This window comes from Musca vetustissima, unplaced genomic scaffold (assembly GCF_032173495.1).
Source record: "Musca vetustissima isolate MV318-11 ecotype Yass unplaced genomic scaffold, APGP_CSIRO_Mvet_v1 utg21938, whole genome shotgun sequence".
In the NCBI taxonomy this organism is placed as follows: Eukaryota; Metazoa; Arthropoda; class Insecta; order Diptera; family Muscidae; genus Musca; species Musca vetustissima.
In genome coordinates this window covers 1-56,039 of record NW_026876984.1, presented here as the reverse complement: position 1 = coordinate 56,039, position 56,039 = coordinate 1, and the positions used below count along the sequence as shown (strand labels likewise).

At 35.3% G+C, this 56,039-nt stretch overlaps 4 protein-coding genes and 1 long non-coding RNA gene across 5 annotated transcripts in view; all 5 read right to left on the bottom strand.

The window, feature by feature from the left end:
- The window catches only part of LOC133321511 (vitellogenin-1-like), a 641-nt gene extending 417 nt beyond the window's left edge, over positions 1-224 (bottom strand). The window contains exons 1-2 of the mRNA XM_061530594.1: positions 214-224; positions 1-172 (exon numbers count right to left, since the gene is read on the bottom strand). The exon at positions 1-172 is cut by the window's left edge and continues 417 nt beyond it. Of these exons, the coding sequence (XP_061386578.1) occupies positions 1-172; positions 214-224 (183 nt within the window). The remainder of the gene's footprint in view (positions 173-213) is intronic.
- Positions 225-2,966: 2,742 nt separating this feature from the next.
- LOC133321510 (vitellogenin-1-like) lies at positions 2,967-11,526 on the bottom strand. The gene is made up of 4 exons (XM_061530593.1): positions 11,280-11,526; positions 10,945-11,201; positions 6,949-7,600; positions 2,967-3,172 (listed from the first exon to the last, which is right to left on the bottom strand). Exons 1-4 carry the CDS (start codon positions 11,524-11,526, stop codon positions 2,967-2,969), a joined length of 1,362 nt encoding a protein of 453 aa, XP_061386577.1.
- Positions 11,527-20,138: 8,612 nt separating this feature from the next.
- On the bottom strand, positions 20,139-22,124 carry LOC133321509 (uncharacterized protein DDB_G0283697). Its single transcript, XM_061530592.1, has 3 exons — positions 22,115-22,124; positions 21,948-22,068; positions 20,139-21,879 (listed from the first exon to the last, which is right to left on the bottom strand). The coding sequence occupies exons 1-3, from the start codon at positions 22,122-22,124 to the stop codon at positions 20,139-20,141; spliced, it is 1,872 nt and encodes a 623-aa protein (XP_061386576.1).
- A 189-nt stretch (positions 22,125-22,313) lies between these two features.
- Positions 22,314-29,454, bottom strand: LOC133321507 (uncharacterized). The gene is made up of 2 exons (XR_009754015.1): positions 29,372-29,454; positions 22,314-22,387 (listed from the first exon to the last, which is right to left on the bottom strand). It is a non-coding gene; the product is annotated as an uncharacterized LOC133321507 (long non-coding RNA).
- Positions 29,455-33,130: 3,676 nt separating this feature from the next.
- Positions 33,131-37,355, bottom strand: LOC133321515 (uncharacterized). Its single transcript, XM_061530599.1, has 2 exons — positions 34,861-37,355; positions 33,131-34,827 (listed from the first exon to the last, which is right to left on the bottom strand). Exons 1-2 carry the CDS (start codon positions 37,324-37,326, stop codon positions 33,136-33,138), a joined length of 4,158 nt encoding a protein of 1,385 aa, XP_061386583.1. The 5' UTR covers positions 37,327-37,355; the 3' UTR covers positions 33,131-33,135.
- Between the last annotated feature and the right edge of the window lie 18,684 nt (positions 37,356-56,039).

The following is a 56,039-nucleotide window of genomic DNA, read 5'->3' as shown; positions in this document are numbered from 1 at the left end:
TTGACCTTCATTGAAACAAGGATTGGCAGGATCTAAGCCGGTAATGCGTGGCAACGGCTGTCCAGTTAGTTCTTTATATTTGCGTCCCACCGCCCCAACTACCTGTGCACCAAAACTCAAACCAATTAAATGTATATTTTCCACCGGTACAGTTTCGGTAAATTTCTGCAAGCTCTCGGCAACATGTTGACCAATTTGATCGGTATTTATGGCGGACCACACATATAATGTTTCGATGGAATCGGCGACATTTACATACTGCAAAGAGGTTATTGGAGGTTTAGAAAAATATAGATATCGGTACCTTATTTTTAGGTATATTAAACTAATTTCAAATAAAGTGGTTATAATTTTGATTTCCGGGTTCTTCGAGTGTTAAAAACATGTATGCAGAAAATTTGCAATACAGGCACATGTCCGGACATAGCCCCCATATAAAGCTTCCAACCCTTTTAAAATAATTTGGAGACTGTAATTTTGCGTTTCAGATTGTTAGAGGGAAGAGGACTCGCTCCATTGTAGGATTAATCTGCATTTTCACACTAAAGTGTCTGTAATTTAGTATTACGAATTTTCAGAGTGAATACCATTTTTCAGACATGTTATGTATTTTGAATGACCAAAAGGACGAATTTTAGATATATTAAATGTTGAAATCGCTTTTCAACTATTTAAAAGGTTCTAGGATTTGTCATACTGGACGTTTAGAGGGTGAAAAGTTTGATAATGTTTCTATATAAAGGAGTGCAATGCAACATTTTTTTTGTCGGTATTTTGAAGTTCTTAACAGAATGGGCTGTAATATGGCATTCCCGGTTTATAGAGGTTGAAAAAATATTGTTTCAGAAAATGTTCGGTATGAATCCATACCTTACTATGACTCCAATATAAAGAAACGGGACATTTTCGGAATTTTGAAAGTTTTAACCGAAGTTTGTGACTGACGTTGCTGCAGTTTGGCATTCCGCATTCTTGAAAGTAAAAAAAAAAAAACTTTATATAAAAATTCCAATATAGGTCCAAGTTTCCCACTTCATCAAATCAAAGGGTCTGTAACTTGTCATACCGGGTTTTTGGTTCAAAGAACATTTTCCTGCCGCTGGGGCTGCAATTTACGATTCCAAGTTTGAGGAGAGTGAACAACATATTTCTTCCATATAGGTCCATGTTATCGATATAGGTCCATGTTATGGCATATCTATCACAACAATAAAATTCGGGGTTCTTGGTGGGTACAAAACTGCTTCACAGAAAACTGGTATCCCTAAAATGTCACACCCTATTTTCTGACTGGGGAATTTACAATGTAGGTCAATTTTGGAAATAGCCCCATGTAATATAGGTCCAAGTTTCCCACTTCATCAAATCAAAGGGTCTGTAACTTGTCATACCGGGTTTTTGGTTCAAAGAACATTTTCCTGCCGCTGGGGCTGCAATTTACGATTCCAAGTTTGAGGAGAGTGAACAACATATTTCTTCCATATAGGTCCATGTTATCGATATAGGTCCATGTTATGGCATATCTATCACAACAAAAAATTCGGGGTTCTTGGTGGGTACAAAACTGCTTCACAGAAAACTGGTATCCCTAAAATGTCACACCCTATTTTCTGACTGGGGAATTTACAATGTAGGTCCATTTTGGAAATAGCCCCATGTAAGGATCTCATCCGATGTTGGTTTGTTTAGATGTGCACCTCATCGTAGAGGATATACAAATTTCTACCCCAACAATCAGTAGATGCGTACACGAAATGTCCAGACATACGATTGAGTCCACAACTATTCAGTTTGGTGGGATTACGAATTTTGATACCCTCCACCATAGTATGGAGAGTATATTAATTTTGTCATTCCGTTTGTAACTCATCGAAATATTCATTTCCGACACTATAAAGTATATATATTCTTGATCAGGGTAAAATTCTAAGACGATCTAGCCATGTCCGTCCGTCCGTCTGTTGTAATCACGCTATCTTCCGAAGGAATTGAGATAGGGTGCTGAAATTTTGCACAGGTTTGTCTTTTGTCTGCAGGCAGGTTAAGTTCGAAGATTCGATATATCGGTCCACTTTTAGGTGGACCGTATACACTCAAAGTGTATACACCCTCAGTAGCCATAAGGCTGATATTATGGTTTACATAATCGGTTTGTAGAAATGTCGGTATAGGTCCACTTTTTGGTATTTTCCCCATATTTTCATTTCAAGTACCTGTCAGTATATCTATGGTGGAGGGTATCCAAAGTTCGGCCCGGCCGAACTTAACGCTTTTTCACTTGTTATCTACTAACCACAAAATTATAATCACCACGACAGTTATAAGCATTGGCCAGTTCCTGAATGTGACTTTCATTGCCTTTGGTTGCCCAGCCACTAAAAAAGAATACAACTTTCTTATTGATATCAAATTCTGGTAGATTGATTAGTTCCTCCGGTTGTTGAAGTGGGACGTTTATATTTTTGCAAGGTGTTCTCAACTGGAAGTACATCTTGTCAACTTTGGGCGGAATCGAGATATGTTTTACGTTCGAGGCCAAAATGTGGGAACCTAAGAATAAATGGAAAATTAAATTGAATTACCTTGTGTTCTAGAAGGAATGGAAAATTCCGTGTGAAGATGAAAGTCCTTGGTGAGTATATTAAGAAAACAGAAGGACAAATTTGTCATAGGTTAAATTTTTAAGTTATGGCTGAATGAATTTTTGGCTGGTAATTCTAAAGTACATCCGCCATAACACATAAACTTGACCTTTACCGAATTTTTTCTTCTGAATTCTTAATATTTCCGTCAAGTGTTTTTAATCACATAATAAATTTTACACCCTCCAAAATCTTGTTGCGTTGTAAAGTTAATAATCGATATATTCCAGAACTGCAAAAATCTACTAAATTTTCACTATTTTTTCTTTTAACATTTTTTTGTAAATGTAAAATTTGATCTACTATTCCAGATACTTTTTCACTTTACTCACATGCCCGATTGAGAACACCAAACATTACTTGTTCGGGGAAACCAATTAACACCTGAACGGGAATGGAGAACATTTGACTTGGTGTTGGTATTTGTTTTGATCCTTGTGAACCGAATCCTTCAATAATGCTAGCTGCTGATTTTGCCATGGCACTAAAGTCCACTGATTGTGCCACTACATTAGCCGCGATAGCACACACTAAAATTATTGGGCGAATAAAATTTGTTATTTTCGTTTGTAGTTTCATTTTGTTATTCCCGTTAGAATCGAACCGAACATGTAATTCCTAGTACAATTTTTTACATATTTATATAGGAAACCAAGTCAGGAGATTGTAATGATATAAAGTTATTGTTTTTACCAGCCTCTAAAGTCAACAATTATAGAGAAGAATAAAATATTTTTTAATATAAATGATAATGCGATCGATGCGATAAAATTCAAATTTTCAAAATATCACGCTATTTATTGTTTATTTATTCTTTTATGTATTTTATGGCATAGAAACATTTGAGGTTTTTTATATTTATTTTACATAATTTCCAAAATGTGACCGATATTTTTAAATGGACATTGTCGATCCAGTGCAAAAATGGGTCACCTGATCCGATTTCAACAAATTTCGATTTCAATGTAAAGCGAACAACCATAGGTTACTCGGAGCACTATTTGCATGTAATTGGACAAAACTATATATGGAAGCTATATAAAAATCTGAATCGATTTCAATAAAACTTAACAAACGTCATTCAAGACTCGTGCAAATGGAACAGGATCTATGGTGCACCTTTAACCTAAAATCGGACTAAATTATATATGGGAGCCAGGGACGTACGCAGAGGGGCCCCCCAAATTAATTTTTTTTTTACAGTAAATTTATGTTTGCAACAGCGAATGTTTTCATTTTGTACTACCTCCCCGAAATGAAATCCTGTATGTGAGCTATATCTAAATTCCAATCAATTTCAACAAAACTTTACAGACATCGAACTGGATTTAATGCAGTACCCTATGCAAAATTGTGTCTCAATGGGACAAACCTTAAGAAACCTTAACTTCACGGACATCAATCTGGACATCATTCAGTATGATGTGCAAAATTATTTCTCAATCGGACAAGCCATAGGTTTGGTGCTCCATACTATCGGTACCCTAATTGGAAACCGTATGCACGAGGCCATTATATATATATATAGGTATTTTTAGGACAAGTTGTGAACGCGTTCAATAGCATTCACCTCTGCTCCTCGTATTCGGAGTTACTCTTTCTACCAAACATTATCAATATCGATCCACGTTTTGGTATAGTTCCCATATAGCGATATCAATATACCGGATATTTTGGCACGCTTTTCAACCAAATTGTCTAGAAATTTATATTTCAAGTTCTCATTGGTTGGCAAGATTCCTATAAAAATTATAAAAATCTTTGGGTATAGCCCCCATATAAAGGTCGAGTTTCTTTATAGGTATTTTAATGGTTCCGCCGCATTTCCACTCGAATTAACAATATTTTAGCATTATGAATTGGCTATAATTTAACATTTCGATTCCTACGGTCTATTTCTTCAAAGAACATTTTTAAACTAACCAAGAGGACTTTTTAATCCCATTTTTATTAGGAATGTTGGCTAAACATATTTTGAAGGTCAGAGTTATTCACTAAAAATTTGTGTAATTATTTTGAAAAAATTATTTAAATGATCGATTTTTGAATATAACCAGTAGGTTTTTAGAACAGAAAAACGTTATCAGAAATTTTATTTTCATTATATGATATTGTAAATTCTCTTTTTTATATTTTCCTTAAATTATTCTTATTGGAGAAAATTCATAAAAACCACAAAATACTCTCTTTCCCCTTACAAAACAAAACCTTCCCTGGTATAGTTATGCTCTTTGACTACGATCGTTTTCTCACCATCCGTTTAAAAAATGGGTCTATCTCCCGTTTGGTCAAGGCTTCACAGATTTTTTTCTGTTAGTTGGTGTGGCACCCAAACATAGAGCTTTTTACACCCTTCACCACACTGTGGTACAGGGTATTATGTGCATATGTTTGTAACAGGCAAAAGGAAACGAGATAGACACATGGTTTCTTTTGAGAATATGCATAGACTCTCTTTCTAAGTCGATTTATGCATGTCCGTCCGTCTGTCTGTCTATGTTAAATTGTAAACAAAGTACAGGTCGCATTTATGATCCGAGTTGGATGAAATTTGGCACAGCTCATTTGTTTGGCCCAAGGACGAACCCTATTGAAATTGGGAAAAATCGGTTCAGATTTAGATATAGCTCCCATATATATTTTCGTCCTATTTCATGTAAAAGGTGTACCAAAGTCCCTATATATCTTCCGATTTGCACGAAATTTGGCACAGCGTGTGTAAAATTTCTTGAAAATCGGTTCCGATTTAGATATAGCTCCCATATATTTTCGTCCGATTTCATGTAAATGGTGTACCAAAGTCTCTTTATATCTTCTGATTTGCACGAAATTTGGCACAGCGTACTGAATTGAGTATAGAATAATGTGTGTAAAATTTCTTGAAAATCGTCCGATTTAATGTAAATTGTGTACCAAGGTCCCTATTTATCTTTCGATTTCCACGAAATTTGGCATGACGTACTGAATTGAGTCTAGAATGATGTGTGTAAAATTTCGGAATCGGTTCCGATTTAGATATAGCTCCCAAATATATGTTCGACCGATTTAATGTAAATGGTTCACCAAAGTCCCTGTATAACTTTCGATTTCCACGAAATTTGGCATAGCGTACTGAATTGAGTCTAGAATGCTGTGTGTTAAGATTCGATTTAATGTAAATGGTGTACCCTATATATCTTTTGATTTGCACAGCATTTAGCATAGCGCACTGAATTGAGTCTAGAATGATGTGTGTTTAGATTCGTGAAAATCGGTTCAGATTTAGATAAAGCTCCCATATATTTTCGCCCGATTTGATTTTAATTTTGCAGGAAATTTGACATAGCGTACTGAATTGAGTCTAGAATTATGTGTGTTGGGCAGATTGCCATACAAAGGTAGGCAGATTGCCACACAATTTTGCACAACGTACTAAAGTTCGTGTAACGTAACGTGTGTCAAGTTTTACTGAAACCAGTGCGGATTTAGATATTGCTCCCATATATATCAACTTCCGATTAAAAAAAAATAAGCACCAAAGACTCAAAGTTGACACAAAATTTTGCACAACGCACATAAAATAGTTTAGCCAAGCGTGTGTCAAGTTTTGTTGAAATCCGTCCAAATTTAGATTTAGCTCCCATATAGTTTCGTCCGATTTTAAGTAAGACCCAAAATATGTCGATTAGGAACAAACCGTGCATAAATTAGTCTAAATTAGTTTATGATCTAAGTCGATTCACATTTAGATAAAGGTCACATATTTTATTTCATTCAATTTCATGTTAATGGCCCTCTGTTAGGATGCATCTTTTTAATACACCGATAGTGGTGAAGGGTATCATATAGTCGGCCCCGTCCGACTTTACTACTTTCCTTACTGTTTTTTTTTATTTCTTTGTGTAAATAGTTTAAAACAATCTTATGGTCGATTTTTAGCTCCTGGGCGATGTTACGACTGCAAACATTACGGCCAACTCCGATCATTTCTCCGATTTCATAGACATTTTCCACGACAGGCCTAATGGATTTCTTTTTCCTCAACGTAATATAAATCTAAACCGATTTTCTACAATTTCAAAAGGGTTCGTCCTTGGCCCAATAAGTTCGTGCCACCTAAATGCAACCTGCACTTCATTTAAAATGAAATATTTTAAGATAAGGAACAGGTGTTAGTTTATTTTTTTATTATTATTTTTTTCAACATCATATATTTACCATTAGTATATATTAACAACAATTTTAAATATATAATTAACAAGTGCATTTAAACAATTTGTGCATAATAATTAAATAACATTTTTTTACGGGCTATCACAAAGACCACATTCGTTTGGTTGAACTGTAGCATTTTCCGGCGCATTTTTACCATATGGTTGTTCCGCATTCACATTCAAATAATAATCACCCTTCAAATCATGTGGCACTGCATAACCCATGGGATATTCTGGCCCATCACAGCGACCACCATTCAAACCGGACAACGAATTGCAACGTTTCGCTAAGAAATTTCTCTCATTACCGGGATACACCGTTTCAATGAAATAACGTATCGAACGTTCATGCGAACAACCAAAATTAACGCAACCCGGTTTGACGGCCTGTTTACCATTTGGATAAAAATCAACATCGCCTAATGATTGTGGTTTTCCCAAAACACCTGGATTTGAATGAACGATATCGACAAATTCAGCATCACCACGTGAAATAACCTCTAAAGATTCGCCTTCATTGAAACAGGGGTTCGCAGGGTCTAAGCCAGTAATGCGAGGCAACAATTGGCCGGTTAAATTTTTAAATTGACGTCCAGCACTGCCGACAATTTGTCCACCCAAACTATGACCAATTAGGTGGATATTTTCTACGGGTATATATTCAGTTAATTGACTTAAGCTCTCCGCAAGTATATCGCCTACTTCTTCGGTATTGAATGCCGACCATGTATACAAAGTTTTAATGGAATCCGAAGTTTTTATGTACTGAAAGAAAGTGAAAGTATTAAAAAAAATTAAACAAATAAAGGCTGTGTTAGGTTCGGTTGCATTTAAAATTCCTTAATTCGGTCAGGGACCTATAGCATGTGGTTCATGATCTGAGAAACTTGAAAAAGTGGGTTATAAATTTTTTACTCACCAAAAATTAACAGGAAGAAATTTTTTATTCGCATAGACTCCGAAATACCCAATGAAAGTAAAGAGCATCCAGTAAGTAAAGCACAAAAGTCGGATATATATATGGTCTATATCTAAATCTGAACCGATTTCCATTAAACATTACAAAATTCATTCTAGCCCCATTTAGTGCTAATAGAACAAACATTGGGTATTTGGTGCACCATTGCATCGGACTAAGATATATATGAGAGCTATATCTACATCCGGTATGCTGTTCAAAATTTATATATCCGGCATGCTGTTCAAAATTTCATGTCAATTGTATCAACGTTGAGTAGTTTCGTGCACCATTTAACGAAAATCGGATGAAGCTATATATGGAAGTTATATTTAAATCTAAACCGATTTCCGTTAAAATTAAAAGAGGATTTCTATTTCAGTATTATGTGAAAAATGTTGTGCCAATCGGACTGACTTTGGATCTTCGGTGCACCATTTACCCATAATCGGACGAAAATATATATGAGAGCTACATATAAATCTGAACCGATATGAACAAAAATTGACACATTACCGGAAATCGGACCATTTACCGGAAATCGGACGAGACTTTATAGGGTTCGTCCTTGGTCCAAATAAATGAGCTGTGCTAAATCTCATCTTGTTGGGTTCACAAACACGACCTGTGCGTTCTTTACAATTTTATATCAACAGAAAGACAGACGGGCTGCCGGACATTCATAAATAGACTTAGAAAGTGATTCTATGCATGTTCGGAAAAGGAACTGTGGACCTATTTAGTTTCCTTTTGTAAACATATGCACAAAGACATAATATCCTGTACCATAGCAAACATGTGAAAAGCGTTAAGTTCGGACGGGCCGAACTTTGGATACCCTCCACCACAGATATACTGACAGGTACTTGAAATGAAATACCAAAAAGTGGACCTATACCGACATTTCTACAAACCGATTATGTAAACCATAGACCAATTCATAAACCAATTTCAAAAAATTTTAATGGGTAATTATACACATTCACACGGTGAAAATGTGTCTCATCGAAATATTAGTTTTAGACCCCATGTTTCTTTCGACCAAATTAGTTACAGAAAATTTTGATTTCATCCAAACTTTGCCCAACTTATTATTTCTTCCAAACTTAGTTCAATTTCGAAGATGTGGAATATCGGTCCACTCCTCCTGGTACCTCCCACAGAGGGGCTAGGTCTAAAAGCGGGTTATAGTTCATTATCGAATCTTGCGTTCTAGTTTTTTCCTCCGCAGATGAAAAGATTACAACAGAATCTTAGAACCAAACCCAAAACACGGAACAAATTAGATAACTTTTTTATTATAAAAAAAGGGGTTGCATGGGGCCTACCCCAAAAAGGGGGCGAATATCAATAATTTTTGGTGGAGAGATTTGTTACCATACACGACAACTAAATGCCAAATTGCAGCGAATTCGGTTGAAAGACGCGCTCAAGAACCCCAAAATATCAAAAATTGGAGAGAGTGGAGTGGAGAGATTTGGAACCTATTAAGAACTCAAAATACTAAATTACAGCCGATTCGGTGGAAAAATACGAACAAAACCCACAAAATACTGAAAATTAGGAGGTACCGTTATATGGGGGCTACCAGAGAAAGTGGACCTATATTTATAATTTTTTGTGGATACATTTAGTACCCAATAAGAACCCAATGTACCAATATTCCGTGAATTCGGTTGAAAAACGCGCTCAAGAACCCCAAAATACCGAAAATTGGGGGGTACGCTTATATGGGAGCTATGCCTAAACGTGGACCGATATATCCCATCTTCGAACTTGACCTGCCTGCAGACAAAAGACAACCCTATGCAAAATCTCAGCACCCTATCTCAATTCCTTCAGAGATAGCGTAATTACAACAGACGGACGGACATGGCTATATCGTCTTAAAATTTTACCCTGATCAAGAATATGTATATTTTATAGGGTCGGAAATTAATATTTCGATGAGTTACAAACGGAATGACAAAATTAATATACCCTCCATACTATGGTGGAGGGTATAAAAATAGGGTGTAATGGTGTCGCACCTTATATGGGGGTTATTTCAAACCATGGACCTATGTTGAACGTTTCAAATTACTACAACTGCGGCTAGGACCTTCAAAATACCGAAAAAGGGACGGGGCCCTTATATGGAATTAATATACCCTCCATACTATGGTGGAGGGTATAAAAATAGGGTGTAATGGTGTCGCACCTTATATGGGGGTTATTCAAAACCATGGACCTATTTTGAACATTTACAATTACTACAACTGCGGCTAAGACCTTAAAAATACCGAAAAAGGGGCGGAGCCCTTATATGGAACTATTTCAAAATTTTCTGCAAATATGTTTTTCATCCTACAAGTACTTGATATATCAGATTACAGCAACTTCGGTGGGAAAATGCCACGAAAAAGTTTTATACACCTTCAAATATTGAAAATGAGGCGGGGCCTTTATATGGGATTCTTGCTAAAATATAGACCCATACCGAAGTTTTGTTAACCTCCAAGAACAGTGAATATCAAATTTGTGCCATTTCGGTTGAAAAATTGGACTAAACCCTTAAAAATACTGAAAATTGGGAGGGACGTTTTTAAAGCGGGGCTATCGGTTTGAGGCGAATTGCTGCTAAAGTCTTCAAAATACCAAAAATGTGTGGATCCTTTATATGGGCCAATATTGGCATAAAGATTTGATACCCAATAAAAACCCAACGTATCAATTTAATCCCCACGATATCGACTTTGGGGGCACCGTTATATGAGTGCAGGAATATTTGTCCAAAATATTAATTTATAGTAAACCCGATTAAAAAAGTGTCCATAATCCTTTAAATACTGATAACTTTGAGGTGCCGTTATATGGGGGCTATACCTAAATATGTACTGATATTGTGATTTTTTTTTTTTTTTTTTTTTTGCAACCAAAAATATCTAATTACACCCATTTCGATTGAAAAATGCGTGAAAAATCCTTAATATACCGAATAACTGGATTTTATCGTAGCTATGCCTAAACGTAGACCGTTATATCCCATCTTCGAACCTGACCTGCATGCAGACAAAAGACAACTATATGCAAATTTGCAGAACCGAAGATAGCGACGAACGGGCGCCACATTGTCTTAGAAATAGTAGATAGCGATAAAAAAACATCTTACCACAAAATTGTAATCGCCACGACAATTATAAGCATTGGCGAAATCTTGAATGTAGGAACTATTAGCATCTGAACCCCAACCACTAACAAAGATAACAACTTGCTTGTTCACATCAAATTCCGGTAGATTTACAAGCTGCTCCGGTTGCTGGAGAGGAACACTGATATTTTTGCAAGGAGTTCTCAACTGGTAATACATTTCCTCGATATTGGGTGTAATACGTGGATTAATTGCACCCGATGCCAAATAAAGCGAACCTATAAATAAAATTTATTTCGAATATAATCCCTTAATTCAATTAATCAGCCATGTTTAGAAGTTTCCCCTTTACTCACATGCCTGATTGATAATACCGACAACAGTTTGTTCGGGCAATCCAACTAATAACTGAATTGAGGTATACAGCAAATCCTGGGGTGTTGGTATTTCTCTTATGGCCTGTGTGCCCAATCCACGAATTATATCAGCAGCTGATCTCCCCAGATCTCGGGGATTAAATCGTTGTGCCAATCCATTAGATGCTAAAATGCAAACAACAACTATTGTTCCGATAAATGGCGAACTTGTTATTTGTATCCTCATCTTTGCTATTCACAGCGAAACTGGTTTTTAGAACAACTTGAACGCATCTTTATATAGAGAATCGATTACTCAATAGATTGTAATGAGATATGATAAACAAGTATGTGTTATTGTTGTTGTTATTGTTATTATTTGCTATTTACCTTTTGCAAAATGACATACACTGACAATACTTATACAAGAATAGTAGTAGTATTGTCGTAACAAATTGTGATATACGACTGTGACCGTTTAGATAAAGGTTCAATTTTGAAAGCTCACCCTACCTATTAGGTGAAGACATTTTTAAACATCTATCGATGAATGAAGTTGAATGAATCTTTTTTGCATTGGAAATCAATGTCAATGTCCTAATGATGTTAATTTGTTAACTATTCTAGCTGTCAGTAGGTTTTTATTGTAAGTAAATAATAAACATATACGAAACGTGGTGGGATTCTGGCTTTATCAAAACTGGCTTCTGGCTTCTTTAAGAACTTGCTTACTGGCTCACTGAAAGTGAGCCACCTATTGCTAAAAATTAAATTAATGCCTAAAATAAGGTTTATTCCATGTAATTGTTTTCTTTATTAAAATCATAAAAATCCGAAACGGCAAAAATGTATCATGTCTTATAATTTCATCGAAAAGCCACATAACCTAGGTACCAAACAAGACATTAGCATAGATATCGATGAACAACGTACGTTCTTATTCACAATTAAGGGCAGCTGAATCAGGTGTAATTCATGAAGGGTACAGGGTGGTACAGGATATTATGTCTTTGTGCATATGTTTGTAACAGGCAAAAGGAAACAAGATAGACCTATAGTTCCTTTTAAGAATATGCATAGAATCACTTTCTGAGTCGATTTATGTATGTCCGTCCGTCTGTTGTGTTAAACTGTAAACAAATTTATAATCCGATTTGGATGAAATTTGGCACAGCTCATTTGTTTGGCCCAAGGACGAACCCTATTGAAAATGGGAAAAATCGGTTCAGATTTATATATGGCTCACATATATACTTTCGTCCGATTTAAGGTAAATGGTGCACCAAAGCTCTTATATATCCTTTCGATTTACACCAATTGAGTCTAGAAAGATGTGTGACGAGATTCGCAAAAATCGGTTCAGATTTAGATATAGTTCCCATATATATTTTCGTCCGATTTAAGGTAAATGGTGCACCAAATTCCTAAATATCTTTGGATTTGCCCGAAAGTTGGCATAACGTACTGAATTGAGCCTAGAGTGATGTCTGCCAAGTTTCGTGAAATCAGATTCAGATTTACATATAGCTCATATATATATTTTCGTCCGATTTCATATAAATGGTGCACCAAAGTCCACATATATCTTTCGATTTGCACGAAATGTGGCATAGCGTACTGAATAAAATCTAGAATGATGTTTGTTATGTTTCGTGAAAATCGCTTCATATATAGATTTCATATAAATGGTGATATATATCTGCACCAAATTTGTAACGTACTGAATTGAGCCTAAAATGGTTCGTGAAAATCGGTTTAGATTTAGATATAGCTCCCATATATACTTCGTCCGATTTCATGTAAATGGTGCACCAAAGTCCCTATATATCCTTCAATTTGCATGAAATTTGGCATAACGTATATTGGTTCCTTGGTGTGTCAATTACTTAAAGTCAATCTATAATATAAGGGAGCCAAGTTTCGAGAAAATCGGTCCAGATTTAGATATAGCTCCCATATATACTTTCCTCCGATTTCATGTAAATGGTGCACCAAAGTCTTTATATATCTTTCGATTTGCACCTAATTTGGAATAACGTACTAATTGAGCCTATAGTGATGTCTGCCAAGTTTCGAGAAAATCGGTCCAGATTTAGATATAGCTTCCATATGTACTTTCGTCCGATCTCATGTAAATGGTGCCCAACGTCCCTATATATATTCTTCGGTTTGCACGAAATTTGGCATAACATACTGAATTGAGCCTAGAGTGATGTCTGCCAAGTTTCGAGATAATCGGACCATATTTAGAGATAACTACCATATATACTTTCGTCCGATTTCATATAAATGGTGCACCAAAGTCTCTATATATCCTTCGATTTCTTCGAAATTCGGCATAGCGTACTGAATTTAGTCCAGAAAGATGTGTGCCATGTTTCGTGATAATCGGTTGAGATTTAAATATAGCTTCTTTTATTATAGATTGATTTTAAGTAATTGACGCACCATGGAACCAATTATGGCTGATAGGAACAAAACGTATTGAAATTAGTATAACCTAACCTGTGACAAGTTTCGTTGAAATCGGTTCATATTTGGATATAGCTTCAATATATATTTTCGCCCGATTTTAAGTAAATTGGGCATCAAACTCCTCATGTTAGTCAGATTTGTATCAAATTTTGCACAACGTACAAAATTGAGCATATTGAGCAATTACGTAATTGCGTTTTCTAGAAGTACAGACATCGCCCTATTGATATTTGTTTGAAGTCGATTTACATACTTTTGTCCCATTGTAACAAACGAATGAACGAATAGGTAGATTCGCATTTAGATAAATATCACATATTTTATTTCATCCAATTTTGTGTTAATAGTCCTGTTTAATATACCCATAATGGTGAGGGATATCATATACTCGGCCCCGTCCGACTTTACTACTTTCCTTACCGTAGGAAACAAATAAACTCTGAAACATTTATGCAAAGACATAAAAGTATAAAGATACGATACATTCTAAGCGCTATATAGAATGCTTATTAAATAAAAAAATATATTTTGAGTGCAGATTTAAAAAAGAATGAACAAGAATCGAGGTATACAAGAGTCAAACCGTCTCCAAACCGAAGGAGGATTCAGACAAAGTGACAATTTGTCGTCTGACCTGTTTATCGTCCGGCTGGAAAAGGTCATACGAGATGCAAATGTGAATAGAAATTACACTCTGTACTCCAAACAGCATATGTTACTCGCAGACGACATCGACATAATTGGTCGAACATTGCGAACGGTAACAACCACGTCTGCAGGAATTGAGAAAGTGTCTGCCAAAGTGGGACTGGACAGTAAATGGCGAGAAAACCAAGCTTATAGTATCAACGCGCAAGATGTCAAGTAGACTCGGACCAACTGTGGAACTTTAAAACTACAGTTTCGAGGTAGTGAACGATTTTATATAACTCGAGACCGCCGTAAACAAAAATAATAAGATCAGCTTTTAAATCCGGAGAAGAATAGTTTAAGCAACTCAAAAGCAAAGACATCTCTCTCCAGACCAAACTCACACTCTACAAGATACTCGCTGATACTACCTGTGATGTTATATGGATGCTTGCACAAGCAGATGAGACAGCTCTTGGAGTGTTTGAGAGAAAAATACTCCGGAAGATCTATTGGCCGATCTGCGTCGACAGTGAATATCGTCGTCGAATGAACCATGAGCTGTACCATTTATTCTCGGATATCGACATAGTCAGACGGATCGAGTTGCAGCGACTACGTTGGCTTGATCCTGTTGGGAGAATGGATGAGGATGCCCCAGATCCAAAGGCATATAAAAGCCTGTGCAAGATTATGGTTAACGCAGAAGGTGAAGGCCACGAATTCAATGGAATGGATCAAGTAGAAGATAACATCTCGGATCATGGTCTTTCAAATTGGATGAGCTGCACACAAGACCGACGCGTGTTAATTTTTTTTAAGCTCGGCTTATGCAACAAGCGTTCAATCGCAAGCCAGCCATGTAAGTAAGTACATTTATGTAGAATTGCACTTTTGGGTTCCGTTATGGTAGCAACTCTTGTCCATTCAAATGTAACTTTTTGTAAAGTATATAAATTCACACATGTACAGTATTAAGCCACCATAAATAAGCCCATTCATAAGTACTGTGGTAGCTACACTTCTCCATTCAAATTTACTTAATTACTGTAGGGTATAAAAACTTTGGTGCGGCTAAATTTCTAAAATTAGGGACTCTCATTTCAAACTGATCAATAACATCAATAACTTCCGTTATTAACTGTTTAAGGCCCGAATTTTCTGTTCACAGATTTCATGCAACTATTCCAAATAGGATATGAACAAAATTTGGCATCGCTATATCCTTGCATTCGGGAGATACAGTACATTCTTTCTGAAAAATAAAAGTCCAATAACAATAAACCCAAATGCAAAATCGATGGAAATTTTTTTTATATTATTCTCTATATTCTTTATTCAAAGAATCAAAAAAAAAAATTATGGCAGAATTCGTACAATTCGAATAGACAGCGATATAAATAATTTCGACTGTATACACAAATTAGTACTGTACACAAATTTACCCTCTTCTCTATACCAAAATTTTGAATGTTTTTGACATATGAGATCCAAATTATATATATATATATATATATCTACTAGCGTATTAAATATAAGCTCTAAAGCATTTTGTTACCTGTGGGCAACATTGGGCCACAAAGGGATAATATTACAATCCTGATGAGAAATATAACATTCCAACTATACCCAGTAACGTGAAATAAAACAGGTGAAACTTTCTATTTTGAAGAAAATAACTTATTTACGAACATGTAAATACGTATTTGTTGTTTTATTTGAAAATATGTTTATCAATATGAATTAAATTCGCTATTTTTATTAAAGACTTCAAAGACTGCAGCTGAATAATCAATTATGATGATTAGTTTAGAAGGCAAAAATATATTTTACGATAAGTTATATTGACTCAACTAAAGTTAATTATTTGAAATTCCAATACAATGAGGGTTTCTTTTGAAGATATTCATCTTAAATACATTCATATAAAATCGGTCGAAAAATAAGTGAATTTTAACCGATGTTAATCAAACTTAAAAGAAAACAAGTAAGGAAAGTAGTAAAGTCGGACGTGGCCGATGTATCTTAACAGACGTCGCATTTTTGAAGGATCGGTAAAATTAAATTGGACACATAAACATATCTTTCTGCAACCTATACTAAATTTTTCATTTGGTCAGATATAGAGTTGCTTCTTACAATGGGACAAATTTATGTAAATCAATTTAAAGCATATATCAGTCGGATACCCGTTGATTATTTGGATACATATCTGATAAACATGAGGAGTTTGGTTCACCATTTACTTCAAAATATTTATAAAAGCTATATCGAAATCTAAGCCGATTTCATCGAAACTTGTCACAGAATATCGGCCACATTTTGAGTTCTTGGTGCAGCATTTAGTTTTCAATAAAACTTTCCACATGCTAGGTTATATAAACTATATAACATTGGGTCTTTGGTGAACATTTTACTTCAAATCTGACGAAACTATAAAAACAAAACTTGCCAAACGTTATCTCATAATAACTTCTATAAGTTGTGCAAAATTTTGTGCCAATCGGACCCACCTGGGGAATTCGGTACAGCATTTATATCTAACTTATAGGTTATACTACCTTCATTACGAAAGATATATAGGGACTCAGGTGCACCATTTACCTAAAATCGGACGAAAATATATAGTGGATCTATATCTACTCCTTAACCGATTTTCACGAAACTTAACACACATCATTGTAGGCTTTATTCAGTACGCTGTACCAAATTTCGTGGAAATCTAAAGATATATAGGAACTTTGGTACACCATTTTCCTTAAATCGGACGAAAATATATATGGGAGCTATATCCAAATTTGAACCGATTTTTCCCAATTTCAATAGGGTTCGTCCTTGGGCCAAATAAATAATAAATGCCACCTGTACTTTGTTTACAATTTAACATGCACAGACAGACGGACGGACGGACATGCATAAATCGACTTAAAAAGTGATTCTATGCATATTCTCAAAAGGAACCATGTGTCTATCTCGTTTCCTTGTTTTTAGCAGCATGATTCTAGCAGCATGATTCTAAACCCGAACCGCCATTCTTGACTATTAAATTGATGCTAACACAATAAATCGGCTATATCTTCAAAACCTAAATTCAATTTTTGAAACCGAGAATGTGGGGCAACCTTAATAAAAATTCAACTATTAATTGAAATTAAAAGTTAATAATCATGTATTTAAACAACTGGCATGGCTGTCACTTTACACGTGATGAATATGCATACGTTTGCCTTAATAACCAACTAAACTTTAATAAGCGGTGTTCCAACTATACGATTGGAATCTTTAAAAGCAAATCCATTGTTATACAAGAATATACCCTCCATACTATGGTGGAGGGTATAAAAAGTGCAAGAACTTACACCTCAACAGAAAGAAAATAGACTCAAAAGATATTTCCAGCGCACAATGGCCACAAAAATCTCCGGATACCAAGCTGTTGAACTATTATGTCTGGAGTATTTTGGAAAACAAGGTTAGCACTAAAAAATGCCAACGTGTCTATCACCAAAGCAAGCGCTTCGCCGGGACTGGACCAAAATACCCCAGAGCAACATTCGGGCAGCGTGTGACGTTTCATTGGCCGTTTGAAGGTCATAATTCGTGCCAAAGTTGATCAATTTGAACACATTTTTTGCTTTCATTCAAAAAAAATGTAAAAATTATGGCGTTTGACTTTGTTGCAGTTTTTTATGTCACCCTGTATAGCAATGCCAGTCTGTCTATTCGAGCATTTGCAACGATAGACCTCGCTATATTGAAAATAGAACTTCGACCCCGACATTAATTAAATTTTTACTTGTTTCAAGTAAACATTTTTTCAGACTTTAAATGGCAATGCTGTACCCTGGGCAAAACATTGACAGTTGAGACACGAACCGTTTAGTTAATTTTTTAAAGCAACCAGTTTTTGTACCCCATTATTCCGGCAGATGGCACTAAGTGACATGATATGACCCATTATATAGGGTTATATATTTCGTGGTTCAAAAGTAAACATAAATAAAATATTTTGTTCATGATATATTTTTAAATACTTATGGGTATTGAGGCTATATACACTTTGCTACGATATCAGACAGACGGACAGTTAAATCAACTGTATATCGACTGCAAATTTTCTGAAACGGATTTGACCCAAATGGGTCTAAATCCAGTATTTCGATGAGACACGTTTCTTTGGATCAAATCCGTTTCAGACTTGAAAAGCAGCTGATATCCATCTGGTCTTCCTGGAGGACCTGATATCCATCTGGTCTCCCTGGATGACTGCTGAGTTCTTTGAAGAGTATGGAAAGTCTCTAAAGAAGTCAACAGAATTGCCTACATAATTTGCTTGTGTATACTCTAATAAATTAAACTTATTTGCTGTACGAATTTTAAAATAAAACAAAAATTCTTATAGTTTTTAATTTTCGTTTATTATCATTATAATTACATAGATACAAATATAGGATATTTGATATAATATATATTTAAATTATAATATATATAATTATGTTAAATTCTACAATTTCTTATAGGGATGAATAACAATTATTGAGAAGTGATCGTAATTTATACAATTATATGGGCAAATTAAAAATAAACATACACAACAAATAAATTCACAATGTAAATACACAAAAAATTATATGTAAATATTTTTTTTAAATATATAAAATTAAATGTGCAATAAAAAAGGTAAAAATTAAAATATATTAATATATGCGAAGATGTGAACTAAAAAAACAAATAGAATACATAATGTTAAAAATTAAATAAATGTTTTAATCTTTAAATAAAATATTTTTTTTTACAATTAGGGTAGTTCGTAGTTTTAAGTATTTTATATGTCGGTAAATATTTCGGTATTTATTTTATATGGAGGGGGAGGTTTTTCAACTATCACAACACAAAAAATAACCAAATAGGATATTCTATTTAAATTACAAAAAATTTTTTTCTTCATTTGTTAAATCTTAGTCTAGTATATAAAACGGGAGCCAAGTGTTGAAAGTTTTTTTCATAATATATTAGAAGTCAAATAATATTGAGAAAAAACACAATTGTAAAGTTATATTATTATGAGTAATTTTAGGTAATAATTTCGAAATTGTTTCCTTGGGAATAGCTTAAAATTTATTTTTAGATTACTTTCCTCATCTACTTTTTAATGCATGTAGCAGTAATAGATCATTGGACAGATTATTCCTATTATTATTGGTACCTACTCCTTTTAGTACATATTACCACTATTATATTTGGGAATAAATAAGCCATCTGAAGCTAACTACATTTGAATCATGAGCTACATAGCAATAGTTTTGATTGCAAAAGACTTTTAATAATTCAACTCTATTTTAAATGGGAAGATATTGCAATCTGAAGTGTAATAACCATTATTAGTCTGTATATGTATGGGGACACAATCCTATTCTGGAAATACTTAGGAAACAAATTTAATTTTTATATCCGGATTTTTTTATTAAATTCATTAAAAATGTAATACGATGCCTTTGTGTGAAGTTTTAAAATTTTCATTGCATTTCATTTATTTTTGAAATATGTCTTTGGGTGAAAAAACTTATAAACTAGCAAAAAAGAATATGTTCATATCTTTAAAAAACAGAACCTAGAAAATGTCAGTACATAAACTCCATACATAATATTATTACTTTACATAAATTATTGTCTCTCAATAGTATTTGACTTCTGCCCTCAGTACAATAACACACCTTGGCATAAAACTAATTCCATTTTCTTCCTTCAGGGGGTTCATCTATAACGTATATCAGCATTACGTTTAAACTCCCGTCCATCACCACGTTTCATAAACCAATTTTTATTTTCTCCACTATATTTCTGTTCGTTTTGTTTGCGCAATTCTTCACGATGTTTCATGTAGTGCTCCTGCCATTCACCGCTACCGCTATTTTCTTGATTAAAACGTTCCTTGGAGTTGGATGGCTGTTTGGAACGTTTATTGTAACGTTCCTTGGAATTGTCGTCTTCAGCGCTGTGCTTGTGATTCCAACGTGATTCTTTGGAATTGTTGTTGTTATCGCGTTTTTGATAACGTTCCTTGGAGTTGTTATTGCGATTGTATTCACCACCACGTTTCCTATTGTAATCATGTTCCTTGGAATCTTTTCTATCACGTTTATTATAACGTTCCTTGGAATCATCGTCATCTTCGCCATCCTTATGTTTGCTATAATATTTAGATCTTGCTTCATTTTTGAATTTTTCATAATTTTCTTTCGATTGTTTGTCATCAAACGGTTTGCCATTGTCGGGTGAGGAATTTTTCTTGAAATCCTTATCAAAGGCTTTGGCCTCAAAACTACCGGCGCCAGCACGGTATTTGTTGTCACGTTTTCCTTTGGATTTCCAATAGCTCTTTGACATATCAAATTCGGCTGCCTTTTCTCCTTCACTTGGTTCTTTATTCAGGTCCAAGGGATCATTAGCTTGACCTTCTGTCGGTTGCTGTTCATTACTTTGATAAACTGGTTTATTTTTTAAAAATTGATTGGCCTGTTTATCCAAATGCTGACGCAACTTCATATCCGGCTCTTGCTGTTCACTAAGTATTTGTTGAATTTGATCAAAAGGATTTTCGGTTAGACCGTGTAAATCTTCTGCAACTTTTTCAAATGCCTGAAGTGTTTCCGATTGTTGTTTGAAATCTTCAACAACTTGTCCGAACTGGTCCACAATGTTTGGTTGATTGCCTTTATTTTCAACACACATACCAGCAAATTCCTTGAACGAACCATCGGGACATTTATATGGTTTACGCAAATCATCTTTGGTTATTTCAACTGGTCTAAGGGAATCACCATTACCCGACCATGCTTTAAACTTTTTGCCACCCTCATGGGATGGTTGCTGGTCATAATGGCCTTTATATTTATCTGGTCTACGTTGTTGTTGTTGGTCATTTAAATTACTTAAATATTTTACATGTTTATTAAGTAAATCTATTTCAGCTCTCATTAAATTATTTTGCAATTCCATATCATTAAGTTTTTGTTCCAATTCGGGAGAGGACGGACTATTTGCACTCCAGGTGGGATTGCGTAAACGGCCAAGTAAAGAGAGCAAAGCTAATGCAACTCCTACATAGAAAATTCCCTGTAGACCACGTTTTACCAATGGTGTAATGGTGGTTAATTCAGCTACCGTTTTACAGCTTGCCATTTGTACAGCTTTGTCATGATTTTTATCGTTATCGGTATCTTTGTCTTCGTTTGTAGTTTCTTCAACAGATCTTCCAGGACGTTGTCTTAAGCTTTGCTCGGCCCTTGGTACAATGACAGGCCGCTGCGCAACTCTTTCATCGCGTAATTTTGTTATTAAATCTTCTTCCTCCTGTGTTGGTATGGTGGCAAATTTCAAATTCAAATCTTGCAAATGATCTCTCAAATAAGGATGAGGTGATAGCCGGCCATTACTTTCTGTTTCACTGATAATTGATATGCCATCGGATAAGTCATCAGCTTCATGCATGGATCTGGTGAAGAAGAAATAAAAAACAATATTAATTTTTCGAAATCTTTAATAAAATAACATTGGACTTACTCTTGCATTTTCTTCTTATCCATTGCATTGGCTTGATGAGTATCCTCCTCCTCTGCGTCTGGCTGTGTTTCAACAGCTTCCTCAATGCTATTATCTTCATCATCGGTTTTATTTAAAATTTCTACACGTTCTTCGTCATTTACATTAGTTTTCTTTTTGTCCGTTACCAAGGTCCATGTATCAAATATATCCGAGGATTCTGTGCTGGTGGTAATGGAATCATCATCGTGGGGGGAATTACTATCTAATGATTGCTGTGGTGTACTACTACTGCTGATGCTGCTGCTGATGATTGTGGTGGATGATGTTAAATCTTTGTTTGGATTTTTATTATTATTTTTATTGGCCGTCTCCTGCTCCCGTCTATCAGATTTATCCATTCTGTTGTATTTGTTGTAGTTGATGTGTTTTATGCAAATCCAAATGTATGTAATTTAGATCTAAAACAAAACAAGTAAAAAGAAAATAATTAAAACTATTGAGCAAAGTAAAAAAAAAAACAAGCAATAAATAATTGTATATACGTAAATAATTATCTTTCTCCCTGTAAGTTTTTATCTTATCAGCAAATTGCAGTTGTAGTAAACAATAACGCAAAACGTTTGTTTTTGACAAAACTGTGACGAGCACCCGACAAAATAAGTACTGACTGGCCCCAGAGACGATTACAGTGTATGTATTTGATCTTGTTGTTATATCTTGTGAATATTTTCAAAACTATTTCTTTGTTTTCAGTACCTCTTATTTGTCACAAAAAAATAGCAACGCGCATTTATTAATTTTGAAAATTGAAAGAGATCACTTATTTTCTTTGTCTACAACTGGTCTGGTCTGCACGTTGCTTACGCGCTTACCTATCTGCCTATCTGCTATTGGTGCTGGGCCGGCAAATAATAAATGTTGTGTATGGTTTGTCTTGTGTACGGTGGATGATCCCGATGAACAGTTCGTGTGGATTGATTTTAAAAATACAATTTCATGTTTTGTGTTGATTTTGTTTGTGGGAGGTGGTATACAAAATCATTAGGGTTGCCAAAGTGTAATATTTTTATTTAATTGTATTTACTTTCGTCCCTGGTACACTTAACAGAATTGTGTGTTAGTTTGGTATAACTTTGAATTGTCCATGGATAATATTATTTTTGATATTCTCCTGGGACGTGCCTTCTTATTTGGATGGGTGGTTAGGGGGTTGATAGACAAAACAAAGTAATTATATTGTGGAGACGCTTATCCGTTAAAATACAAAAACGATAACAAAAACAATATACTCTGAATTAGTATATCGAACATTTTGCTAGACCTGTATATGGGTGTCAAGGTCAAAAGATGTGTCTTTATTTACAATCATTCTAAATATTCGTATAACTAAAGACAATCCGAATAGTCAATAAAAAGTCATATAGCCTACAAAGGGTTAGTATCAATAAACCAGGTCACAGCATATCACGAATATAATGAAAAACCAGTAAGATAGTTCAAAAGTCGGACGAAGCCGACTATATGATACCTTTCGCCACTTTGGGTACATATCGAACATTTTGCTGGACCTGTATATGGGTGTCAAGATCAAAACATGTGTCTTTATTTACAATCATTCTAAATAGATGCGATTGCGCTTATTCTTATAACTAAGCCCAATTCGAATAGTCAATAAAAAGTCATATGGCCTACAAAGGGTTAGTATCAATAAACCAGGTCACAGCATATCTCGAATATAATGAAAAACCAGTAAGAAAAGTTCAAAAGTCGTACGCGGCCGACTATAATGATGTTAATATCTGCAATATCCTGTAGATAGAACAGACATAGAATCTTTAGAGGACCACTGAGATGGAACCGGGCGAAATTAAAAGTGCTATCTAGATAGATATTTGAACCAATTGAAAAAAACCCCACGCACATACCATTCTTAAATCAATGAATTTAATACCCACGGCCAAATTTCGTGGAAATTGAGCACACAGTGGTCCTTCGGTGCACCAGTTACATAAAATCGAACGAATATATATATATAACCTATATCAAAATGTGAACCGATTTCAACAAACCCTTTAACACATCATTTTTCCTCAATTGAATTCGCTATGTAAAATTTGCTCAATCGGAAAAATGTTGGGAGTATGGTGTATCATTTAAGAAAAATCTGACGAAACTATATATGGGAGCTATATCTGAACCGATTTTAACAAAACTTCGCAGACATCAATCTGGACCTAATTCAGTACTCTGTGCAAAACGTTTTCCCAATCGGACAAATATTGGGGGTGTGGTGCATCATTCACATAAAATCGGATGAAACTACATATGAGAGCTACATATATCTAAATCTAAACCAATTCCATCATACATAAGTATGAACCTTATACTTTGCGCTGTGCAAAATTTTGTCCCAATCGGTCAAATATTGGGAGTTTGGTGCATCATTTATGAAAAATCGGACGAAACTATGTATGGGAGCCTATATCTAAATCTGAACCGATTTCCAATAGGGTTCGTCCTTGGCCCATATAAGTGAACTATGCCAAATTTCATCCATATCAGATCATAAATGCGACCTGTACATTGTTCACTAAAATACAGGGACGTACAGACAGACGGACATGCGAAAATCGACTCAGAAAGTGATTCTATGCATATTTTCAAAAGGAACAATGGGTCTATCTCGATTCCTTTTGCCTGTTACGAACATATGCACAAATACATAATACCCTGTACCACAGTGTGGTGAAGGGTATAATGACTAGTACAATTTCTTGAAATTATAATCAAAACATCACATTATCCATTAAAGAATTTAATATATTGATAGCTTGAAAATATGAACATATTAATTATCCCTCTCGAACATCATTTATAGTTCCACATTAACAAAAGAACTCAATTTTGAAAAAAAAAACAATTCACTTGCCTCATTATTTTGCTTCATAATCACATTTTATACCAAATGACCTCTTTTATTAGACGATCACCTTTTTACTTATCCCCGGTGTCTGCACATTCGCACCTATCCATGTGCGGTTTGTGTGTATGAATGTGTCAGTGGAATAAATGTTTTTGTTGTTTACGTTTGTCAGTCGTGTACTTTTGCTATTTGGCTTGACAGGGAAATAATATCTGCAAAGATGCAATTTTGTCATCATCAAAAACAAAATAACAACAACAAGAAATATTTTCATACACATACGTGTACTTATTTATGTTATGTATGGCGCATTTAAAACATTAACACGTCAGATATTTTCAAAAAAAAAATTATCAATAAAGAATTATCGCAAGACATTTGAATGCTGTTTTAAATTATATATTGCGAATTTCACAATTAAATCCTTAGATTGCAGGGGTGTCGAACATATTGGGAAAATTTACGGATAGAGTGAATAGTAATTTATGGCTCGATTTTACAAAAAGACAGAATCTTATATTAGTAGAAATCTATTCTGATTTTTGGTTATAAATTTCAAAAGTTTTTACTGGTTTCCAAACAAGCCAGATATAATTTAATTGTATTTAATAACAGTTCACAAGTTGTTATTAATAATTAAATTGTTGTTGTATTTGTTTTTGCAAAGTAAAAGGCTTTAGTGGTGATTCTTTTGCAGGTGTAATGTCAATGACTTGTTTTGTGAAAAGGAGAGTTTATTTTAAGTATTATCAAAAATTTTTATACCCTTCACAACTATGTTGTCAGGGTATTATAGCTTTGTGTAGCCCCAAAAGTTTGTAACGCCGCGAAATATTGGTCCTAGACCCACCTTTAAGTATACCGATCGTCATATCTAGACTAGCTGAGTCGATCTAGACATGTGTGTCCGTCTGTCCATTATAAATTGTAAACACGATACAGCCCACAGTTATGGATCAATCTTCACCAAATGCATGTAGGATGGGTTCTGGCCAATGAATACCCCTATTGTTTTTGGAAAAGATCGGTTAATATTTAGGGGATGAAATGGACCAAAAACTTTATTTTTGTCGGGTTTTCCAGTCGCTCCACAAGCCGCAATTATGACCCAAACACCGCGAACTTTTGCATGAGAAGGGGATCAGGCCATAGAATAAGCATGCTTGTTTTGATAAAGATCGGCCAATATTTAGCGGGTCAAATAGACCCTGACTTTTGCGCGAAAAATGAAAAAAATTGTATTCTATAGCGTATATATTTACCCCTGAATAACAAAGACCCGATAAGTTGATAGCATATCCAAGAGTAGTGGTTGACCTTTAAATTGATACTAATTATATGGTCGTATGTACTCAGATGTGGGAGTTACACTTAAATATTTACAGGTGCTTACGTACTGAGATATTATTTAGTAACCCAAATATAGCGCTGATCGCTTTGAAATGTTCAATGAGGATCCAGGTATGGTCAGGGATATCGGCTATAATTTTTGGTGATGATCAGATAAAAATTTTGGGATGAAGTGGATCGAAAACCTAATTTTTTATGTTTTTTTTTTCGAGACACAATTATAATCCGAACATCACAACACAATCCACGGTGAAGGGAATCTGGACAAGTACTCAATATTAGGAATATTCGGAAAATATGTCAGTGTAAGGAAGAGGTGCTGTCGCTCTTTAATCGGGCAAGAGGATGCAACAATCACGAAATATTGCCCACGCTCAGAATAAACGTCGGCAGAAAGTTAGAGTTCCGTGGTAGTTGTGTAGGGTATCGTATGGTCGGCCCCGTTCGACTATACCGCTCCGCTCACTGGTTATTTATTTAAATATGGAATGCTCTTGAGAAAGAAATGCAGTTTCAAAATACGTACACAAAATATCGTATGTGATTTCGATTTCGATCAACTGAGAATTTGGCTGACCAAAGTCTTGAAGAATAATCAGATTTGTCTATTCCTCTCTTTTTAATTCGTTATTCTACCAACGTCATAAATTCTTGGGACTTAAGCTTGAAAAGGTTCAGTTAGTTAGTACATTTAAGGGGACCCGACCTCCATTCTCGGTGTCAAAAAATTTAATTTAGTTTTTCGAAACTACACTAATTCAAGAATGTCCCTACATATAGCCGATTTATTGTGTCAGTATCAAGTGAAGGCAAGAGTAATTCTCAAACTTTAAACTCATTTTTCTCGAAGCAGTGTTTTTACGAATGGCGGGCACTATAGCTCTAAAACTAATAATCCAATCGGTTCAAAATGTTGACACGTTTCTCTGGGAGCGTATAGCTCTCGTATGAACAAGGATAAAGACATTAAACATTAGTCGGAATTCCATAGAAAATAATTTTGACAAAAAGAAACTAATTTTCTTCAGTGGCAACAAATATTGGCATTTGAGACTTTTTGAAAAGCCTCCACATCCACAACGTGTGTTATCTGGGTGTCTGGTAAAATGATTTTGTTCCCAGTGAGAATATAAAATACTAACGCCAATTTGGTTGAAAAAGTGCCAAACTCCCCCAAAATATAGGAATTTGGGAGGTATCGTTATATATTGTCTATTCAATATTGATAATTTTTGGTAGGGTGATTGACCACCAAATGGGAAAGAAATTAAAAAATAACAAATAATTGTCCAAATTACAGACACTCAGTTTTGAAAATATTGGTTAGAAAATTAAAGGGGTCATTTGTGTGGTTTACTCACCAATACCCCGGAAGCCAAATTATAGCCACTGCAATGGGAAAATTTCTATAAAATAATTAAAATTTTGACAAGGAGGCTTCTACCCCAATATAGATGCTATGTCAAAACATGGACATATTGATATGTACCAGCCTTAAAAAAACCCTTTATACCAAATTACAGGCACATCGGTTGGAAAATGTGGTTTAACCCTTCAATTCCCCAGAAAACATAGTAATGGGGGTAGCCACTAAATGTGGACTATCCAGGAGATTTTGTAATCAATCTAATATCCGAAATTGGAGCTAATTTGTTTGAAACGTGTGTCAAAATATCGCGTTATATGGAGGGCAATCAAAAAAGTTGATTATTTTTATTTATTTCAATATCAAAATGTGTAATGAAGCATTAGTCCATAAAATGTAGTACATTATGCATAACAACACTCAGTTTGATAATTTTTGCCAAAATCCCAGTACTGAATTAATTCCTGATTGACGTATGCGAAGTTTTGTTGGAATCGGTTTTATGTAAGTGGATCACCATACTGTCAATATTTGTCCGATTGAGACAAAATTTTGTATAGAGACTGAATTAGGTCCTGATTGATGAAAGCAAAGTTTTTTTTATCGGTACATATTTAGATATATATTTTCGCCTGATTTTATGTAAATGGAACACCGTACTGCCAAAGTTTGTCCGATTAAGACAAAATTTGTCATATCGTATTTTTACATTTTGACGTCCTTGAAAATTTGTTGAAATTAGTTCAGATTTAGATATAGCTTCCATATATAGTCCGTCCTCCGAAGATGCTATGGCTATTCTATCTAAAGGATATTGTACATATGAGCATCTCTTGAATGTACCCAAAGTGGTGAAGGGTATCATATAGTCTATAACGTACGACTTTTGAATTTTCCTTACTGGTTTAAATTTTTACTTCATTTTCTATATAAATTCTTATAGGTGAATATCAATCCTCCTTCTGATATCTAACATCCGAATGGTCGTAAAATATTCCACCTATCATATGACCAATAAATGATTGTTTCCACAAAACAAATAGTGCTGTCGAAATTCAAATACAGAAATCCTTCAACTTTTTTGTGTGTGACGTATTCAAGGCAAGCCAGCAGGCCAGCCCCAGTTCTAGCTTAATAAATTGTAAGTTAACCATGAACCGAATATCGATTGATGACCACCATAATGCAATGGATATGAGTAGCTAAGGCCATGAAGAATAATATTTACAAATCATGGTAGGGTAACCTCTGTTCTTATTTACAGGGCATTCTAAAAGAAAAGCTGAAGGCGTTGATGAGTTGTAGTATCCCCCCATTAATAAATTGTCATAATGCCAATACGAAAATAGATGTTTGACAAAATCTAGAAATAGTAAACATTAATAAAAGCAATAACAAAAAAAACACACACACAAAACAATGCAATAAACTTACGCAAAAAAGTATCGAACTATTTATAGAGGATGCAAGTTAATGACTTGTATTTCAGATGCACTAATACCAAAAATTAACGACTGCAACTGGAACAGTTTAGAAATGTATTTGTATTCAATTGGGTTTTGCGATTTAATTGCCTCTGTTTCGTTTCTTTTATTCACTGTTAATTAATTTGTTTCTTTGCCTCAAATTCAGGAATAAATTACAAGAGAAGGTCTTTCCATTATTATTTCATTTGTTGCTTGTTTTTTCAACATCACACCATCCCAACATCGTCGTTCACGGCTTGTATATTTTTTGTTGCGCAAAAAACAAAACCAAACAAACACAAACTTGTCTATACTATATACACTTAGTAATTTTTACTTTTTTATTCTTTTTTTTTAATTTTTCTTGATGGTTGTTTTATTTTGTTATGCGAATTCGTTACAATTTGCCGTCATTTAATTTCCAATTGAACCTCTTGCTTTGGTTTTTCTTTGAAAACTACGTCAAATCAGTTTTGTGCAAACAATTGCGAGTAGCGCACGACAACGAACTGAAAATAATTTGTTATTTGCCTTTTGTTGTAATTCTTTCTTATTTTTGCATTTCTTTATGTGCTATTTTGTTTTTCTTCTACTTTGAGGTATTGCCAACATCAAAACAGTATTGTTAGATAAATTGTATTTTGTGTGAGAGATATAAAGATGAGTGTTATCTCTCTCATCTCAACTACAGTGTGTAGAAAATGTTTAGGTATAATCCAACGGACATTGTGGTTTCGGTAATTTTGCATTTTATAATGATTTTGAAGTGAAGTCCATACATAACATTAAAAATATAAGAATAGAAATTGTAAAACCAGAATTAATGGAGGGAGAAAAATAGAAAATTCAGTAGAGTTGGCGGTTTATTTGTGGTACCATTTGTAGTTTGTTTTTATTCAAAATAGTCGGACCTTATCCAAATTTGTTGTTTTTATACCATCCACCAGAAGGGGGAGTATACATATATTAAATTTGTCATTGCGTTTGCAGCCCCTCGAAATATTCATCCGAAACCCAATCACAATAAAATTCTATGTTGATTTAGTCGGTATACTGAAAAATCACGACTGAAATTTGGCATTTTGGATTCTCAATGTATAGCAAGCAAAGCTTTTCTTAAAAGCTGTTCGACACGTTTTGCAACAGAATTGGCTTTAAATTGATATTAAAAATTAATAAATATTGACCAAATTTGCGGGGTAGCTCTGGTTGATTGGTTCTCACATTCGGTACTTTGGGAATATTGGATACGTTTTTCAACCTGATTTGTTGTTGTTTGGTGTTTTGGGCTATAATTGGGTAGATAATCTGTAATCGTCAGCCACCAAAATTCTGTATTTTGGGAATGTGGGGCAAGGTTTTCTGTCGAAATAGCTGTAATTTCGTGTTGTGAATTTTCCAATCTTGCCACTAATCTTTATTAGTTTCCTTCATTTTTTCTAAGCGATATTTCAAAATTTATTAAGAATAGCTTTTGGGAAGAATATCCCTAAAAAAGGACAAAAATAAAAAATAATAATAAGTACCCATATGATGTATATTTAAAATATTTCGAACTTCCAACAAGTGAAAATGTGGTGGTATCTTCATTGGGCTGCAATCACAGGTTTCTGTGAAGAAGTCTTTATCGACCAAGAATTTGGAAAACAAGGTAAAATTGCAAGACATTGAGAAAAAATAAAACTATATTAATTTGTTAACAAATATGATTTTCATCCTTTACGAACTTGAATGGCAAATTACAGTCCTCTTTTTTAGTTCTAATTGGTTAAAAAATATAAAATATATTTTGAAAATTTCCGGGTTTCTGGTTTGTTGGTTCTATGTTTCTAGGGGCCCCAATATAAATTAACACTGAAGCGGATCAACTCTATTTTTATTCAAATGTTATTTACTATAAATGTTATTTATATAAATAAAATCGCTACACTCCGAGTCCGGACTCCCCGACTCTAATTCGTTTAGCGAACGCTGAAGGCTTAAGATCATTAACCATGCTTGCCCAAGTTGATGGACTCAGATCATAAGCTGGAAGCATTTCCTAAATAAGGATTTAAAAAATTAATATTGTTTTTTTTGGATGAAGCCATACCAGTTCCGCTCACGAGCTGCTACAACACACCTTTAATTTTTTTAAATGCAAAATATCCTTGGAAAACATAGTCGACATAGGTCTACTTCATTGCTATGTTTCTTATATAGAGATCCAAAGATTATTCTTATCGGACCAAAAATTTGGCCCGGTCGTACTTAACGACTTTTGAACTCATTTTTATATATTTATAAGTACATCTAATTGTACGTTTTATACCATAGACAGACGACAGCCTTAATTTGCATTAAAAAGTTCCTAATTTGAATTAATATTTACCCCTGACAGACGAGAGTTTCTGCATTTATGAACCAGTTTTTTGTTTCAAAAATATTGTTTGTCTGTGTGTAGGATGAAATTTTTCACAATTGTTTCCAATATTTTTTGGGATTACATCTTTATGAAATAGATACATGACAGAACGGAAGAATAACAGCTAAAATGGTAGTAAAACAGCTCCCGACTGGAAAAAATGTTGAAATTTGCCCTTATTTCTAATATTTTTTTCATAAACGTAAACAAATTTGACAACAAATAATTTATTTTCTACAGCATTGCCATATTGGAATTGTTTAATTCAGTATAAATTCAGTTTGATTTTGTGCATTTACGACACATAAAAATGAGGATAATGTACAAGTTGATTTGAATTAAGACTGTTAATGCAAATTAAGGCTGTCGTCTGTCTAGGCTATTATACACATACTATATATTATTTTTATTGAACATGTATTTTTTTCTTTTTGTCATCTATTTTAAATTTCAAAATCTGGTCGGCTTAACTGTTGGCTATTAGAGACATCAGTGTGAAATTGAGAGCCCTTAGTGTAAGAAAAGTAATGAGAGCCCATTTCGTTATTGCGAAATTTAATTTATAGACAAATTGTCCAGTTTTACGTGTTCTTTCGATTAAAATTTCGTTGGAATAAAATCGAAAGAAACCTTTCGATCGTCTTAGAGAAACAGGATAGTTTTCCCATTATTAGCAATGATGTTTAAACTCGTGATTATTCGAAGACGCCCGAGTGGCCGCACTTTTGAGGCTTCTATCTAAAAAAAACGGAGACCTTTTATACCGCTGACCCCGGAAGTGCCAATATGTAGATATTAGAACTATATAAATTCACACAAATCCACAAAAAAAGCAAAAAAATATATATTAGTTGTTTTTTGCACCTGAAAGTTTATTTAACATATAATACCTTATTTTTCTCAAGAATTTGAGAACAAAGGTTTTTATTCTTTCACTTTTGACTCAATTGTTTCATTTCTTAAAAATGTCAAAATTCGATGGATGAAATGTGGGTCATTAACATTTGCACTACTGTGCGGCTACATGAGCTAATTTCTATTTTTACAAATGTCAGTAGGCAACACTGACTTATCTAAACAAATTATGTACATTTGGCAATGCCACTGTATGACACAATAATTTTTTTCAATCTGGCAATACTGGCTAACACTCATCTATTTATCTAACAGATATGCAAATTTATCTGTTATTGGTCCCACTAACAGTGTTGTATTTCTATTTACAATCCAACCAAACCACTTTAACCCAAACAAAACCGTTAAATTTGAAAATGGTAGTTGAAATTCAACAAAGAAAAAAAAAAAGAAGAAGAAGAAAAAACACCATATTTTTATTATTTTACCAACTTTATTTACCAATCAAAACAATATGTAAAATTGTTTTCCGTGTTTATTGGGGTTAAGTAACAACATCTCTACATTTTGTTGTTGCTGTTTTAGTTAATTTGATATTATTTTGTTTATCAAAAGCTAAAATTAAATGATTAAATACTTAAAATAAAATACAACATGCCTTAAACAATTATTCGTGTTAGTAATTTCCCAGATTTTTAGTTTTAAGTTTTACTTAAAGAAACTAAGCATAGCACTTGTTGTTATTGTTTTTCGAATTTTTATTCCCAAAAAACATCATTAGTTTTGCTAATTAATAAAAGAAAAATATATATTGGGAGTAGTAGTTATTGCAGAGATTACTATTATTTTCTAGATTTGCCCATAAGTAGCTGTGCCATTTTCAGCCTGAAATTCCTTAACAGAGTTGCACGTTTTAACTCACCGTTTTTCTGTTGATCGTGTTGTTGTTGCTTTTCCATAATACGCTGAACCTCACCGGCCTCCGAACCGCTCTCCCAATCGAATGCTGGACTTTGTCGGGCATTTGTCAGGGAATTGGTTAATTCTTGAATTTGTGGCTGTTGCGGCTTGTGGTGCATACTTTGCTGGCTGGGAGTGGACTCCCTAATTAGAGGCGATGCAGAATATTGCCGTTGCTGCTGATGTTGTTGTTGTGATGGAATGTTTTGTAAATGGGGTGAAAGTTGAGATGGTTGCTGCTGGTGCTGCTGCATTATTAGGGGTGTTGTAGCACGATTTTGAAACTGTTGTTGTTGCAATGGACCACCTGCTGTTGTCATCATCACTGCCGATGACTGCTTTAGAGCGTAACGTGGACTAATCTGATCCGTTAATAGTCCCGCCTGCTGTTGCAGCCGTTGATGTTGCGGTGTCCAATAGATTTGACTCACTTGTTGACTTGAGCGATCAAGTATCAATGGAGTACTACGTCCGTCGTGCAAACGGGGTCGTATTATTTGCGGTTGTATATTGAGGGGTTCTCGAACTGTTATGTAGCCATAACTTGCTGCACCGGGCATACTTTGTAGCTGATGGGGTCGTATATATTGGGGTTGGGCATATAGCTCTGTGGCCGGCGGATAGGCTGTAATAATTTGTGCTGGCTGCAATTTATCACCATCGACGAGGATGTATTGTGTGGGCGCTGGAGAAAAGGCACTTTCAGGTCTTTGTAAAGTTCCAGCTGGACGTATATAGACAGGCTTCAGCTCAGCTGGTTCACGTCGTATAATATATTGGGTTGGTGGTGCCACTATAGCTGTGCGATGTGGTATTTCATATAGCTCCGATTGATTGGATTGAAGGCTGCCTCGCTTCACAACATGGGCATAAATGGGAGAATTGGTATTGGGATCGGTAACTATTTCCTGGGCAATGGGCACAAAATGTCCCGGTGCCGGGGCTGGTAGGCTGTGCATACGTTGTGGCACCTGGGGAGCTGCGTACATACGTGACCCAGGTCTTTGATGTGTCTCCACGGAGACATATGAAACCGGTGACAAATCTGTAGCTGTTGGCTGTTTCTCATATATAGCCTGTAATGGGGCTGGCTGGGGATTGGTTGGCGTTTTATTCAAAGACTTGCGACAAAATTCTTTAATTTTTTGAAGAATTTCTTCCCGTGTCAATAGGCCACCAATACGTCTGGTTGTGGTCTGGTTTGATTGATTACCTTCACCTTTGCGTCGTAGCACTACTGGGGTTTCGGGAGTTTCACTTTCATATCCCCTGCCGGTAACATTACCCAAAACACTTTGACAACGAGGCATGGAATTCTGCTGATTGGTTTTATTGGCTGCCATGGGCTCAGGGGCGACAACAGGTTTACCATCAATAATTTTCACCTGGCGATTGGCATTGGTGCGTATTACCCCAGAAAAAGTATTGCGTTGTGGTGATCCTCGTACAAACTGTCCATCGGGGCCCGAGGTCAGACGCACTTGACTACCACCGGGCAAGTGTTCATATATGTTTTCCAAATTTTGTGAAGATTTTCCGGAATTTTGGGAAGGTGAAGCCATATTTTGTTGATCCTTAGACTTCATATTTTGTTGTTGTTGCTGCTGCTGATCTTGTTGCTGTTGTTGTTGTTGTATTTTCTGTTGCTGCTGCATAACCCGATAATATAATTCACGATCTGTTTGTTCTTTAATAGCTCTTAAACGTTCCCACTCCTGCTGATCCACATAGACACCCAATTGGGATGCTTTCTTGGGTATTGAGGAAATTGGTGAAATATTTTTCGTATTAATGTTTGCACCCTCTCCGCCACCACCTCGTATGGGCGTTGAGGTAATGGGTGGTCCATCATTTACCGGGAATGTGGTCTCTTGTACATTATCTCCCGTCCTTGTGGTGATGGGTGCCAATAAAGCCTCCCCCGTCACACTGTTTGACCTTTGATGTTGTGCATTCGGCTGTTGGGCGCCACGATTTGCATTTCTCTTCAAAATTTCATTACGATCCATTGATGAAGATCGACCAAAAACTTGTTGCTTATCCTGTTGTTGAGTTGTACGTTTTGGTATCATACTTTGACGATCCAGGGTTCGTCTAAAATTCGTATCACTCTTTTCCCGGTTGGCAGGGGCTGCAGTTTCCCTCGCCAAGGTGTAAAGATTGTTGTTGACATTTATTGGCCTTTCACTGAGTACCATTTTGGGCGGTTCATATTTTGTAATTCTCTCACGCGACAAAGTTCTTCTAGGTGGTTTGGTTATGGACTTGCCTTGCAATTCCTTTCTTCTCAATCCCGGGGTACCTATGGTATTGGATTTGATTATGGTGTTTGTGAGATTCTCATTGCCTTTCTGTTCGGCATTTGTCAAAGCACTTGAGATCGATAGAGAGATGTCATCACCACTGGCATAACTTTTGCGTGACCTCTCCAGTTGTTGTTTCAACTCCAAGGCCTCGGCGGGACTTAGGAGATTGCCAGCCTTTGGCCTGCCATGGAAACTTTGACGTTCGAGCACAACCCGTTTAATGGGTTTCAAGGAACCATTTTCATTGTTGCCATCGTATAAGGGTTTAATTATAGGAACCGGTTCTTTGGGTGTTGTCTTGCGACGTGAAGCAAAAATACTATTAGCCAAAAGCCTCTGAAATACTGAAGGTTTATTATTACGCGAAGCTGCATCTACACTATCCGAGCCATTGCTATTGAATTGTATGCGTTCAGGTTCGGCCTTAAAGCTTATTTGTTTTATGGCAGACATATTTGGTTGGGATTTACTGCCATACATCGGTTGGGCGCCATTCGGTATCTTTTTGGGTATTAAAGTGAGACCTTTCTTTTCAAGATATTCTTGGAATTCTTTCGATTTAATGGTATTGGTAAAGGTGCCTGTGGGTGGTGGAGAAGGTTCTCGGCTACTGCAAGGTTCTCCGCCACAATTATTATTATCATTAGTTTGTTGCATTTTATCGGTTTCCTGCTGGGTTCCGCTCATATTGTTATCATCACTGGATTCACTTTTTGTTAATGGCTCCTCAATTTCGTCTAGATCATCATCTGAGGATATATGCAGTTTCTTGACACGTTCATCAAACTTCTTGGCGTTTTTTGTAACCTCCAACGGATTATAGAGACTGTCTTCTAGATCGGTGCCAGTTTTTATTTTCAGATCGGATAAATCCGGATAATTCGGTTTCGAGCACTTTTTAAATGTTATTGGCGTTTTTGTGGGCCTATTTTCATTTTGGCGATTTTTCAATTCCTTAAGCCGTTCCCGCGGTTGGGGCTGTGGCGCCGCCGCCCCTTGTGTTATTGTCCTCTTTGGTGGCTTTTTTAATGCTATATCTCGTAATTCTTCAAATTTTAAACGAGCTAATACTGTGGGATCGTATACAAAATATGGATCCGGATTTTTAATGTAGGTTTTAACGTATTTCGATTGTTTTAGGACCTCTTCTGTGGTAACAAATTCATCGGAGGGTGATTTGATGATACCGTTACTTTTCCGATTGTTGGCTTCGTTCTTTTGCCTCTCTCGTTCTTTTTCCTTTTCGCGTTCACGTTCGCGCAACTGTTGGGTCACCGTCTTTCGGACACTTAGTGTTGAGCGTTTCGCTGGTACTGGTGGAGGGGTTTTCTTATCTTTCCGCTTGGCACTACCACCATTCGTGGTATTTAAATAACCATTTGTTTTGAAAGGATTCTGTTGATCAACTATCGGTTCACCGGCAATAAATTTCTTGATTTTCTCATCATTCGGATCAAAGGATACGGATTTTTTTAATTTTGTTTTCGGTTTCTTCTCGACCACTTCGCCTTCTTCTTCGGTTGTGGCGTAATTTATGGACTTTTCAGTAGTGTCCGTATCACAGCTTTCGTCCAAGGAATTACGCAGACAACCATTTGATTTGAGATTATTTGTTGTTGGTGATATCCGATTGGTATCGAGGGATTCTAGTGAAACGCATTTAATGGGATCTTTAGAGAATTTATTTGATAGATATTCGTTACTGCTGGTCTCTATAACTGTACACAAGGATTCGGTGCTGACATCATTACTAAGTGGTTCTGACATTTTTCGAGAGTTGCAAAGTCAATTGTGGGAGATAGAGGGGAAAGAGCTAATGAAGAAAAAATTTTGTTGGTGGTGTTGTTGTTGTTGTGGCGAGTGTTTACGTAGACATGCATTGAATATTCGGCTGGTGTCCCACGACGGCCAAAAGGCGAGACATTTAAAAATGGGGAAACTGTTGGAGAAAGAGAGAGAGAAAAAGGGAAAATATTAAACAAATTTAAGGTTAGGTTGAATGGGAATATATTCTAGTATTTTTTCTAAATGCTGAGGAAGTTTTTACAGTAAAAAAATATAGAAAATACTCCCACTTCAGCTCTATAGCACCCATAAAAAAGTTCCACAAAATGTCGCACATTCTCACCAACGTGGCTTTAATTTGCAGAACATTTTCGAAATAGTGCCATGTTTTGGTATAACCCCCATAAAAAGGGTTCCAGGCCACATTAAATGTTTTCAGGGCACCAGAATGAGATTTCAGAAGAAGTGACTGTGTTTTGACAATTATTCGATAATAGTCTACTAAAACGATTCCGACCATTTTACGGTTCATATGTGAGAAATATTTATAATATAACATAACCCCTATACAAAGATTTCTCTTCCCTTTTTAACATAGTCCTGGTTCCGAACAATGTGGCTGCGTTTGCTATTTCGAGCCCGTGGTGGCGAAAAAAAATATTGTTCCAACCAAAGTGATTGACATTTCGCATTCCAGAATCTTAGAGAATGAAAGTAATATGCATAAAACATTTCAGTGCAGATCCATGTTCCTATACGAAACTCCCACTTTATTTTAGATTTATTTGATACCCTTTTCTATATTGACAATGATACCCTTTTCTATATTGATTGGAATTTACTACCATACATTGGTTGGGCGCCATTCCCTACCTTTTTGGGGATTTATTGGCTGTAATTGGGTATTTTGAAATCTTAATTTTAGGGCTTTAACAGGAAACGGAAGATAAACAATATCTCATTTTATGTCTTTTCAGGGTTTGAATTTAAAATTTGGCATTCCGGTTTCTTGAGCTCTGGGTCCAAACGAAGTGGCTGTAATTTGAGATTCCGGTTTCTTTGCAGGAAATTGTGAATACAGATTCACGTGTTGGCAAAATCCCCCTATAAGGGTACCATTTTCTATAATGGTTGGAATTTACTATGATAAATTGATTGGGCGCCATTCGGTATCTTTTTGAGTATAAATGGGCTGTAATTGGGTATTTGGAATCATAATTTTAGGGTTTTAACAGGGAACAGAACATTACTAATATAATAATATAAGGAATTTTCAGGGTCTGAATTTAAAATTTGGCATTCCGGTTTCTTGGAGGACAAAATACATCTCCCCAGGGGCAATTTTAGGATTTTAACAGGGATCAGAACTTCTTGGAAGGCAAGTTGTAATTTGGCATTTCGGGTTTTTCACAGAAAAGTTTTCATGCAAATTTTCGTGTTAATATTTTCCCCCTTATAATGATATCGCCCCTTTTCTATATTGGTTGGCATAACATACATTGTTTGGGCGCCAATCGGTATCATTTTGGCTATTAGAATTAAATCTTCCTTTTATTCTGTAAAGTTGTCCAATGGGGCAACAGTAAGGTCCTCCGTCACAAACATTGTTTTCATTTTGCTGCATGTTTTGTCTCTTTTAAAGGTTTAAATGTGTGACATTTCGGGATGTTCGCCGATTGTTTTAGGACCTCGTCTGAAGTAAAAATGGGGGAGAAGTTCTTCGGCTACTGCAAGGTCCTCCGTCACAAACATTGTTTTAATTTTGTTGCATTTTTTGTCTCTTCTAAAGGTTTGACATTTTGGAATATTCGCCAAAATTTTACATAGGTAAGGGGATCCGTCCAACGAATAAACATATATGTGTGATGATCGGCAATTAGCAGACCAAGTGGACTTAGTGAGAAATTAATAAATCTTAATTTTATGACATAATGTGTGTATGAATGTATGCAGTTCTGACCTCTAAATATTCAGACATTCTTTTGATGACGTGTCAGATGTGGGAGAAGTCATAAGAACTTTACATTGGTTGGGCGCCATTACCAAAACCACACAAAAATACACATACTTGTAGTTTGGGAGAAATTTGGGAAATGTTACTCATGGTTAGCATATTGCTCCGCAGACTGCTTAAGACCTGCAGTGGTTGTGTTGGGGAATAGATGGTTGCCCATTTGATGCCTGCTTTGCTCCCAGCTTCTAAATATTTTTTATAAAAACCAAACACTCAGTTAACATAAAAATTTAATCCATTTAGAAACCATTGTATATTTATTAACTTTGGATTTGTTTTATAAATATCAAATCTAGGTTCTGCTGAATTATTATTTACTGCAGAACAAATGTTCATTTTTTATTTTATATTATTTACAAAAAATATTTCTTTTAGGATAAATGAAAAATAATCTGCTACTGAGGTCTGAACTGCCTTTCCAAAATAAATCCTCATATTATTTTACATATTTGTTGTATATACAAACATAATTAACGATTTTTTTAAATATTTCAACATGTTCGCATGCAATAATTGCTGGAAAGTTTGAAAAAATTGCAAAAACAAAAAAAAAATGTTTAAATATTCCCCTCAACAGCTTGTTCAAGGTAATAGAGACTGACATGGACATACCGCTGGAATGTATTACAACATTTTTATTTGTAAATAAATTAGTTACAGACAATGGCCGAATACAACATTTGTGGCAATACAACAATCGGTGGAACTCAACACTTAACTCAAATGAGGCAAATGCAAAACGAACGAACAAACGAAGTCCATAAAGTCGGGAAACAACTTACTTTTTTTCTAATATTGTTTCCTCTTAATTTCTTTTAATGTGCCGTTATACCATTACCAATCATTACAATTATTAGCGGCGGTTGTTTTCATCTCTTCTTGCAACAAAACAAAACAACAAATAAAAAAGCGATGGCAGTGGCTATAACCATCATCATCACCGCCATCAAAAGCATTTGCTTGGGTTAGTAGCTGCAGCAGCAAATGTCTATGGTTTCCAAGTGCTGGCTATTGCTCTTGTGTCAAACAGACAGTCAGCAACTGTAAAATCTATAAAAATCAACCATATAATGGAATCTGTGATGACGGTGGCCAGTAACAGCTGAGTGAACGAATGGCTGCGATGAGAGAAGAAAACCCAAAGGTTGGAGATTCAAATACTATTTGAATTGTATTTTGAAATGACTGAGGTTTCATGACATGATTGTGATGGTGGTATGTGGCATGAATTGGAATCAAAGCAAATCAAATCGAATGAATGGTGTTTGAGCTTCATGTATTAAACAGATTAACGCCACAATATAAACATCTGACAGGTTCGAGGTTAATGTGACAATTTTATGATTATTATTAGAAAGAAAATCGAATTATCAAAGGTGTTTATAAATTTTATAAAGAAAGAAGATTTATAAAATTAATGTTCGGTTTAATTATATGCCAAAGTTTATTGTAGATGATTTGGTAGCTAATATTAATACTAGAGTCATTATTCGGAATTGTTATACACATATAAAGTACGCCACCCATTCATTGTCTCAGGCAGGATTTTCCTTGAGTGGTTTTCTTTTCATTTCAGATTTATTGCGGGTATTAAAAAAATTCACGACTCTAAAAAATATTAAAAAAAACACGCCTATAAATTTTTTTGAAAAAAATTCACGCCTCCAAAAGTTATTAAAAAAACCACGCCTATGAATTTAAAAAAATCACGCCTATAAAAATTATTAAAAAAATGATCCATGATGATCTATAAAATGATGATCTATAAAAAATTATCCATCGCTTATGAAAATGATTAAAAAAATCCACGCCTTATGGCCTACCAAGATATTATAAACATTATTTAAACCAGTAAGGAAAATTCAAAAGTCGGACGGGACCGATTATATGATACCCTTCACCACTATGGGTACATGCAAGACATGTTAATATCTACAATATCCTGTAGATATATAAATTTCGCATACATCAGTTGGGACCTAATTCAGTACTCTGTGTAAAATTTTGTCTCAATCGGATAAATATTGGCAGTATGGAGCTTCATTTACGTAAAATGGGACGACACTATATCTATATCTAAATCTGAACCGATTCCAACAAAATTTCACATACATCTGTCGGGACCTAATTCAGTACTCTGTGCAAAATTTTGCATTAGTCGGACCACTATTGGGAGTTTGGTGCACTATTTACATTAAATCGGACGAAACTAAAAATCGGAGCTATATCTAAATCTGAACCGATTTCAACAAAACTTGGCATATAACTATCTAGACCTAATTCAATACTCTGTGCAAAATGTTGTCTCAATCGGATCACTATTGGGAGTTTGGTGCATCAATAAGTTAAAATCGGGCGAAAATATATGTGGGAGCTATATATAAATCTGAACCGATTTTCTCCAATTTGCCAAATTTCATCCAAATCGGATCATAAATGGGACCTGTATTTTGTCAACAAAAATACATTGACGGACAGACGGACATGCATAAATCGACTCAGAAAGTGATTCTATGCATATTCTCAAAAGGAACCATGGGTCTATTTCGAATTTTTTCCTGTTACAAACATATGCACAAAGACACAATACCCTGTACCACAGTGTGGTGAAGGGTATAAAAAGGGGGTTATATGTGGACTACCCCTAAAAGGGGGCGAATATTAATAATTTTTGGAAGGGAGGTTTGTTACCATATACGACTACAAAAAACTAAGTTACAAAAAATTTGGTTGAAAAACGCGTTCAAGAACTCCAAAATACCGAAAATTGGGGGATACCCTTATATGGGGGCTACCCAAAAAATGGACCTATATTTATAATTTATAGTGGAGAGATTTGCTACCTAATAAGAACTCGACGTACTAAATTACAGTCAAGTCGGTCGAAAAAAACGATCAGAACCCCCAAAATAGCAAAAATTTAGGGGCCCCGTTATATGGGGACTACCAGAAAAACTGGACCTATATTTATAATTTTTAGTGGAGTAATTTGATACCTAATAATAACCCAAAGTACAAAGTTTCAGAGAATTCAGTTATAAAACGAGCTCAAGAACCCCAAAATACCGAAAATTGGAGGTACCCTTATATGGGGGCTATCGGAAAAAAATTGACCTATATTTATAATTTTTATTAGGGAGATTTGTTACCCAATAAGAACTCAATGTACCAAATTTTAGCGAATTCGGTCGAAAACTGCGATCAAAACCCCCAAATAACTGCAAATTTGGGGGTACCCTTTTATGGGGGCTATCCGAAAATATGGACCCATATTTATAATTTTTAGTGGAGAGATTTGCTACCTAATAAGAACTCAAAGTACCAAATTTTAGCGAATTCAGTCAAAAACGCGCTCAAGAACCTCAAAATACCGTAAATTGGGGGTACCCTTATATGGGAGCTATGACTAAACGTGGACCGATTTTCTCCAATTTCAATAGGGTTCGTCCTTGGGCCAATTAAGTGACCTGTGCCAAATTTTATCCAAATCGGATCATAAATGCGACCTGCACTTTGTTAACAAAAATACATGGACGGACGGACGGACAGACGGACATGCGTAAATCGGCTCAGAAAGTGATTCTATGCATATTCTCAAAAAGAACCATGGGTCTATCTCGATTATTTTTGCCTGTTACAAACATATAGTTATGTTAGCCTTCCAAATTTCAAAATTCTAAATTACAATTGCGTGATAAAATGTGGTCCAAGATGGTATAAAAATTATTTCAAAAATCCACGCCTTATGGCCTACCAAGATGGTATAAAAATTATTTCAAAAATCCACGCCTTATGGCCTACCAAGATGGTATAAAAATTATTTCAAAAATCCACGCCTTATGGCCTACCAAGATGGTATACAAATTATTTCAAAAATCCACGCCTTATGGCCTACCAAGATGGTATAAAAATTATTTCAAAAATCCACGCCTTATGGCCTACCAAGATGGTATAAAAATTATTTCAAAAATCCACGCCTTATGGCCTACCAAGATGGTATAAAAATTATTTCAAAAATCCACGCCTTATGGCCTACCAAGATGGTATAAAAATTATTTCAAAAATCCACGCCTTATGGCCTACTAAGATGGTATAAAAATTATTTCAAAAATCCACGCCTTATGGCCTACCAAGATGGTATAAAAATTATTTCAAAAATCCACGCCTTATGGCCTACCAAGATGGTATAAAAATTATTTAAAAAATCAATGCCTTAGGGTCTACCCAGATGCTATAAAAATTATTTAAAAAATCCACGCCCAGATGTTAAACAAATTGTTTAAAGAAATCCACTCCTTCGGGTCTACCAAGACGCTACACAAATTGTATATAGGATGCCCAATGTGTATTCAAAGTACTAAATTACAGCTAATTCGGGTAAAAGCTTGCTAAAACTCCTAAAAATACCGAATAATGGGAGTGCCGTTATATTTGGGGCTATCTTAAAAAGTTGACCTATATCGATCATTATGGGTAGAGAGATCAAACTGAAATTCAAACTTTCTATATAGAAACCAGTAAGGAAAATAGTAAAGTCGGTCTGGGCCAACGATATGATACCCTTCACCTTTTTGGGTATATTCTATATATGTATCCTAACAATATCACGTCAGTGTTCCCTCGAAGGAACATTGAGATGAAATTAAACGAACTTAAATAAGTGATTTTTATCTATAAGTGAACCGACTATCATACATCCATACACATGCCTTTCTACAACCTATGCTAAATTTAATTTTATTTGGACATAATAATCGATTTATAGCAAACTAAAATCGGACGAAAATATACATGGGAGATATATCGAAATCTGAACCGATTTCAACGACACTTGCAAGAGATTGATTTGTATTAACTTCAGTGCATTGTACAAAATTTTGTGTTCATCGGACATACTTTGGGTCTTCAGGGCACACTTTACATATAATCGGAAGGAGATATATATATGGGAGCTATATATAAATCTGAACCGATTAGTCTTAGTTCAGTACGCTATGTCAAATTTCATGCAAATCAAATGACTTCGCTGCACCATTTACATTAAATCGGACGAATATATATATGGGAGCTATATCTAAATTTGAACCGATTTTTACGAAACTAAGCACCTTTCATTATATACTCAATTCAGTACGTTATGTCGAATTTCGTGCAAATCGAAAGATATATAGGGACTGTGGTGCACCATTTACCATAAATCGGGCGAAAATATATATCGGAGCTATATCTAAATCTGAACCGATTTTTCCCAATTTCAATAGGGTTTGACAAATTTCATCTGTACTTTGTTTACAATTTAACATGGACAGACAGACGGATGTACGGACATGCATAAATCGACTCAGAATGTGGTTCTATACATACCATTTGTATATCTCGTTTCCTTTTGCCTGTTACAAACATATGCATAATGACACAATACCCTGTACCACAATGTGGTGAAGGGTATACAAATTTGTCCCCAATAAAATTGAGGTTCAAATTTTATTCTATAGAATGAATCTCAGAGCATGATATCAATAGAGCTTAGGTTCGATTTTTTATAATCGAGGTTCGATATATAGTTGGATATATAGGATTTTCCTAGACTTCAATTAATTTTCAACTAAAAAATCCCTCAAAATTTTATATTCCTTAAAATTATTTTTCCTCAAAATTTCCAACCCAGCCTCGTTTAACCACAAAACCAATTTACATCTATCGAGATTTTCTATGGGAAATATTTCCATGTGTTTTTTTTTATAATTTGGTGTTATGTTTTCTTGGTTGGCTACCACTACCCAGTTGATTTTTGTCATCTGCAGTTGGATTCTATCTTGTGGTCTAAATAACAAAGGTAAATATGTAAAGAATTTATCATCATGATTGTGGTAAATGTGTTGTCGGGTAGCATTCTGTGAGTTTTCCCAATTATCACCGTGACAGGAAGGTGTTAATTGTAAGAAAAGTTCAGAATAGAATCGATCTGTGGAAAAACAATGGATTTTCTTTGGAAACAGTTTTTTTTCACATACACATGGTTGGGGTTTTGTGTGATGTCATCGATACAAACGTGGTGGGGGGAAAATGTGGAAAAAGCGTAACGGAGTTCGAAAGCGTCTTCGAAAAATAGAATAGAACATACACACGCATGAATTTCCAAATTATTTTTGTTAATTAAAGATGATTTCGAATTCTAAAAAGAAAATAGAATTTTTTTGAAATATTGCCGCTGAGAAGGAAATATTTTTTTTATTTATAAGAGATAATAACATCGATGGAAGTAATTAGAAATATGTAATTATAATTATATTCTTCTTCCACAATTTTGTGTTGATCTATTTGAAATTGCCATATCGCGTTTTATTGTTTGTAAAAATTGTAAACGCGATCTAGATGTTAGAGTTATTAAATATTCTAACACTGAAAATGAAGTGTGAATTTTGTGGCCAACCTAAAATAATAATGGGACTTTTGAAGAGAAAGAGAGAGGGATTGATAGTATTAGAATTAAAACTGAGGTTCGAATATTATATAAAACAAATTGGCCCAGTAATTTATACCCTCCACCATCATTTAAAATACCAAAAATCGTTCGGCGGGTAGAAAAAATTTTCCCAAACTCGCTAAAATACCAAATAATGGGGAGTACGGATATATGGGAGCTATTATAAAAAGTGCACCGATATCGATCATTTTTGGCAGGGAGATTTGTTCCCCAATGGGAACCCAAAATATCATTATCATTTTATTCCGATCTCAATGTATAATGTATACATACATTATGAGGTCGGAAATGAAAGGTATTCAATACATATCCTGAAAAGTACGTATGGGTCTATCACGTCTCCTTTTGCTTGTTACAATTATTAATCCTTTAAGTTTTTTTAATATTCCGACTACCGAACTTATATATAATTAATGCAAAATTAATGTATACAATTAATATAAATTAATTCCTTATTAATTATCTCATCTCACATTAATTATTTTTTTATTTTCGCCTCAATCACTTAGCACGAATTTGGCATGCGATGGACTGCTACAATTAACAAGTTTTGTTTTTTTATTTTTGATTAAACGTTTTATATTTTCAAGTCGTCCATGCTGTTGTCGGTCATATGTTTTGCAGTGGCCACCATTATGTCTGGTACGTTTAACAGACATGACGTGATCGTGGTGTTTCCATTAAGGGCAGACATACGCAAAAAATATTTAATACAAATTGACAACATTAACGCCAACAAAATGATATCGTAAATATCAATAAAAGGTTAAATCAATAACAATGTGTGTGTGTTTGTGTGAGCAACTGATAAAAGTACCTACCACATAGCGACATTGGGAGCTATATGATGATATTTTTCGTAACATTGTTGGTTATTTCGATTAAAACAAATACTTGACGGCAATGTTGACGAAGAAGCAGAGGTGATATCAATATTTATATTTATACAATAACGAAAAGGTGTTGAAAAAGGGTCAGCTAATATTTGGGCATGATATAAAATAAAGGGAGAATAGTGGGGACTTCAAAAACAATCAAAGCCAGTAAGGAAAGTATAAAGTTGGAATTGGCCGACAATATGATACCCTTCACCACTTTGGATACATTCACAATTAGGAGTTTGGTGCACCATTTACATAAAATCGGGCGAAATATATATTTAGGAGCTATATCTAAATCTGACACTTGCAAGAGATTAGTTTATATTAACATCCGTACATTGTACCAAATTGTGTGTCAATCGGAAATACTTTAGGTCTTTTGTGCATAATTTACATTATATAGGGCAAAAATATGTATGTGAGTTAAATCTGAACCGATTTTCACGAAACTAAACACACATTATTCTATACTTAATTCAATGCGCTGTGCCATTTACATTCTATCGAGCTATATCTAAATCTGAACCGATTTTCAGGAAACTCAACACACATCATTCTAGACTTAATTCAGTTCGCTATGCCAAACTTCGTCCAAATATAGAGATAAACAGGAACTTTGGTACATCATTTACCTTAAATCGGGAGAAAATGTATACGGGAGTTATATCTAAATCTGGAAACTCAACACAAATCATTCTAGACCTAAATCATTAGGCTGTGCCAAATTTCGTGCAAATCGAAAGATATATAGGGACCGTTTACATTAAGTCGGACGAAAATATATATTGGAGCTATATCTAAATCTGAACTGATTTCAATAGAGTTCGTCCTTGGGCCAAATAAATGACCTATGCCAAATTTTATCCAATTGGGATCATAAATGCGACCTGTACTTTGTTTACAATTTAACATGAACAGACAGAATGGTTACTTGCAGGGGTTGTTCATGGGGAGACGAGCTGATGGGAGTCTTTATAGACGAGCTGAAGGGAGTCTTTATAGACGAGCTGATGGGAGTCTATATAGACAAGCTGATGGGAGTATATATAGACGAGCTGATGGGAGACGATGGGAGTCTATATAGACGAGCTGGTGGGAGACGATGGAAGTCTATATAGACGAGCTGATGGGAGACGATGGAAGTCTATATAGACGAGCTGATGGTAGTCTATATATACGAGCTGATGAGAGTCTATATAGACGAGTTTTTGGGAGTCTATATAGGCGAACTGATAGGAGTCTATATAGACGAGCTGATGGGAGTTTTATGTGAATCTTTATAGACAAACTGCAGCTGGGAGTCTTTATACACGAGCTGGAGGTATTCTTTATACGTGCTGAAGCGAGTCTTTATAACGAGAAGGATCGATTCTTTATAGACGAGAAGGAGCGATTCTTTATGGAATCTCTTCAAGAACCCAAAATACCAAATTACACCAATTTTTGTTGGAAAATGCGTCGCTGAAACTATTGAAAATTTATATCCCTCATTACTTATCAGCCCAAAAAAATCCCCCTTTCGCTGATAAATTATTTCTAAAATTAACTGGAAACCAAGCCATTTTTCCCAGGAATCTTATCAGCATTTTCAATATCAATTCATGTGTACAAACAATAAATTTGAAATCAATTCATTATCTTTGGCAATACTTTTTTTCATCGATGACAATGTCATATATAATAATGAATTTTGATTGCGATTCTGATAAAATGCGGTGTTTCAAAAAAACTGGGGTAAACACACTAAAGACCTTCAGCCTTATTTTGTTTAATTGCAGTTTTTTTAATTCGAGTGTAAAATCTTCAACATTCAATCTTTTAAAAAAATCCGAAAAATAAATATGTTTTAAAAAAGGCGGAGCTGCTATGTGAGTGAGTGTGTGTGTATGTGTTTGTTATTATTATTAAGGCGTTGATAATAAATCATCATCATATTTCATCATTTGTCTTGAGAGTTAATGAAGTGGAAGACAAAGCCGAATAAGAATGGAGTATTATATGTATGTATGTAGGCAAGAAGCAGGGCTTTAAATCTGTACTTGATTTGTTGGTTTTACTGGTAGGGAGACCTACTAAAAAACAACAAGATTTTTTAATCAAACTTCCACGATCCAGCAGTAGCAGTACAAAGTACAAAATATGTACGTGAATCTCTTCAAACTTTAGAAGCGAAGCTGAAAATCCATCTTATCTCACACATACGATCAGTTCTCGTTAGTTATGGCTTAATTCCACAAACACAGAAAAAACCACAACAACAACAAAAATTAAATGCCTCATTAGGATTATGAGTTATGTGTGTTTTGGACTCTTACTGCTGCCTAAATGTATGGAATAGCTCCGACTTACTGGCAGAGTGGCTTCGGCTGGATGGATGGATAGATGAAATCGTCATTATTCGTCCAAATGTCTAGGCTGATGATTGCTCGAAGGCCAACAAAAGGTTAACAGAAGTGTTGTGGCTAACTGACTGACATGAATGCTTCAAATATTATGATGAATTACTATTGAGGGCAGTTGTTGTTATTTTATGTTTTGGGAGAAAATGGGGTCAACACTTCAGTTGGGTAATCTATTTTAGTGGCAAACATCATAAATATTTTCAGCTTAGCGGTAGCATGCGATGTTGAGAAAAAAAATCTTGCAGCTTCTTTTTAAGTTTTAAGATCTAGGAGGAATTGCTATTCGTGTTTTAGGATTGTGGGTAATTTCTTTGGAATCTTCTTAGTGAATTATGGAAGGTAATAAATTAGGTTTTAATTTAGGAATATGAGGTCTTTATGGCGGAGCTGAAAGGAGTCTTTATAGGCGAGCTGATTGGTGTCTTTACAGATGAGCTGATTGGAGACTTTATAGACGAGCTGAAGGGAGTCTTTATAGACGAGCTGAAGGGAGTCTTTATAGACGAGCTGAAGGGAGTAAGGGAGTCTTTATAGACGATCTGAAGGGAGTCTTTATAGACGAGCTGAAGGGAGTCTTTATAGACGAGCTGAAGGGAGTCTTTATAGACGAGCTGAAGGGAGTCTTTATAGACGAGCTGAAGGGAGTCTTTATAGACGAGCTGAAGGGAGTCTTTATAGACGAGCTGAAGGGAGTCTTTATAGACGAGCTGAAGGGAGTCTTTATAGACGAGCTGAAGGGAGTCTTTATAGACGAGCTGAAGGGAGTCTTTATAGACGAACTGAAGGGAGTCTTTATAGACGAGCTGAAGGGAGTCTTTATAGACGAGCTGAGGGGAATACTGAAGGGAGTATTTATAAACGTGCTGAAAGGAGTCTTTATAGACAGGCTGATGGTAGACTTTATAGATAAGCTGAATGGTGACTTTATTAATAAGCTGAAGGGAGTCTTTATAGAGGGCCAAGGAGTCGAGGTGAAGCAAGAAGCCTCTATAGACGAGAAGATGATCAGGAAGTCTTTATAGAAGCAGGGAGTCTTCTTTATAGGCATGCTTAATGTCAGGGAGTCTTCATAGGTGAACTGGAGGACAATGTGTCCTTATAGAATCTTCTTTATAGGCGAGCAGAAGGCCAGGGGTGTTTATAGATGAGCTGAAGCGGGACGACATTATAGACAATCTGAAGCAGCGATATTTTATAAAAAAGCTGAAGTATCGTGACTTTGTAGATAAGTTAAATTGAGCTCTGAAGAGCGGATACTTTATATGCGAGCTGAAGTGGATAGATGAGTAGAATGCCAGGGAGACTTTATAGATGATCTAAAGGGCATGGAATCTTTACAGACGATTTGAACCAGGAAGACTTGAAAGACGATCTGTAGAAGGGCGGCTTTATAGACTATCTGAATCAGTAAGACTTTAATTATTTAAAGCGTCGATTTGGACAGCATATTCTATGAGGGATTTAATAATTCAGATCATGGATTTTTAAAGAAAACTTTTGAAGTACTTTGAATATTGAAAATATCTGTTCTTAACGAATATTTTTGAGACCCTTTTAAATAATATTTTGTTAGGGACATTGAGTTTTAAAAAATATTATGAGGTACTTTAAATATTAAATTAAAAAAAATCTTGTTATTATGACTATATTTTTTCGTCTTACTATTTTTTATTGTTTGTTTTTAATTGTTCCTTGAACAGGGAATGGTTCCTCTCATTTTTTCAACCTTCGTTTATATTTTTAACTTTTTTTTGGGTATGTTCATGACCACTGCCGCAGTACATACCCATTTTTTTCTTACAACATAAAAAGGCTCTTCTTTTTTTTGTAATAATTTCTTATTGTATTGTTTTGTAAGAGAAAAAAGAATAAGAAATCCATGAAGGAAAAGACGAAAACAATCATCAAATAATCTGCAAAAAACTTTTTTGTTGGGTGTGACTCAGTAAAGTATTTTTCTTTGCTGTGTTTTTTGTTTGTGTGCAAAATGTTCGCCAATATGTTCTTTCATTGTCGTTGAAAGAAAATTTGGGTTTGTAACGAACAATATTTGTAAATACCAACCATGCGATTTGCTTGGGTTTTGAACAAATATCTGTTGGTTTGTTTATGTTGTATTCAGGCATAAAACGTATTTCGTCGTTTCGTTTTTTTTTTATTGTCTTCAAAGGAACTCTTTGTTAATTTATTAAATGTGGCCATGAGGTCAATGGCCAGGGAAAGTTTTACAATTCCATTTTACAAGCGATAAGGCAAACGTTAACGACATGACAGGAAGAAATGATATGAGGAAGTTGAGATGACTCAATTTGTGGGTGAGTTTTGACTTAAGTAATTGGCAGTTAGGATTCATGTTGAAATCAAAAGTTACTTGGTAATTTGTGGATAATAAAGAGAGGTTGGAATAAAAATCATTTTTATACCAAATACAAAAATAGTCAATCTAAATGGGGACTCTATAAACAATAGATTGCAAAAACTATATGTGTGGTAATCTATATGAAATATGGTCTTAAGTAAGCCTCTGAAGGCAGTCTCTACATCTCAGCTGAAGGGATTTTCTTTAGACAAACTGAAGAGAGTCTTCATAGAAGAGCTGAAGAGATTCTCTAAAATCGTGGTGAAAGAAGGCTCTTTAGCCAAACTTAAAGAAAGCAGCAAAATTCTACTGTTGGAAGTCTCTATGGACGACTTGATAGAATCCTTGATAACCTAGTTAATTGAAGTCTTTATAGACGATCTGATGAGAATATCGATATACAGACAAAATGACGTTCTTTTGTTTTTCAGTAGATGGGAACCATTTAAAATTAAAAAAAAAAATAACACATTTAAATATTCTCACAGTTTTTTTGAAATTCTTAATCAATGGCATTGTCCCCTTCATCAAATTCTTCACACAATCTGGACATCAACAATTTGTTTAAATTAATTTCCTTTCATTAATCAAATAGTTAATAAGTAACTGACACAATGGTCCGATCGAACAACAGCAAACATCACACACAGTGCCAACGACGCCGTACCAGCATCTTTTCGACTTTTTCGTTTGTAAATAGTAACAGATTTATGAGATTTTATCTCCCACGCTTAGCTATTCTGTTATTCCATTTAAAAATGTTCGTTTTACAAATCCAAGGGGAAATCTTAGTAGCTCCCAAATGATCTACCAAAACAAACGAAGAAAAAATATTCATGAGAAAGAAAAACGATTTTCAGAAAGCAACAACAACAGCTCTTTCATACATGTGTAACCGTATGTGACAAATTTATAAACTTTAATTAACAAAATGAACAAAATTTACGAGCAATGGACCACACACACACCCGATCACATACATACATATGTAAGTATCGGTGTCTGTTGTACAACCATGGGTAGGCAACGCTATTTGTTCAAAATCATCGTCTTCTTCAACACCCATTCACCACATGGAACATGAACTTCAAATACGAACTTTCAAGAAGAAATCCCCCATCTCTCAAGCGTACAATAACATCAGCATCAGAAACAACAACAATAACGTCATAAACTTTATGAAATGACACAACGGAAAACATCCGATGTTTTTTTATGTATTTTTTGGTTTCTACAATGAACCGTAAAACTGTGAAATATGTGTAGAGAGAACTCAAATTTTAGTTACACTTTTTATGTGGAAAATCCTTTTTTTTTTAGGCACCTGATGATGAGGTGAAGAGTATTTTATGTTTGATATTTAATTTGTAACTTACAGGCTTTGAAGAGACTCCTTATAGACAAGCTGAGATAAGGAGTCTTTATAAAGGAGCTGAAGAGAGTCTTTATAGACGAGCTGAAGGGAGTCTTTATAGACGAGCTGAAGGGAGTATTTATAGACGAGCTGAAGGAAGTCTTTATAGACGAGCTGAAGAAGGGTGTCTTTATACACGAGCTGAAGAAGGGTGTCTTTATACACTAGCTGAAGAAGGGTGTCTTTATACACGAGCTGAAGAAGGGTGTCTTTATAAACGAGCTGAAGAAGGGTGTCTTTATACACGAGCTGAAGAAGGGTGTCTTTATAGACAAGCTGAAGAAGGGTGTCTTTATAGACGAGCTGAAGAAGGGTGTCTTTATAGATGAGCTGAAGAAGGGTGTCTTTATAGACGAGCTGAAGAAGGGTGTCTTTATAGACGAGCTGAAGAAGGGTGTCTTTATAGACGAGCTGAAGAAGGGTGTCTTTATAGACGAGCTGAAGAAGGGTGTCTTTATAGACGAGCTGAAGAAGGGTGTCTTTATAGACGAGCTGAAGGGAGTCTTTATAGTCGAGCTGAAGGGAGTCTTTATAGACGAGCTGAAGGGAGTCTTTATAGACGAGCTGAAGGGAGTCTTTATAGACGAGCTGAAGGGAGTCTTTATAGACGAGCTGAAGAAGGGTGTCTTTATAGATGAGCTGAAGAAGGGTGTCTTTATAGACGAGCTGAAGAAGGGTGTCTTTATAGACGAGCTGAAGAAGGGTGTCTTTGTAGACGAGCTGAAGAAGGGTGTCTTTATAGACGAGCTGAAGAAGGGTGTCTTTATAGACGAGCTGAAGAAGGGTGTCTTTATAGACGAGCTGAAGAAGGGTGTCTTTATAGACGAGCTGAAGAAGGGTGTCTTTATAGACGAGCTGAAGAAGGGTGTCTTTATAGACGAGCTGAAGGGAGTCTTTATAGACGAGCTGAAGGGAGTCTTTATAGACGAGCTGAAGGGAGTCTTTATAGACGAGCTGAAGGGAGTCTTTATAGACGAGCTGAAGGGAGTCTTTATAGACGAGCTGAAGGGAGTCTTTATAGACGAGCTGAAGGGAGTCTTTATAGACGAGCTGAAGGGAGTCTTTATAGACGAGCTGAAGGGAGTCTTTATGGACGAGCTGAAGGGAGTCTTTATAGACGAGCTGAAGGGAGTCTTTATAGACGAGCTGAAGGGAGTCTTTATAGACGAGCTGAAGGGAGTCTTTATAGACGAGCTGAAGGGAGTCTTTATAGACGAGCTGAAGGGAGTCTTTATAGACGAGCTGAAGGGAGTCTTTATCGACGAGCTGAAGGGAGTCTTTATCGACGAGCTGAAGGGAGTCTTTATCGACGAGCTGAAGGGAGTCTTTATAGACGAGCTGAAGGGAGTCTTTATAGACGAGCTGAAGGGAGTCTTTATAGATGAGCTGAAGGGAGTCTTTATAGACGAGCTGAAGGGAGTATTTATAGACGAGCTGAAGGGAGTCTTTATAGACGAGCTGAAGGGAGTCTTTATAGACGAGCTGAAGGGAGTCTTTATAGACGAGCTGAAGGGAGTCTTTATAGACGAGCTGAAGGGAGTCTTTATAGACGAGCTGAAGGGAGTCTTTATAGACGAGCTGAAGGGAGTCTTTATAGACGAGCTGAAGGGAGTCTTTATAGACGAGCTGAAGGGAGTCTTTATAGACGAGCTGAAGGGAGTCTTTATAGACGAGCTGAAGGGAGTCTTTATAGGCGAGCTGAAGGGAGTCTTTATAGACGAGCTGAAGGGAGTCTTTATAGACGAGCTGACGGGAGTCTTTATAGACGAGCTGACCGGAGTCTTTATAGACGAGCTGACCGGAGTCTTTATAGACGAGCTGAAGGGAGTCTTTATAGACGAGCTGAGGGGAGTCTTTATAGACGAGCTGAGGGGAGTCTTTATAGACGAGCTGAGGGGAGTCTTTATAGACGAGCTGAGGGGAGTCTTTATAGACGAGCTGAAGGTTGTCTTTATAGACGAGCTGAAGGGAGTCTTTATAGACGAGCTGAAGGGAGTCTTTATAGATGAGCTGAAGAAGGGTGTCTTTATAGACGAGCTGGATTTTTAATAGGTTTTTAGAGGCTTCAAGCATGGATTTTAAAAATAATATTTTTAGAGGTACTTTAATTGTGGAGCTTTAAAGAATATTTTGTGAGGTACTTTAAGTGTGGAGCTTTAAAGAATATTTTGTGAGGTACCTCAAGCGTGGAATTTTAAAGGATATATTTTTTGTGGGATTTCGACTGTAAAAAGCGAGGATTTTTAAAGAGGTTCTTAAAGGCATGCTTGCAAACTGAGAAGCTGAGGAGAACTCTTCCTACAGAAAACGTTGAGAATATTTGTTCCATATATAAAGAGTTCTTTATACGGAAGAAATCTCTTAGATAATTTTTTCTCCTTTTTATAGTCCCAGCATTCCTTATGATCTTCATTTAATATATCTACATAGTCACATAAAATCCTCGTTCACATAGAAAGTCTTGACATTTATTTCATTAAAAGGATTCTTTCATTTATTTATTATGCATAGGATCTTAAATAACTTCTTTATTTATAAAATAAATATTTTTTCCATGTTAGATTGTTAGGTTTAGAAAATATTCTTTAAAAAATCCACGCCTTGGATGGTTGGTTCTTTAGAAAATATTCTTTAAAAAATCCACGCCTTTTATGGTTGGTTGGTTTGATTTAGAAAATATTCTTTAAAAAATCCACGCCTTGGATGGTTGGTTCTTTAGAAAATATTCTTTAAAAAATCCACGCCTTGGATGGTTGGTTCTTTAGAAAATATTCTTTAAAAAATCCACGCCTTGGATGGTTGGTTCTTTAGAAAATATTCTTTAAAAAATCCACGCCTTGGATGGTTGGTTCTTTAGAAAATATTCTTTAAAAAATCCACGCCTTGGATGGTTGGTTCTTTAGAAAATATTCTTTAAAAAATCCACGCCTTGGATGGTTGGTTCTTTAGAAAATATTCTTTAAAAAATCCACGCCTTGGATGGTTGGTTCTTTAGAAAATATTCTTTAAAAAATCCACGCCTTGGATGGTTGGTTCTTTAGAAAATATTCTTTAAAAAATCCACGCCTTGGATGGTTGGTTCTTTAGAAAATATTCTTTAAAAAATCCACGCCTTGGATGGTTGGTTCTTTAGAAAAT

Bases quoted from the DNA above. Each gene is read 5' to 3' on its own strand.
- LOC133321510 (XM_061530593.1), bottom strand. From the start codon at position 11,526: ATGAGGATACAAATAACAAGTTCGCCATTTATCGGAACAATAGTTGTT. The intron at 11,202-11,279 runs GTGAGTAAAGGG...TTTTATTTATAG, and splicing joins CGGTATTATCAATCAGGCAT to GTTCGCTTTATTTGGCATCG. The intron at 3,173-6,948 runs GTGGTCTTTGTG...CAATAATTTTAG, and splicing joins TACAGTTCAACCAAACGAAT to TGTGTGCTATCGCGGCTAAT.
- LOC133321509 (XM_061530592.1), bottom strand. The intron at 21,880-21,947 runs GTAAGTCCAATG...CTTCTTCACCAG, and splicing joins GATAAGAAGAAAATGCAAGA to ATCCATGCATGAAGCTGATG.
- LOC133321515 (XM_061530599.1), bottom strand. From the start codon at position 37,326: ATGTCAGAACCACTTAGTAATGATGTCAGCACCGAATCCTTGTGTACA. The intron at 34,828-34,860 runs CAGCAGCAACAA...ATGAAGTCTAAG, and splicing joins AACAACAGCAACAAGATCAG to GATCAACAAAATATGGCTTC.